At 35.4% G+C, this 72,089-nt stretch overlaps 1 long non-coding RNA gene across 3 annotated transcripts; it reads right to left on the bottom strand.

Moving 5' to 3' along the window:
* Window positions 1-17,202: 17,202 nt before the first annotated feature.
* LOC147391172 (uncharacterized) lies at window positions 17,203-37,763 on the bottom strand. Of its 3 annotated transcripts, none has more exons than XR_015182766.1 (5): window positions 35,306-37,751; window positions 34,925-35,022; window positions 34,172-34,292; window positions 23,545-23,689; window positions 17,203-22,131 (listed from the first exon to the last, which is right to left on the bottom strand). It is a non-coding gene; the product is annotated as an uncharacterized LOC147391172 (long non-coding RNA). The 3 variants fall into 3 exon arrangements; XR_015182765.1 differs by having other exon boundaries at window positions 23,545-23,661; XR_015182764.1 differs by having other exon boundaries at window positions 23,545-34,292; window positions 35,306-37,763.
* Between the last annotated feature and the right edge of the window lie 34,326 nt (window positions 37,764-72,089).

The raw sequence follows: 72,089 nt of genomic DNA, 5'->3' as shown, positions 1-72,089 counted from the left end.
TTTCCTCCCTTGAATAACAAATTGCGAGTCTAACTTCTCTTGTTCGTCAAATGGCTGTAGGTAATATGCAAACGGCGAAAGCTTGTGGGATTTGTTCGATAGTAGGACATCCAACCGATATGTGCCCAACTTTCCAAGAAGAGCCCATTGAGCAAGTGAATGCGGCGGGTGGTTTTCCTGGACAATCGCAAAGGAAGTATGATCCCTATTCAAGCATGTATAACCCAGGATGGAGGGATCACCCCAATCTTAACTATGGGAATCCACAAGTAATTCAACCCGCGACTCAAAACCACCCAAATTGCCAGCAATATAAGCAGCCATACCCCCTTAGACAAAAACCGGGCCAAACTTCTAATTCTGGTATGTCTTTAGAAGATATTGTTAAGTCTCTTGCCACTAACAACTTGTAATTTCAACAAAAGGCGAGGGCCAGTATTCAAGTTTGGACAATCAGATGGGCCAAATGGCAACCGCACTTAATTGATTAGAGGCACAAAGATCGAGAAAATTACCCTCTCAAACAGTAGTAAATCCAAGAGAAAATGCAAGTGCAATTGTTTTGAGAAGTGGTAAAGAGGTTGAGATTCCAGTAAAGGCTACCCCTGCATCATCAAAGCAAGAAAAAGAGAAAAGTATTATTGTAGACAAGAACGTTCCCAATGATGATAACATACCTAAGTGTAAGTTTCCGCCTTTTCTAATTAAAAACTAGTATTTCCCTTTCCTCAGGCTTTAGTAGAATTTAGAAAAGATGAGCAAAATAAATATCTATATGAAGACTTTTTGTAGATGCGAGGTAAATAATCCACTTTTAGATGCTATTAAACAAGTACCTTGTTATGCTAAATTCTTGAAAGAATTGTATACAATTAAGAGAAAACAGAAACTTAAAGGATGTGAGAAGGTGAGAGTAGGGGAGAATGTTTCTACAGTTATTCAAAGCAAACTCCCTACAAAGTATAATGATCCAGGTATGTTTACTATCCCTTATTCGATAGGTAACATTAGATTTGAAAAGTCCATGCTAGATTTAGGAGCTTCTATCAATGTCATGCCATATTCTATATATGTTTTTTGAAACTTGGACCTTTGAGTAAAACTGGTGTTGTGATTAGATTGGTTGACAGATCTAATGTCTATCATAAATATGTAGCTAAAAATATTCTTGTGAAAGTTAATGATTTCGTTTTTCCTGGTGATTTCTATGTGCTTGATATGGAGAATGGTGATCAAACTATTCCTATTTTGTTAGGAAGACCATTCTTAAAGACATTCAAAACTAAGATAGATGTTCATAGTGGCACACTTACCATGAAATTTGATGGTGAAATTATTAAGTTTAATATTTATGAAGCCATGAAATATCCTGGTGATGATAATCCTAATATTTTATTGATGTGATTGATTCTTTAGCACAGGAAGTTTTTTAACTTGATGGAAAAGATTGATTGGAAGTTGCCATTAGTAAGCATCTTGAAAAAGAGAATGAAGAGTTAGCCTTGAGTATTGATTTGCAGGAAATTGTTGCAGTTTGAATGATTTTCCAAAGTTACAACAATCAGGTAACATTCCTTATATTACATTATTAGTTTCTAACAAGAGACTATTACCCTCTATTTTGCAGGCCCCTATTTTGGATTTGAAGCCTCTCCCCAATCACCTCAAGTACGTGTTCCTTGGAGACAGAGGAACATTACCAGTGATCATCTCCAGTAAACTTAGTACACCGCAAGAAGAAAAGCTTGTGTAGGTCCTTAGGGAGCATAAGACGACTATTGGTTGGACAATTGCATATATTAAAGGAATTAGCCCATCTACATGTATGCATCGTATCTTACTTGAAGAGGGAGTAAAACCTTCCCGTCAACCGTAAAGAAGATTGAACCTGCACATGATAGATGTAATAAAGAAGGAAATCCTCAAACTTCTTGAAGTTGGAGTGATTTATCCTATTTCGGATAGTAATTGGGTTAGCCCGATTCAAGTGGTTCCTAAAAATACTGGAATAACTATTGTGAAAAATAAGAATGATGAGTTAGTTACTACCTGTGTTCAGAATGGGTGGTGGGTTTGTATAGATTATAGAAAATTAAATTTTGTAACCCACAAGGACCACTTTCTTTTATCTTTTATTGATCAAATACTTGAAAGGTTAGTTGGACATTCTTACTATTATTTTCTTGATGTTTATTCAGGCTATTTTCATATTGCAATTGCTCCGAAGGATCAAGAAAAGATGACTTTTACATGCCCATTCGGGACTTTTGCATATCGTCGCATGCCCTTTGGTCTTTGCAATGCCCCAGCCACTTTCCAAAAGTGTATGGTTAGCATATTTTAAGATTTTATTGAGCATATCATAGAAGTCTTTATGGATGACTTTACCATTTATGGAGACTCCTTTGATAATTGTTTGCATAACCTTACACTTGTTCTTAAAAGATGCATAGAAACTAACCTTGTGTTAAATTCGGAAAAATGTCATTTTATGGTTGAACAAGGTATAGTTTTGGGTCATATTGTTTTATTTAGGGGAATTGAGGTAGATAAAGTTAAAGTTGATATTATTCAATCTTTACTTATTCCACTAGTGTGCAGGAAGTTCATTTTTTTCTTGGACATGCAAGTTTTTATTGAAGATTTATCAAGGACTTCTCCAAAATAGCATTACCCTTATGCAAGTTACTACAAAAGAATATGACTTTTGAGTTTGATGAGGCGTGTGAAAAAGGCATTTGATAAACTGAGGGAACTGTTGACTTCTACCCCAGTTATCCAACCTCCTGATTGGAACATTCCTTTTGAGATAATGTGCGACGCAAGTGATTATGCAGTAGGTGTTGTTTTGGGTCAAAGAATTGGAAAAGCATCTCATGCCATTTATTATGCTTCAAGGACTTTGAATAATGCCCAGAGAAGTTATTCTACTACTAGAAAAAAACTTTTAGTTGTTGTTTTTGCTTTAGAAAATTTTTGATCTTATTTGCTTGGTACTAAAGTCATTGTTTACTTTGATCATGCAGCTCTTCGTTATTTGATGATGAAGAAAGAGGAAAAACCAAGATTAATAAGATGGATACTTTTCTTAAGTGAATTTGATTTAGAAATCAAAGATAAAAGAGGGACAGAAAATTGTGTTGCAGATCATTTGAGTCGTTAAGTTCATGTGGAGGATGAACTTCGTCTGCAAGAAATGTTTCCTGACGAGCTATTATTCTCCGCAAGTGTGACATTACCTTGGTATGTGAATATTGTAAATTACTTAGTTACTAATAGGTTACCTCCTGATTTGTCTAAGGCTTAAGAGATAAGATTAAGAGTGATGCCAAATACTATGTGTGGGATGACCCATACTTATGGAAGCATTGTGCAGATCAAGTGATAAGAAAGTGCATTCCTGAAAATGAAATTATTTCTATTCTCACCTTTTGTCATTCTTATGCTTGTGGAGGTCATTTTGGAGCTAAGAGAACGGTGAGAAGAGTGTTAGAATGGGGTTTCTATTGGCCATCTTTATTCCGAGATTCATATTCTTGTTGTAAGTCATGCGATAATTGTCAAAAGACAGGTAATATATCCTAAAGGAATGAAATGCCAAACCCCATACTATTTTGCTAAATTTTTTATGTTTGGGGCCTTGATTTTATGGGACCGTTTCTTGTATCTTTTGGTTATGTTTATATTTTGCTTGCTGTTGATTATGTCTCGAAATGGGTAGAAGATAAAGCTACCAAGACTGATGATTTTAAAGTTATTGCAGATTTTATCAAATCTAATATATTCTCTAGGTTTGGAATTTTAAGAGCTCTAATAAGTGATTGAGGCACTCATTTTTGCAATTGAACTGTAGAGACTTTGTTGAGAAAGTACCATGTTACCCACAAGGTGTCAATTGCCTATCATCCAAAAACAAGTAGACAAGCGGAAGTGTCAAATCGAGAGATCAAGTCCATCATTGAAAAGACGGTCAATCCAAGTAGAAAAGATTGGAGTTTGCGCTTGAATGATGCTTTGTGGGCGTATAGGACTGCATATAAGATGCCTATTGGTATATCACCTTATCAATTGGTGTTTGGGAAACCATGCCATCTTCCAGTTGAGTTAAAACACAAGGCTTATTGAGCTATCAAGAGTTTCAACATGAAGATGGATGAGAGTGGAAAACACAGGAAGTTGCAATTACAAGAGTTAGAGGAAATTCGCAATGATGCCTATGAGAGTGTAAGGATTTACAAGGAAAAGACGAAGGCTTTCATGACAAGATGATCTCTAGGAAGGAGTTTAAAGTTGCTCAAAAAGTCCTTTTATACCATTCACGACTTCGTTTGTTCCTGGGTAAGTTGCATTCTCGTTGGATTGGACCTTTTGTTGTTACTAATATTTTTCGTCATGGTGCAGTTGAAATTCAAAGTTCAACAACTTCCAAAGTGTTCAAGGTGAATGGCCATAGACTTAAGTCTTTTTATGAAGGTTTCCAAGTAGAGAATGTGGCAAAATTGGACCTTGAGGATCCGGTTTATGTTAATTGAAGAATGAAGCATTGAGTTGAGCCAAAGACAATAAACAAAGGCACTGCTTGGCAGGCAACTCAAGGGGAGTTCGTTCTTTTTTATTTTTACATATTATATTTTTTTTGTGGTTATTTTTGCCTTTTCTTTGCATTTCACCTTACATTGGGGACAATGTAAGTTTTAAGTGTGGGGGAGGGGATTTAGGTTGTGTTTTAATTTTATATTTTTGAAAAATAAAAGTTTTGCTTTTTGTTTTTGTGGTTTCGGACAATTTTTGGTTGTGTATGTCATGAAAAAGATTCATTTAAGCTTGAAAATTTCATAACATGATTGAATAAGAAATCTTCCAACTTAGAATTAATTAATCTAGTTATTTTCCTTGAGAATGGTAGTGATTAAATTTGGTAGACAAAAACCGGTGAGATTTTGAGCATTTAGACTGACACATCCATATCAGTCCTCACTATTTTCTTTCATGTGAGGTATTCTTCCATGGATTTGTTTCTCTAGAACTTGCCTTGATTCTTTTCGAGGTCATATTGACACATGCATGCAGGAACATGATTAAGCTCCTCTTTGTTATAAGCTACATAAGCCAAATAACCTATCTTGAAATTATTATTTTTCCTTTTGTTAAACCCCTTTGAGCTTTATTATTTTTTTCGTTTATTGTGAACCCAAATTACAAGCCTTAAACCTGAAAAATAATCTCTTTACCCAAGTTGTAGAGCTAGTGGAGCATTGTTCATCATTATGATATGTATGGTTGTGTAAGAAATAAGTGTGAGAGTGTCTAGATTTGTGCTGTGGGTATGACTTATGAAATAGAACATGTTTTCATTCTCAATTCGTGAGTTCCATTGTGGATATCAGTTTATTGTTAAAAAAAAATTAATTAAAAAAAATAAATAAATAAAATAAGAAGAAGAAAATAAAATAAAAGGGGGGGAGGGTTTGTTTTTATGTGATACATACAAAGGTGGAAGTTGTTGCAAAGGATTGTTCCTTGCTGTAAACGAAAAGTGTTCCTTTCGAACGATCTCTTTTTCAATGCAGGAGTTGTACATGGTTTAAATACTTTAGAGCTAAATTGAAGAAGCTTCTGAATAGAGTGATTAGTTTCACATGTCTTATATATTCAAGCTTGAGTTGATTCATTTTTGCTCCACTAGTTTCGATGGCTTTTGAGCTACATTCCCAAATATTTTTCCACTTTGATCCTAAATCCCGTTCCAACCCTTGAAAAGTCCTTATGATTCATTTTATGCATGTGATCCCAGTGGTGGAGAATAAGAAGATATGCAAGCCTACGGTAAATCATTTCCATTGAGATGAATTTGAGTGAAACACCTACCCTTCAAACACATTTGAGTTGAGTGTTTATTTTCCGTAAGGGTCTACGTATTTAGTTTACTCCATCTTCGAGTGAAAATGCTTACTAATTAATCATAAGCTGTTTAAGAATGTTTGTTCATGATATGTTATGAGTTTTGAAGAGTTTGATTGTTCTTTGTTGATGGCGTTCCAACCTTGATGGTTTCAGGAAAGTGAATCTGAATTTTCCCCGAGGACGAGCAAATGTTAAATGTGGGGGAATTTGATAAAAATATAAAATACCATATTTTTATCCTTTAATGTTTAGTCCTTTATACATATTAGATGCCTAAATGTACTCATTATTCTTTTATTTTGATTAAGGATGCAAATGGAGGTGTTAAGTGCAAAACGAAGTTAATTGGGCAGTTTTAGACAGTTTTGATATCACTTCTTAATCTAGGAATAACTCTCTCATCCGACCTCCGATTGAGATGATTCGAAATGATATAGAACGCTAAGAAAAATATCTACAACTTTTTTTTTTGCATTTTGAGATATACTAGATGCATCAAGGTCGAAATTGGACTTGAAGTTGCTGCACCTGCACTGTTGATGCAAATTTGACGCATATTTGATGCGATTTATTTTCAGAAATCTCTAGATTTGGTGCACAAAAATTCTAGCTGAAATACCACTTTCCTAATTATAGTAGGACTTTATTTTATTTTATTTTTAATTTTTTTTTCCTTAATTAGTCAAATTGGGATATTGTTATTTGAGGATCAGATTTAGAATTTTTTAGGAGATCTTGTAGGCTTCTAAGAAGGAAAAATAACATGTAGAAGAGAGAAAAAATCAAAAGACTTGAAAAAGATATCTCTCTCTCCCCTCTTCTTTAGCTTCTCTTTAGAGTTTTTATCATGGCTTTGTGTGGCTAAACTTTTCTAATTGGTCGAAGGAAACGGAAGCCTAGGAATCAATAAAAACTGTGAGGTTTAATTGATTTTTATTGTTCAATTTATGCTTTGAGTATTGGATGTTCTTCTATGCCTATTTTTATGATTGTCTCGTTTAATTACTAGGAAGCCTACTAGCTTATTATTCGTTGCAATCTACTACTAGGTTAGATATCAAATCCGTAATTATTTGATCCCTCTAATTTGTGAATCAACTAAGATTTAATGATTTGCTGCGTTAGAAATTATTAGATCTTAGGAAGAACACTTGACTAAATTAAATACAACTATTTGTGCTTGTATTGTTTAGCTTCATCGATCTCTCTAATTCTTAAGGCTACTACTAGATTAAACCTTTAGCACTTGTTTTGGGTTATTTAGTAGTTAGGGTTAATTAGATCGCCTGTTTTCTATTTAACTGTGACTAAGGAGAGATAGGAAAATAGTTCCAATGGTGAATATTCAAACTGTGAATTGATATATACTTGCATCAATGAGTAGTTGTAAAATTCCTATGGTGAAAGTTGACTTAAATCAATATTTGTTCTTTTGATTGATTTTAATTCTTCTATTTGAAATGTTCCTTAGTTATTCTTCTTAAAATTATTTTCGTTATACTTGAAACACCCTTTCTTATTCACGTAGCATAAAAACTAGGCTAGATACTCTCTTGGAAACGATCCTTACTCGCACTACTACATTTAATTTTTTAGGAGTATAGGTTTTATTTTTGGTTGCTTGCGACAACACACCACTACTCCTTCCTTAGTCCTGGTTTGACTAGCCAATTTTTTCAACCTCTATTATTTGAAGGATATATGCATTTGTTGGGATAGCGTTTATCTTGTCTTCTTTTTGCTTCGCATATTTCTCTGCCTTTAACAAACAATTCTCCCTCTTCTCTTGATTACTCTTTACCAGAGAATCATATAACATCAAATTGTTGGGGAGCCAATGATTTCCTTACGATCATCGCAATTATTGATTTGAAGAAACTCCATCTTGAATCAATGAGTATTCTCTTATGGTTTCTCTAGTTTTCTTGTTGAGGTTAAATGGAGAATACACCCACTTCTTCTATCGTCGGCTTCCCATGAACTGTGTATGAAGCTCATGCAAAGACCAGAGAAACTTTTGATTGACTTTGGAGCGAGCCTGTAAAATTATGTCAAAATTGCTCCATGCAAGTTGGAGGGAATACTCAACATAAGAGAGTTTCCTTCCCTTCGTACTTGTTTGCAATGGTAAAGATGTTCCATAGGATCAAGAAATTCATTGTAGAGGTTAAAATTGGGAATTGAATATTTCCAAGGCAACTTCTCAACCATGATCGTTGTGGCAAATGGAGATTGCTTCAAATATTTGATTACCAATCGTGCATGTTGCTTGGCTGACTTTTCCTTCCCAAGTGCCACCAAGACGTCAAGTTCCTCGTTTTATTTCTTTAGGATAAAGTCTAGTTCATCTTAGTTGATGACTCACTAACATCTCGCTTTAGTTCTAACTATTCTGGTCCTTGGTGAGTCAACATTTTTAATTATATATCTTTTTCTTGGTCTGCTTGTATGATTGGAACGTTGGCATTCTCTATATGCTGATTATTCTATTCTTTTTGTTGTGTATCATGATTGGGAGTATTGACTACATTCTGAGGGTGATTTATCCCAGACCATTGAGTTTATTCTATAAAGTTGCATTCTCTTGGAGCAAAAGTGCAACAATTTCTTGTTGATCCCACATCTGAGTGTGAACTCTTTGGAGTTGATCGTACAGAGTCTGAAGGACTTCTACCTAGTTTTGAGGTTGGTTAGAAAGACTAGCTGTAAGTTGATAAGAAGAATAAAGTAAAAGGTTTCTTGTGTATTGTTTTACAAATGTAAGATGGCCTAAAAAGGATGTTTTATTGGTAGGATTTCAGCTAAAAAGATAGCTATCTCGTTAGGGATAAGAGTCTTCTTAGTTGAGAGTATTGTTTTGCATAGCAGACCTCTAGATTGATCAGGCACGCACAGTGTGTGTTAAGTGAGTGTTGTTAATTTCCTTGAAAGGGAAGTTAGTAAGGAGAGACTAAGGGTTCGGACTATTAAAAGCCTTCTATAGTGAAGAATGGTAATTTTTTAGGGTGGAGGATGGTGAAGAAGAAGGCTTTTGGTAGATGGGATCTTAGGGATGTTTTTCGTTTCCCACCAACAGCTCCAAAGAATATGGGGGATTTTTTAGATCTCCCACTCCTTGAGATACATTTTACAATAAATGGTCAACTCTTCCGAAATATTTTAATCTTCTCCAATGAAACTTCTAAGTCCCCGATAAAGCTTCTAAGTCTTCGGTTGCAATCTTGTGTCGTCTTAACCTATAAAAAAAAAAACTAGTACGGTATTGGCAAATGAGCCTCCAACAATCAAGTTAGATCTCACTCAAATTGTATAATAAAAGTAAGAGAACAAATGTAAAAAAAAAAATTTGTAGCTTGTGCCTTGTGCCTTGAGTGGGAGAAGTCTCTTTATTTATAGATTTGACTCATTGAAGGAGGTTGTAATAATCTCTCTCCCATGTTATCCAACATGTACAGAAGTTAATGCCCATGATGCATTGATGACATTGAAGACCCACTCCTCATGGTTCTTATAACATACGTGAGGACTGGCATTAAATGTATGACCATCTTGACTCAATGGCTACTCGATTCTCTAGTTGATTCAATCAAAGTTATGCAGCCATGGTTCCTTTAGGCACCATGTGTAATTTGTGTTACTTGGTTAACTTGAGATAAGAGTGTCTATATAGTTTCAGCATGAATTTTTTCCTTGGCTTGGTGGTTGTACCACCTATTGTGAAGGAACTTTTTGTCCGTATCTCACATTGAGTGGGCATCTTTGGCTGAATCATGTAGAAGGTATACTAACTGAACCATGTAGAAGGTGTGCATTAGCCCAACAATAAATCAAAGGGACTCATTAGCTGAATCTTATAGTGAAAGGGCTTATTGGACGAACCTTATAGCAAAGGGGCTCATTGATCGAACCTTTTTGTGAAGGGCTCATTGGTTGAACTTTATAGTGAAGGGATCATTGGCCAAACCTTATAAAGTGAAGAGTGTTAAGAGGAGGGGTCAACCAAGTTGGCCGAACCATTTTGTACAAAGAATGAGCATAGGTGGCCAAATCTATTGTGGAACACATTGAATTGTAGGTTTGGCTTAGGGTCATTCCCATTGAATGCTTGATCCGAGTCGAATCGAGTTGAACCAGATCCCAATGCCACGATTTGATAACTTTACTAATCCAAAGGAAAGTGCTTCTTTTTGTTCCTATATTACCTTTGTATAATGTGGTCATCTTCTCTGTGAATGATCTTAATTCAATTAGATGCATCTGATAAGTTTTAACCTCCTTACATTCATTTTCAGTCTTGCAAGTTAATGATAACAAAAGCAAAAAAAAAATAAAAAATTAAAATAAGTGCAGCTTAGTTGAATAAGGATTATTTGTTAGAAGCAATCAGCTTTAACAAAGGTAAATTAACAATTAAATACTTGGGACTTCCTCATTTTTCTTCTTCTCTAACCCATTCCTTGTGCCAACAATTAATTGATAAAGTCTATGAATGAGGGTTTGGAAAGCTTTCCTTTTGTCTTTTGCAAGTAGTTTAGAATCAATTAGATCATTCCTTTCTAGCTATAATATTTATTGGTGTGGTTCTTTCTAAATTCAAACAAATTTCTTTAAGAAAATTGAATCTTGCTTGAAAAAAAATTGATGGAAGATAGGCTAATTTGGACATGTAACTCTAATAGGAACTTCAGTTCAAAATGTGCTTAGAATGCACTTTTGGGTGATAGAAGTAAAGTCTACTTGGATAATCTTTATTTCGAACTGCTCAATAGTACCGAGATAATCCTTTTTTGTTTGGTTAGCAATCTGGAACAAGTTATTCATGGTTGAGAACTTAAGAAGATGTGTGTTAATGGTGGTTTCCAGATGTATCGTAAGTAAAAACTCCATAGAAGGCAATAGGTACATTTGTTGTTTTACAGCCCATATAATGCTTGGATATGGTAAAAATTTTAAAATTTTGACATCAATAGAACTGAATTTGTTCAGCAGTTGTGAAAGCTTTGGTAATAAACATGTTGTTTCCTACCAAAATTTAAAGTGTCTCGACCGCTTTTTCTTTATTTTGATGGGGATATTAGGAGTCGCCACCTAGTTCTCAGTGTAGGAACCATAAATTAACTCCAAGTAGGATGTAGGTTGGTTCATGTTGAAGAGAATAGGTAAGGATTCTAGTTATAGGTTATGGAAGGTGTTCAACACTGAACCAATCTAATTGGGGAATCAATCTCTACAACGATCCATGACTATCCTATGGTGAACTATATTTGACTAAAACCACAAAATGCTATAATACACATTTTATCAACTTATGCAACAAATCCACATCCTATCTATAGCCAAGGTATGTGTCTTTATCAAACCATGGAATCAAAGCTTATACAAATTTTGTTGAGTTGACCCGATCTAGAAACCATAAAATCCCAACTTTTCAAAAATCAAATAAACCAGATCAAATATTAGAAACTTAGGCTTTTAACATAGGAAAATAAAGTTATCGAGAAACCAAATTTTGAAACTTTAAGATTGTAGGTGACTTGAGAGAAATTTACATTATGATACAATCTTGGGCACGCAAATAGGTTAAAAAAATCAAATTTTTTTAATGTTTTGAAACCTGGCACTCTGAGACTTCTAACCAAAATCGAAAAATCTCTTTTTTGTTTTGAAACCTTGAACAAAACTAGAATCTCGTGATGTTTTAAAGGCTACAATAAATTTAAACCAATCCTGGTAGTTCACAATGCCCTGAGTTCAACATATAATAAACCATGGGGAAATCCAAACTCCCGAAAAGAACATCATGAAATTGGGTTAATGCATGTTGTGAATAAAGAATAATAAAACCCACCATTTTATCACTATGTGAAAAGGGGTAAATTTGACGCCACGGTCCTTCTAATTTGGCGAAATTCAAGCATATTCTATTGACCTTGGCATCGAATTTTCTCCTTTTTCCATGTAATGTATGCAGCCCGAATTGGTATGCTCATTAACTGATTGGAACATTCAAAATAACTAGTCATCCCATCACCCAAAGTCATAAAAGGACTAGTTTTTGAGATTCTTGATCCGGCAACAAAATTTAGTGAATCAACTTCTTGGTTATTGATTACCAATCAAACTGAATGTCATGGGATGGGGATTCACACAGGAAACATTTATCCACCCATTGTCTTTCCTCTAGGTTTCAACTTTAAATTCAATACAATTCCACTTATGGATGCGCTGACTGATCAATCAAATGATTTTTTTTTCTATATTAAAAAAAAATATTAATGACACATAACACAGGCCAGTAAGCAAGAGTAACCACATCCTTAATGGCTATCCAAATCAAATGACAAAATTATCATCGATGACAACTTCATCAATCGTAAATAAGACTTTAAAGTCACTAAGCCACTAAAATAATTCATAAATAATTGTGTTTTAAACAGATAAGATAGTTACTATATATATGTAAAACATATATTATCTATTGTATATATATATATATATTTAGAAGGAAAAATGGTTATTGTGTTGTTTAAAGTATAAAACATGATGAGAGAAACAAATTTTTTTATTGGTAATTATTTATTGCTACAAAATAATTATTATGCTTCCTATTGTATGAAAAATAAAATATGAAGATAGAATTTTTTTTTTTTTTTCTATTTGGTAGCTAATTATTACATAAAATAGTTACTTTGTGATCTATTGTACAAATTCTATAAATATAAAGAAACTTTCTTTTGGCTGGTAAGTATTTACTACTATAAAATAGATACTTTGTTACCAATTGTATAGCTATAAACATTTCTGGTGGGTGCTTGAAAATATTTTAGATTTGTTTTGTTCAAATTTTTGGGTTTTAATCGGTTTGGTTCGATTCCGGTTCAGTCCAGCTTTCGAGGGTGGAAACCGAACCCAGACTAAAACATTTTAGTCCGGTTTTTGTTTGGTCCATTCAGGTTTCGGCCTAGATTCGACTCCGATTTTCGGTTCGGTTTTTGGTTAATGGGTAATTTGTACATATATCCCTCACCACAAGTGACTCATTCTATTCTTTATTCCTCTCTCTAGTACTCAATATTGCATTTTGATGCATTAATCAAATTGGAATGCAATTGTGAGTATCCAATGTCACATTTTTAGGCATAATCCACTTAACCAAAATTCAGAAAGAAATGCTGCTAGTTTCAAAAATAACCCGTGCCCCCTCTCCGAGTTGTTCAGCATCTTTTAGTATAAAATTGTTCTATATACAAATAATTAAAAATTGGTCGATTGGATTCTGCACATTATAATATATGAGTGTAAAACAAATTGCTTCAAATTGGTGAAAAACATTTGAAGGCATCCAGTGCTTGTTTGTCCATCGTTGACCACAAATTGAACAATTTTAACAAGTAGGGAAGTTAGGGTTCGTAATTAGTAGGAGAAGGCAGATTTTATACCCATACCTTCTCTACATTCTTGACATCCCACGATTTCTTTTTTAATTGATGGTGTAAAAGAAGAGTGAAACTAATAATTCATTAATAATTGAGGAGTCTCTTCCTAAAGGAAGAGGAATAACAAGCCTTCATCAATAACCATCATTGAGATATTTGTTGTCTGTTTTTTCACTTCTTTTTTCATTGTTACATAATTTGTTAATTTGTTAATTTGTTACATAATTCCAATTTCAATAATTTTATTTTTGTTTATCTGTCTTCTATTGCATGCGAACAATGTTTTCTATTTCTTTAGTAACATGATACAAGCAATGGTTTAATTACTTATATGATGTTTTTAATTTAATTTTTTAATGTTAATATTTTCCTGGTTTTTATATTTGTTTGATATTACTCAATATTTTTTCAACAAGACAATTTGTCATTCCCCCTTATTTGTCTAGATTGGAATGTAGATCGAGAGATATTGCTTCTAGAGGTATTTATTTTGTTAACCTAACTCCCATGGTCAACGTTATGTATCAGTTACTTTTGAGTTTGCCTATCAGTACATTTTGATGTTGAATGCTCAGTTTATTGACCACTATACAAGTTCCTGCATGAACTTGCCATGCTTTCCTCTTCCTATATGACATTTATTTTGGAAAAAACAAATTCTCACATTTCTCACAAATGGCATAAATAATTTACAAAACTGCCCTTATGAGGCTTGATGTGGCTCACATCATGACGGAAAATTAATGTAAAAAAAAATCACTTTTTAATTTGACTTATTTCATTTTCTTTCAGCTCGTAACTGCTAATACTGATAGTTATGTTTTTGTAGGACACGTATCATGTTGTTGGAAAGAATAGAAAGGTCGTTCTTGAAATGAGAACCAACACCCTGATTAAGAAACCTAAGATACTAGCAAAGTATATTGTAGGATTGGAAACTATAAATAGGTTCTATTATGTCTTGAGTTTCAATTGATCTCTTGGGTTCTATTGTATCTTGTGCACCGAAACTTTATCGTTCTAGCTCCTTTACTTTGGCCTCAAAAGCTTATTTACATATTATAGGATGACTTGATATTTAATTAGCTCATTCGTAACTTCGTTATGCTTTTTAATGAAAGGTGTGGGGTTCCTTAGAGCTCCCACTTACTAATCCACAAAAAAGTGAATGTAATAAGGAAACAAAATTTCAGGGGTAACAATTGTTTGCTGGCTTAAGCATCATCGATCTATAAGACTTGTTAGTAATTTTGCATTTTTTGTTACATATTTTTATCACCTAAAAGCTCTTTAGTATAATGTAATTCACTTTCATCAATACTATCGATATTTCTCTTCAGTATGATGTAATGGCACTCTATTGTAGGCTTTTTTTTGTGATCACTTGAGGGGTGGGGTGCCAGAAAGCCCCAACCTATCAAACAAAAACAATTCTTAAAATCTTAGCATAACTAATGTAAGTATTCATGAGCCATATAGACTAAGCTTGTTTTCTTGACTTTTGTTACTTGTGAATTGTATGTTCCAAGCAAAACCACTACGCAAAGAAAGTAACATCATATTTATTAAGGAATATAACTAGTAAACAATGGGACAAGACTAGGGCACCTCACATCAACTTGGTGCATAAAATGTGAAACTATGCATCATGATAGTTTTGCAATTTATTTAAAACTAAAGAAATATTGATTTATTCAGTTCACTCTCACTGATCTTCTTCGCGGCATGTACACCTATTCCCATAACTATCTTCTATTGACCACGAATTTGGCCCTTTGTACTTCGTTAAGAAGTAGAGGAATGACCGATGGATCTCGTAAAACCATTCGAGCATATTCTGTTTCCAGTGGGGTATTCTTCATCAGGTCTTCCAGTATTGGTCCCCCATCTTGTGAAAAAAATTCTATTTGGTCTTCCAGTATTGGTCCCCCATCTTGTACACAATACGTTCCCAAATAAGAAAAAATGGAAATATTTGAAAGACAAATGGACCATATGAAACATATATGCATATATTTGGAGTTCGTCAAATTATTGTTTTGAACTATTGTTAGTATTGTTAGTAGTGTTTCTTGCTAGACTTCACAACTCATAGACTCTTCATGTCCACAACTCTTGAGGAAAGCTAACAATTTTTTCTCTGTCTTATTTTGTTTGATCCAAGAGGATCTACATAGATAGTTTTTAGTAAATTGGGCATAACTTGGTCATGTGGACTTGAAATTTGACGATTCCAAAGGCATGGGGAAAAGGGCTCAGAGGGATACACAGCCAAATGACATGGTACTCATTCTTCATAACTTACAAAAGCATTTGGACATCATTTATCCCTCCAAAATCACAGTCAAAGTTGGACTTTCTATTTATAGAATCTTTGACTATGAATAACTCTAATTAAATCATGATTTTGAAATTGTGGCTGAAAAAAGTTTAAACACATTTTGGATTCTTAATTTAATTAGGAAGTAGTTAGAACTTTACTATTTTTAAACTTATTATAAATATTATTAATATTTATAGTAAGTACATCAATTAGAATAAAACTATATTTTTGTTCTTTCTTCTTTTATAAATACTATTGTAAAACTGCTTGGAGGGAAATAAAGCAATTTTGTTTTCTACAATTATTGTGTTTTTGTTCTAGATATGAGATTTGTTTGGATTAAGTGGTATTAGAGCTAATCCAAATCCAGAAGGAGAGGGTGGTTCATGGTCTCAATGTGTGACCAGCACAAACAATCTGGTAAAGAACTCACTGCTATGTTGAAAGTTCGTAGGGAACCAAGTTCTAAGATAAGTTTGTGGGAGGTGTCAAGCAATGGAGAGAAAGACAATAACATAGATTTGATAAGCTAGAAAAGCAAGTCGAAAACCTTACCAAGTTATTGGAGAAGATAGCAAAAGGCTCATTGAGCAACAAAATCTCACGGAAAAACACCTTGAAAACAAAACAGCCAGAACTAGAGAATAGAGATGGAGATGATGATGCATCTGATACTGAAAGCAACTCCGAAGATACAAGTAAGGATCCCACGAAACTTTAAAAATTGATTTACTTATTTATGATGGGATGATTGATGTCGATAAACTAGATGGATAGATTGATCGATTAGAACCCTATTATACTTTAAATAAGTAGTCTAGTACACAGAAAATCAATTTTGCAACTGTTAAACTATCAAGTCATACTCTCACATGGCGGAAGTCATACCAGAAATAACGGAAATTCCATGATGTGGCAAAATTAATGTGGAAGAAATTTGAAGGTATGTTGTGAAAGCAATTCTACCCCATAGATTATGAGCAAGAACGTTTGTACAAGTGGCAGCACCTCAAATAGAAGTTTGGGTAGTGTACAAGAGTACACTATCGAATTTCATAATTAGGCATTAGTTCTAGATGGGACGTTGATGATCATGTAGTCTTCGTGAAGTATACTGGCGGTCTCGTGGAGTATATACGAAAAAAATTGAAGTTGTTCATTATAGATACTATCGAAGACGTCGTAGTAAAGGTCATGGTCATTGAGGCGAGAAATAATAAATCTTATAAGAAGGATTACAAGCCAAAACATGGGAATAAGTCTGACTGGAAGGAAGGCAAAAAGGGAGAGCAGAGGAAGGAGGGATCTTCCTCGAAAAGAAACTATTGTGACCATTATGAACTTGGTGGGCATGTAAAGGATAAGTGTTGGGTACTTCACCCCAAATTACGACCAAAGAATGAAAAAAATAATAAGGGGAGGAAGGACAGGAAGACAATAGCCTTGGCCACACATCTTGAAGAGAATCCAGAGGTACAAACTTTAGATGCTAAACTCACCCTTATGATCAGACCAACAGAGTCCTTAGAACACAGAATTTAGGTGAAACAAAGTGTGGTTATGGCTATCGTAGATTTGGGTAGTCAAAAAAACTTAATTTCAAAATCTGTAATACAATAGTTGGGGTTAGAGACTATACCTCACCCTCAACCATAACCTTTGGGGTGGATTTAGAAAGACATGGAGATGAAGATCACCAAACAATACACCTTCAGGTTTGCAATCATTGAACAATATATTGATGAAGTAACATGTGAGGTAGTACCATTGAATGTGTGTCAAGTAATCTTCGAAAGTCTATACTTATGGGATCGAAATGCGATCCACTACCAACGTTTTTGTAAATATAGGTTTGTAAAAAATGAAAAACAATTCCGTATTAGTGCCTGTGATGGGCAAACTATGGAGACTCTATTGACAACAACCCAACTCAAGAGTATGGTTAATGCATGCAGGAAATTCGTATTGTTGATGATCAGGCCTCAAGAACAAAATATGGTTACTGTGACATTATCTACCATGTCTTTGTCTCCTAAACTGCAAATCGAGATTGATATCTACAAGAATAACATACTGACTTATTTCAAGACATCAAAGGGTTGTTGCTGTGAAGGGATGTAGAACATGATTTCCAATTGGTCAAGGACTCTCCTTTATCAAATTTTGGTTTGTATCATACATCAATCACGGAATTTGAAGAGATAAAGAAGCAAATCTAAGGATTTTTTGATCAAGGAGTAATCAAGTCCAGCTGTTCACTTTGTGGTTCGCTAATGTTACTAGTACCAAAGAAGGATAGTAGTTAACGAATGTGTGTCGATTTTTGAGTACTAAAAAAAATCACCATCAAGAATCGATATTCGCTACCAAGGATCGACGATCTGTTTGATCAACATCGAGGAGGTCATTACTTTGCAAAGTTAGAATTCGAGGAGAAGATTCTTCGAAGATTGCCTTTAAAACCAAGAAAGGCTTCTTTGAGTGGTTGGTTATGCCATTTGGACTATGTGATGCTCCAGCCACCTTCATGCAATTGATGAATGAGTTACTCCGATCATTTATCGATGATTTTTTTATTGTGTATTTATATGATATTTTGAATTTTAACAAGACATGGCATGATCACCTACGACATATAGAAAAAGTTTTGAAGGTCCTACGACGAAATTAGTTATATTTGAATAGCAAGAAGTGCTAGTTTGGAAAATAGGAACTAATGTATCTAGGATACATAGTTGGCACAGGAGAGTTGAAAGTAGATTATGAGAAAATACAAATCATCTCTTAATGGTTCACACCCTGTTTAGTAATAGAAGTTCGAAGTTTTATGGGCACATGTCGGTATTTGCGCAAATTCATTGACCATTTTTTCACAAATTACAACACCTTTGCATTCTCTGATAAAGGCTAATAAAAAATTCGAGTGGAACAAGAAGCACAAGGATACTTTTCAATTACTCAAATGGAAGATATCAAAAGCACTAGTTCTAGCTTGTGAAAATTGTAAATGCCTTTTGATATTGAAGCAAGTTCTTCTAATTATGCATTGTGAGTTATCCTTATACAAGATGAAAGACCGGTGGCCTATCATTCAAAAATGTTCAATGGACTGATTTCGAACTATCCAACTTATGACGAGGAACTCTATGTATTGCACCAGTCCGTTAAAACATTGGAGAGTTTACTTTCTTAGGAAGTCGTGGTTCATTCTAATCATAAGCCTATTTAGTTTTTGTCTACACAGTCCAAGTTACATCAAGCTCGGCCCTTGAAGTGGATGTCAAACCTAAAACAATTCAACATCATCATCAACTACAAAAAGGGAGTGGCCAATAAGTTGGCAAACATGTTTTCTATACCCCACTTTAGTAAATTCCTCATTATTAGTAGTAATGTCATTTCAACCTATGATTTCTTTCGAATATGCAAAATCATTTGACAAAGACGTTAATTTTTGTTCTGACTATTAGAAACTACTACAAGGGTAGACTAGTGAGTTTCAACTGAAGGATGGGTTGATGTACAAGGGAACACTTGTGTATTGCAAAAAATGGAGATCAAGTACAGTGGATTCGCGAGGCTCATACTTCTAGACTAGAAGGACACGTTTGGGTCAAGAAGACTTTGCTCAATCTTCAGCGTTATGTCCACTAGCTGAAAATGTAGCTCCATTTTTTGCATTTTATCCGAGGTTGTGTTTTGTGCAACACCTCAAAGCCTTCCAACAGGAAGGTAGGATTGTATCTACCATTACCAATCCCTAACCGACCTTAGAGAGTATTTCCATGGATATTTTGGGTGGATTACCTAAAAACAAGTCTAGACATGATTATCTATATGTGGTTGTAAATAGATTCAGCAAGATGGTTATTCTTATTCTATATAAGAAGAATGTTATAGGAGAAGGGGCGGCCAAGTTGTTTTTCCGGCAAGTTTTGAAACATTTTGGACTTCCCATATTGATTATCTCTGATAGGGATAGTCTGTTTCACGGACATTTTTGGTAGTTCTTATGGGGAATGATGGACACCAGACTAAAACAGAGTACAAATTTCCATCCGTAAATCAATGGACAAACCGAAGTCTTCAACCAAACCATGGTACATCTATTGTGAGGCTATAATTCCAAGCATCCGAAGACCGAGGATGATAGTCTCCTATGCCTACAATTTCCCTTAAATAGGGAAATTCATAGTTCCACATTGAAGTCACCTTTTGAAGTGTGTTTGGGTCATTTGCCTCAAAGTCCTTTTGACATGGCATTCACTGTGACAAATAATTGGGTGAAACGGAAGAAGAAGATCATGCTCGAGCTCAAAATTTTTTAAAGCAAATCCGTAAGGCTCATACAAAAGTTGAAGCACAATTGTGTAGGTCTCAAGAGAAGCACAAGGCTCGCCATGACAAAAAACGAGTTCCATGCATATCCAAAGAGAACGATCTTGTTTGGTTGCATCTTGGGAAGAAGCGGTTGCCCAGTGAAGGTAAGAAACTCAAGCCTATTCACTATGGGCTGTTCGAAATTATTATACAAATGGTGCTAATGCCTTTTAGCTCGACTTACCACCGTATATGCACATGTATTCAATCACTGAATACTTGAAATTATTTGAACCATCACTCCTTGATGATGACTCTGACAAACATACTTGTCTCCCATCGATTGAAGATCTATTGGCTGACCATAAAGATCCTTTGAAAGAGGACTGCATTCTCAAAAAAAATGGACACAAAAACAAGCGAGATCAACATGACTTTTTACATATTGGCAAGAAGGGACAACTACCTAGCCGGTCCAAGTGGTATAGTAGAGATTGGGGGACTGAAACGTTCACCCATCTACGGTTTTAGATTTAGAAGTATCTAAATCCTCTAAAAGAGGGGGAGCCATGATCCAGGTGGATTTACAAAAATAGTCTATAGTAAATTGTACATAACTTTTTCATATGGACTTGGAATTTGACAATTCCAAAGGCGTTCGAAAGAGGACTCAGAGGATTACACGACCGAATGCTCAGACACTCATTCCACATAACCTACTAAACTGTTTCGACATCGTTTATCCCTCCGAATCACAATCAATGTTGGACTTTCTATTTATAGAATCTTTGAATGCAATTCACAATCAACATTTCTTTGATTTGAACTATTTTTAGTAGTGTTTCTTTTTTGGTTTCACAGCTCATCGACTTTTCATGTACACAAATCTTGAGGAAAGTTGATGATACGGATAAGATCATGATCATAAAAATAGATAAATAAATTTATTTTTTTCTTATGTTGTTGTTATGTAAAGACTAGTTGACTATAGTGCATTTTTATTATGATATTTCGGTTTAGGTTATCACTATCAGTAATGAAAATTTATTTATCCCTTTCACTCAAGAGTCAAAGATCAAGATCTATCTTTATGTTTGGGGTTTCTTAGTTGAAACACAAGGATAAAAAAGTCCGCTCATGATAAAAACTCCTACAACATAAGCGCTTTTGTTGATGGTGAAACTATTTTCAAATCAAACTTTATCTATTTTAATGAGAAATAAATACCAAAAAATTAACTTTAAATTACATTTTAAGTTAGTTCTCCCCTAGAATTGGGTTTGAATCCTTTTAAAGTAAGACAAAGCCAATAAGAGAGATTGACCAAAGGACAACTACCTCTAGATTAGGAATGTTTGACTAAGTTTGAAAATGGAATATCAGTCTACTCATCGAGCAAGTTGAATCACGAGTCATCAAGAGATTAAGTTTTACTTCACCCTTGTGTTCGTTGGTCTCGGGTCCCAAGATTTTGGGACGTGACAATTCGTATCAATTAAATTCGGGGTTTGCCTTTTGAATACCTTGTACCGTAATGTTCCAGTATATATAATTTTTTTCCTTGTTTTCCTTGAAACAAATGGTCAAACAAAGATGATTATATCTTGTCCGGATTGTCTCCTCCAAGTCATCTTGGTCTTAGGTTGCATGTGGATGAGACAAGGAACTAAGATTTATCCATGATGTCAATCATGGCTTTTAAAAGTGTTCACAATTTTGCTTAATTCTTATAACAAGTGCTTTATTTACGAAAGGCCTCACTTCTTATTTTCGACTGAAGATGGTTGTTGGTTAGATGCAAGGATTCCTAGGCACTTTGCCCTTTAAACAGGGCCTAGGCACCATCTTTGACAACGAAGCTTTGAATATGCATCAACTATTACAATGATGATGAAATAACAATACATGAAATTTAGAAAACTTTTATGCACTACATAAAAAATTTGAATTGTCTTATTTTATACTTGCTTTCTTATCAAACCGATCAACTCTTGATAAACAAATACCAAGTGTAAATTAAACAAATAATAACAAGTAGAAATAAAATAAGTTTAAAAATAGAAAAGAAACAAAGGGAGTATATATTCACCTCATTGGAAGCATTTTTCAAATTTTACTGAGTGAGTAGACCATTATAGTAAAATGTTCCTACATATCAAAAGCCAACATGAAATAAGAAAAAATGAATCACGGCACATAATTTAATAACATGAAAACAAAATTTATATATTTGTGATCGGTCAAGTAAAAATTACCCAACAAGTTCAATAAGATGTATCCTTAGAAACAAGTCATTTTGGGAAATCATGGGTTATCTTTGGTGAAGAATACTTAGTTCACTGTAATTCTATGTTGGTGTAAATAGTACTATTTCTTTTTCTATGTCAATCTATTAAAGAAATTTATCACAAGAAAGTCTTCAAAAGTAGTGTGTGAGTATGGTAATATTTAGGTAGTTAGTCCAAGTAAAAATATTCTTAAATTAACCAAATTATAAACACTTTTGTAAACAAAAGTAAATAGAGGAACAAGAATTGTACAACTAACCCCCAATTAACTTGTAGTTTAAGGCTTTAATCATGATAATGATGAAGTTAATATGCTCTAATGGGGTTATTTTTTCTCTCTAAAGGATACTTATGGAGTTGATCTATTGAAATTATTTGATTTCTTTTCTTCCAAAATTAGTCGTCTAGCAAAACAAAAATATATATCAAAATGCTCAATGAATTTGATGATTCCACTACAAACCTGAAAATAAATTTATATAATATATTAAGTTACAAATTTATTTTATTGATATGGACACTTTAACGAGCTAGTCTCCAAACATCCGGCCTCTTAGATGGGGCAAAATTTCCTAAAGAATTTCATCCAAATTCTAGTTATCTCTTCCCGACCTAAATCCCCAAACCCTTATAGCTTACTTCCTAAATATATGATTACAAAGTAAATCAATCATAGGATTAATCAAATCTAAAAGAATAATAATCAAATACAGTCGGCAAATCATATTATAATATATATTGATTATAAAAAAATATATACTGATTAATCTTATAATAACTCCTAGTTTTATTTAAGTTACTAAACAAAGGCTATAAAAGGTTATTGAGAAAAAAAAATCCGATAATTCTAGAAAATTTAAGAGATGGATTTTCAACTAATTGATATTTCTTGTTGAAAAAATCAATGTTCACCATTTAACACGTCAATTCCTTTTAGTGTTGTTGGATCTAAGTTCTTAAAGAGATAATGGCCTAAAAACACAAGTAAGTATCAAACAATGGGAGCATTAAATGAAATTTGGTGAACCCATTAGAGAAGAAGATTTCATATGAAGTATTAAGAAATTGAAGAAACAAAATAGTAGAGCAAAATGATACTCCTAAATATAACTTTATCTCTCAAGATATATCAAAGATATTTACAAAAATAATACCACTTATAGAATGAATTTCAAGGGATACAAGAGGCGAGTGACCTAAAAGAATATTAAGTATGACAAGCCTACCTTATTGAAAGGAATATCAAAGGAAAAGAGAGAGAATTGAAGCTCACCTGATGAACTATGAAACCAGGAATCATCACTCCATCACCCATGAACACGGAGATCCAAAAGAGTGATAAATGTGAGATTCATTTGAGGTCTCCAACTCCTCTCTAAGAACTGCATCACTACAATCAAAATTCCCAAATGCATCACCTACGGTTGGCATTTGGGATTTTTAATATTTTTCCTCATTGAAATCATAAATGAGTGCTTCACATTCCATCTATAGGAAACTAGGGTTTTACTTTCTATAACTTGCAAAAAGACATAAATACCCTTATAAGTAACTTTTTAACTTGTTAGTTATAACCTTCTTCTCTCCTAGTGTCTAACAAATTTGTCGGCTTTTCCATCTCTCCTCCATAAAAATATATTTTACCTCATTTGTATCATTTTATCCTTCAATTTTTACGCTACTCCACTAGACCTTCGATTTTTGGCAATACTTTCTCCAACATATTTTCATTTATTTTCAGCAATGATAAATTATATTTCTTTTCTCACGATACGTTAAATCTAGGTGATCAATTCAAGCTTGATCTCGTGTAAAACATGAACATTTACAAGGTGTAATTTTAGATAACCTTCCTATGAAGAGAACACCATGCGATTCAAGGTAACAAAGGTAAATTCATCAAAATTATGATAGAACAAATAATTTTTTTCATAAGAAACAATCTTCGAAAGTGGGCTTCTGCCCTTTTGATAAACATTTTAAAAACATAGCTAGTCTTATAATGTTGGCATGATACTATTTTATTAATTTTCTCTACGCGGTTGTATGCATGACATTTTAAGTTTCAAATTGATTATTAGATGGAAGTTTGTCAAAGTAGGTTGGCCATGATTCTATTTTGCTACACCGATTTGTAATTAAAGAATTTCAAAAAATTATGGATTTGTTAGGAGTCGCCATCTGGTTTACATCCAAGAGCCAAACTTGACTTTGAATATGGATTTTTATCAGTCTACAATAAGGATCTTGGATAAGGGATATGGTTACAAAATCTGGAAAGTGTTAGGTACTTGTTTTGCCCAAGATCACAAGTTGATCTACATTATGATCCATTAACTACTTTTATAGGTCTACCTAAGTGGACAACAATCAAGATTTACTTATTGTAAGAAAAATTCCCTCCAAACAACATCATTTTATGAGAAGGCACGATAAATCCAGGCCCTTATCTTTAATCGAGTCAAGTAAATAATTTAAGAAAAATTCTACCATTCATTGTATTTAATTTATTAAGCTAACTCGGTAAATAATTTTGAATTTCCTCATTTTTCGACTCTAACAAATCTTAGATTTTCTTTTTGAAAACTTAGATTTTGTCAATATAATTCAACCAAATCTAAGTAAATTGATCCTTGAGAGAAACAAAACTTACCACATGGGAAAACTTAAAGAATCCATGCGTTTCTCTGTAAGATATTATCAAAGTGAAGGCTATAGGATGGTTTCAAGCTAGTTTCTCTTCTGATAGGAACGTATCAAATCACCTCAAAATTCTAGCTTGTAATCTTTCTTTCATATCATAGGAATACTTTAAGTTTTCCAGCCATGGCAGAAGACTCCTTTGGGCTTTATTTGTGGAAGCTTTCAAGGGATGAACAAATTGATCTCCAAGAAGCTTGGAGTCCTTTCCAAATATTTGAAAAAAGATCGATTACAATTTGAGGATAGCTAATGAATCAAAGTTGGGGAGATGGGAGAACTCTTTGGTGGGCTATTTTGTAGGTAATAGGTGATGAGACCATTGTTATCTTTCCCATAAAAATCAATATATATGTAATTTTCTTGACTTGTGGAGCAAGTAAGAGATTGAACCCAAGAGAAAGGGAGGGGGTAGAATTAAGCTAACATAATGAAATCGAATCTAACAAAAACTATTAAAACTATTTTTTTTGTTTTTCATGTTACCAAAAGAAAATAAAAGTTACTGGAAAATTAAACTAATAGAAATGAAAATAAACTGAAGACTATGGAGGAAAATACTATTGGAAAGGGATCCATCTAAAGAAAATTATTAAACCAAAATCTAGTTTCCAACCTCTTTGATAACTCAATCATAAGGACTTAGTGTTAGCTCCTTAGATCGAAAGATTTAATACGATAAAATCATATTTCAAGATCACTAAAGTAGAATTCTTTCACTCTCTAATATGTGAATCTCTTAGTACCAAATATCAAGATTAGGCATTGATCAGGTCTCATAAAATCTATTTTGGGACCATAATTGCATAGAAATTACCCACATTTCATTGATACTTTGTTCCAAATAAACACAAATTGTACAAATATGCCAAAATCAATGAATTAATAGAATTTCTTACTATTTGTAGGTAAAAAGAGAAAATTTAGAGATAAAAAATATTGAAATAATTTTTGTTACAATGCTCGAGCCAGGATGGATCATCAACCCAAATCTCAGAGCAAAAATCTACCACATCACCGCTTTGCGGTGACCTTGTGGTGAGTGATAGTAATCTTGGGAAGATTAGCCATGAGATTTGTACTGAAGCTTCTAGACCCTTTGGCCATTGTAATGATGGATCTGTCTCACATCAACTAGAGCAAATTCGACTCGAAACCCGAAAGAAATTCTATAAATTGAGGGGTTGTCCCAAAAAAAAGTGGTCCTCCCTCTCCCTTCTTCCTAACTTTGCTCTGTATTTTATATTTTGTAAGAAAGAGGGTTCTTTTAGAGTGAAAACTAAAAGAACCCTTTTTCTATCTTTCTTTCTTTATTTCTTCTTGTAACCTTAGTCTAGTTCTTAGTTTAATTTGAAGCTTAGTAATGAAGGATGATCTAGTTAATATTCAGAATCTTAACCAATGAAGAAGACCTTTCATCTTTCTCATCTCTCATCTCTATTTTATTTTCTTATTTGTTATTTCTTACAATGATTAACAGTTAGACCCTCCATTAGAGTGGTCAATGAAGGTGGAGTAATATTTTTTGTATAGTTAATTTGTCCTTCACCTTATACTTCATAGTTTTCATTCTGAGAATTCTTAAGCAGGGATTATTGAGTTGAATATTTGATTTCCTAATTTTGATGGTTTATTCTTAGATAAGCTCAAGCTAAACCATGCTTCACCAAGAACATTAAATACAAATCCTTTAATTTCATCTTATCAATTTATTCACAAACTTTTAGATTTCATTTTGGATTTAACCGTTTGATCTTTCGATCTACTGACATTAGTTTTGTTGAGAGGATCGAGACAAGTAAATGACAATTTGATCTAAGGAAAGGACTTGCTCAGGTGGATTTGATCATTTTAAGATTTACATTCCATCTTCAATTCTTGTTTTAATTTCATTTTACTTCTTAGCTACAATTTCTCTACTTTGTTTTTAATTTGTTTTTAAATATGTTTAGGTTTTAATTCAAAAGAAGATCCGAATTGACTATTGTTCCTATGGAACGAACTTTCCTCACCAAAGTTTTTATAATTTGTTCATTATCCATCTATGATTTACAACTCGAACAAATTGGCGTCGTTGCCAAAGACGCGGTTTCGATTCATTTTCATGTTGAAAAGAACCCAAAAGAGATTCGAAACAGAACCTAATCCTGGTTGCTTGAAACAGAAGCTAAACAAACAAAACCAGAGACCAAAATATTTTCATTACAATCCACAAATTAACTTATAAGTTGTATAGCATAGTGGTGATAAGGCACTAACTCATATTTTCGAACGTCATACTCTGTTGAAAGTTGGTTAATGACAAGTTGTGATTCCCCATACACATAGAGTTGGTGTAGCTTCATATCTAACCCGAGTTGTAAACCAATGATTAGAGATTGGTATTTTGCAACATTGTTTTGTCAAAGCAAACGAGAACGGCATTACCTCATTTTGTAGGGTGATCAAAATTACACCTGCCCCCCCTCCATCATTTCTAACTGTGCCATCAAAGAACATTCTCCAAGCTGGAAGCACATTAATAGAAAATACTTCCTCGTCAGGCAAGTCGTGAGATAATTTCCATTCAGCTAGAATCGGATGATTAACAAGAAATTTGACTAATGCTTGCCTTTCTACAGCCTTTTGAGGGATGTAAATAATCTCAAATTCTGATAAGAGAAAGGCCTGTTTAACTAGCTTTCCTGACAAGACTGGTCTTGTCATGATGTGCTTGAGCAGATCAGCTTACGAGGTGAGTCGAATTATCTTCTTGATGAGTGAATAATTTACTTCTGCTTCAACAAGAGTTCGACTCAAATAGTAGAATGCACCTGTTTTTCCTTCATCATTTTCTTGAGTTAGCAATGCTCCTAGTGACATTTCTTGCACACTAATATAGAGAATTAGTAGCTTCTCAGGAATTAGTGCAACGGCTTGAGAAGATACTCCTTGATACTTTTCAGAGCATTTTCACAAGTTTTATCCCATTCAAATGATATATCTTTCTTCATCAATCGACTGAAGCGATGACAATGCCCAGCTAAATTTGAGATGAATCTACTAATGTAAGCAAGTCAACTTTGTAAACTTTTGAGTTCATGAAGGTTTTTTGGTGTCGGCATCTTTTGGATGATTTCAATCTTGTTTCAATCAATTTCAATACCATGATGCCGAACCACGAATCCCAAAAATTTACCTAAGGTAACTCCAAAAGTAGATTTTAATGGATTCATCTTGAGTTAGTACCGTCGCAATCTATCGAAGGTATCACGTAGATGTTGTAAGTGATCTTCTATTTTCTTGGACTTTACTATTAGGTTGTCAACGTAACATTCGACCTTGTCATGTAGCATATCATCAAAGATCTTTTGCATAGCTCGTTGGTAAGTGGCACCAGCATTCTTAAATCCAAAAGGCATAACTTTGTAACAATATATACCTTTTAGGGTACGGAAGGCCGTGAGTTCCTCATCTTTTGGTGACATTCAAATTTGATTATAGCCAAAAGATCCATCCATGAAAGACAAAACTTGATGTCCTGTAATTGCATGAACCATAAGTTCTATGATTGGAAGTAGAAAATCATTTTTTGGACATACATTATTCAAGTCGTAAAAATCTACACACACTTGAATCTGTCTATTCTTCTTTCTTATTAAAACTATGTTGGAAATCAAGGTTGGATACTTTACTTCTCGGATAAAGCTAGCTTTTATCAATTTGTTGACCTCTATCTCAATCTGTGGTACAAACTCTGGCCGAAAACAATGTTGTGCATGTTTTATTGGGTGAACTTCGTGTTTGACTATGAGCTGATGAACATGGATCTTCATTTCAAGTCCTGGCATTTCTTTGTAAGTCCAAGCAAAGAAATCTTTGTATTCTTTAGCAACTTGAAGTACTCAAACCTTTTGTGCTGGTTTAGAAGAGTGCTGACAAACATGGGTCGCGGCTCTTCAATTGTCCTAAGATTTATTTCTTTCAAGTCGTTGACAGTGGCTTGCCCGCCTTCTTCAAAGACTAGTGGAGCTTTTTCGAGTTCTTCCTCTGACGATGTAGAATCTTCTTCAGATAATTTCTCAATGGTAATGCGATTTACATAAATAATATCTTCAGAATTATTTATCCCCGTAGTTGAAACTTGACTGTCGCTCTTTTGATTTGTAAGGACAATGATACGTCACTTTACAACTAACGCATCTGATATCGAGACTTCTAAAGCTACTTGTCATTTCATGCGAGATGGAATAGTGCTATGCAAGCCACTACTATCTTTATGCACAACATGTTTATCTCTTTGCTTAGGTCAACGTCATGATTCCTTTCATATTTTTATTCCAACATTCTAACCGACTCTAGATAATGTAGATGCATTAGGTTTATGAACTTGTACATTATGGTGATCATCTAAAGCACCCAATCGATCAAATATCGATGTGGTCGAGATATGGCCACCAATGCTATCAAAGACCGATGTGCGTGGAACTGGTGTTTCTTTAACAGACTCTTCAATGACTTCTATTGTAGTATGTTGTGAAGAGTCCGTCTTCATCTTATAAATTTTGATTGGAGCCTCTGGTGTATACCTAGTCTTACTCATATGAATGAAATTTTTTCTCCAGCTCGAACAAGTTTGACTTGTGTTGCAGTTAAGCCATAAATTTGATCAGTTTGTGGTAGTTCACCCAATCGTACAAGTTCACTTTTCCCATAACCAGTAATTTCGAATAATTTTGAGTCTTAGAACCGAACCAACTTTTGGAGTCTACTTTTGCGAGATTGTATTCATGACTTTTCGTGATAGATGTAGCCGAGATAACATTTTCCATGGGTATCCTTACTATGTAAGATTTCTGGAAAGGTGTAACCAGAAGGGTTAACTCTTCTTTCAGCATCTCCAATTTAATTTTAGAGACAAAAGGCTTGGTTTTTTAAGAAATCTCTTCGAAAGGTGATTATCTCGGCTTCCTTCTCAATTGCGATACGTAACGAAGCATTGGGGTTGACAATACAACTGTGGATGATGCGTCCACCACTGATTGACTCACCTTGATCAGTTGAGTTTCTGGTTCTTACTTCTTTACTTGTTCTTTCTAAAGCTAAGGATTAGGAGAAATCTTCTTGATATCATTGATAATATGCCTTTCTCTATCAGATTTTTTCTTAGTAGATGGAGGTAAGAAATTGGAATTGATTCTTGAATGATGTCACTTCCAAAATAAAATTTTGCATCTATAAAAAACATTTTCGCCTTATCAAACGGTTGATCTTTAGCTACTACATATTTCTGTACACCATCTTGGTAATACTTGAAGCATTAAAGTAATGTGGATGGTACTACTCCAGTTTCATGTAACCATGGTCGATCGAGAAATAAGTGATATGAAGTTTTACAATCAACCACGTGGAAGAACGCTATTTATTCCAAATCTATGATGGAGAGCTTGACTCATATCATGCCAATCACTCTTTGACCTCCTAAGTTGAAGCCTTGAATCATCAACTTACTACGAGCAAGCTGATCCGATGAGATGCTAATTTGTTTCATGGTATGAATTGGCATGATGTTGATCGCAGAACCACAATCCAGGAGGATTCTTTAAACTTTATTCTCTTTCACATAACTTGTGATGTAAAGAAGCTTATTGTGAGGTTGAGACCCCAATTGAAGATCCTCATCAATGAAGGTGATTGTAGCCATGCACATATTGTCTTGTTGTGAATCTATGTCAGGTTGAACTTCCTATTTTGAGTCAGTTGAGGTTTGCTTTGAAGTATGCTGAATTTTTGGAGTTCACTAGAGAAATCCAAATCGACCTGCGAATCTTCTATTTTTGAGGTGCTATTATTTTTCTGAAGTCACTGATCTCCATCATTGGAAGTAATAGGATGTTCTTTGGACCTATCATCAATATCATCTTCTAACACTTCCACTTCCACTTCCACTTGATGACATGCAACTGTGTAGACTTCCTTCATGAGCATTTTGGGTAAGAGTTCTAGAAGAGTAACCGGCACACTAGGAGGTTGTTGAAGGATGTCTTCGAGGTTTGCAGGCGAAACTCAAAAAGCCTTCTTCTTTGTTGCTATCTTTCGTTTCTTTGACCCTGTACTTGATTTTGACTTTCGTCTCTTTCTTTTTGGTTTTGGAGTATGAGGAGTCAACACATGTGTAGAGCGTCTTTTTCAACGAGTAACCATCCACCCCTCGTCATCTATTGAAGTAGACTTTGAGATGTTTAACTTTGAATTTGAAGTCGAATGAAATTGTGGTCCTTGTTGAGGTGAAGTGGGAAATGTGATGATCTTTCTTTGATTTGGCCTTGTCCCCCAGCATGGGATGGGCCTTTTCAACATTCAAATGTATGCACATGAGTTGCGGTGGTTTAGCTAAAAATTTTGTGATCTAAGGAGATGGAGTCTGCGTTGCATATTGACTTGCCAAGAATATTGGATCAAAAGATCCAAAGGTGACAGAAGTCATGTTAGAAGTAGCAACATTTTTGACACAGTCAAGTTCAATTTTCCCTTGACGTGCCAAATTCATAATTTTCTTCTTGAAGACGAAACATTTTTCAATTGGGTGAGTAATCACCCTATGATAGGGACAATACTTTGGATCATTTTCACGACCGATTTCCTTGGGTCGTTTGGGTATTGGAAGTTCAATGAGTTTTAATTTTAACGGCTCTTCAAACAAGTCTAAGACGTCAGCATCAGGAAACGGGTATTTTTTCGCTTCGAGTTCTTTGAGAGTTTTCCAAGCTTTTTCTTTTTTCTTGTGTTAAATCAACTCGTGGCTGATCTTCTTTTCTTTTACCTATGATCTTGATGGGTTTGCTGGTGGTGGTGGACAAGACTTCTTTAATTTTGAAGGACTTGTCATCCTTCGAGACTCACTTGATCGTGGAGTCTGATGTATAGCTATACTCTTCTCCATGTCATGTGCACAAGTAGCTAGTTCTATGAAAGTATGCGGCTTAATTCCTTTTAGGATGTAGAGGAGTTGCCAATGCATCCCTTAAACACACATCTCGATAGCAGAAGATTGAAAAAGTCTATCCATGCAGTTGAGGGAAAGAATTCTCCATCGTTCGATGTACTCGATGACCGGCTCATCCTTCCTTTGTTTAGCGGCAGCAAGTTCCACCATACTCATTGTTCTTCCAGTGCTATAGAATTGACCAAGGAATACTATTTTGAGTTGATCACAACTATCAATTGAGTTGGGTTCTAAGTCGGTGTACCAATCAAATGCATTGCCACGGAGGGAGTGCACAAATTATTTCACCATGAAGTCATCGAATTTACCGGCATTGTTGCAAGTTTCGATGAAATGGGCAATATACTGCTTTGGATTGCCTTTTCCTTTGAATTGTTGGAATTTGATGGTTGATATCCCGCTAGAAGACGCATTTGTTTGATGAGTATAGAGTTTGGAATAAACCAATGAGGACTATGCCATGCTCCCATACTGGGCACGAATGGTGTCAGTAATCATTGCTTGCAGCTGTTAAATGGAAAGTGAGGCAATAGACCCCTGTGGTAGGTCTCGCATAGCTTTATGTGAGCCACCATAGTCTTCTCGTTGTTTTTCTTCGCGAAGAGCCATGTACACTTTGAGAGTGAATCTTAGAGGATGCGAATGCACAGCACTTGATTCATTCTCTTTGTTTTTATGTTGTAGAAGCCTAACAAGGGTTGCAATCTGGATGTCTTTGTCCTTCGTTGCCTTTGTCAATTTGTTGATGGTGTCTGCCATCTGAGCAAGTTGTTCCTCCATTGTTAACGCTCCAACTATCATCACTGCTCTAATAGAGGTGTGAGTTTGTGATGGAAAAGTGATCGATAGGGATCTAGACGATCCCTCGCTTGACTTCGAATCAGATCCAGAATCCGACAACTCGTCTTCTACAATGTCTGGCCATGATGTCTTCGTTGTGAGTGTCGTTTTTGTGGCACGTTTCTTAGAGTGATGCTGAAGAGGCTCCACTGGCTTGGATCCACCAATTTTCATCATTGTTCGTATTATATGATGATTGTGACTAATAACCTAGGCAGATTCAAGGTTTGAAGAACTGATTTTCTTACCTTTCTCAACAGTAGCTGATGCGATAGTATTGACGTTGCGTGAGGCCATCGATGCTTTGGTTGATCTTTTGTAGTTGACTGAAAGATGAAAGGTTGAGAGGGTCCAACCGGACGTGCCAGAAATTTGTTGATAATAAATTTCAATAGATCTACTTCGAGATTCATGAAATACGATCGCAAATGATTTTATTGATTTTGAGTGAAAATAGAGATACAGATCTCAGTGTTTCCTCTAATTAACAGTCAACTACAAAATAGTGATGATGACGTATGTAGCTTTTCTTCTCTCAAAGCTTCGCGCTTCATCGACTGAGAAGGATGCTTTGATGTTGGCTTTGCTTTGTGCTTGATTTTCTTTAGACGTTTTAGTAGACTTTCTTCTCTCCAGGCTTCGTGTTTTAATGGCTAAGGAAGTTTCCTTAGCTTTTTGAGAAGGGCTTTATGCTTGATCTTTTCTTTAGTTGAAATCTGAATCTCTAAAGAACTTTTTGCTTTGTCTTTAGAGGAGGGCTTGAGAGCTTCTTCTTCTCTAGAAGGAAAGCTTTTATCTTCTAAGAGAAAGTGATTCAGATGCCCTCTTAATGAGAGAAGCTCTTATATTTATAAACTTAAAGATAATTTAGCATTCTAATTATACCCCAACTTAAAGAGATTTAATTGATTTATTTAAAAGGCTAAATTTGTCCAAATTTAATTTTAAGGATTTTACGGATTATTACTGGGCCAAACTTATTTAATTGGATATAAGGCCTAGTATTTATGTGGATCACTTGGTTTTATTTAGATCATGGGCATTATCTGCGAAACCCCAAAACCCAAGCTTGTAGGGGGCACGTTCCCAGTTAATGGACTCAATTGCGAGGCCCATTTATAACTTTAGGGACTTCATTTTTATTTATAAAATTGTAAAGGCCTCCTCAAAATTTTGGTACGTACACATATAATTATCTATCAAATATCACTCTCTACCTACATGGGCTCTGCCTCCTTAATTGTTGGTTTTTGCAGATTTTGATCAAAAGAAAACATCAAGTAGACCATGTGAGAGTTTCGTACAACACAATCAGACAACAACAATGATGCCAAATCTAAATATCTAACCGAATAAGATTAGCAACTCAAATTACCTTTGCCTCGAATTGTTCTAACATGCTCATCTTGGCAAATATATTATCATAGAACTTGGCGTCCTTCTTGTTGTATTCCTTAATCTTCTCTTTCAACACCTTGTACTCTAGCTTCACGTCCCTGAATGAATCCACTCACAACGGTCAACCCAATAGCATTAGCATCGGAGATAGCATGCAACAAGTAAAGATGAATTATAAAAACTCCATGCCACTTAGCAGATAGCATCACATTTGTGAATCCAACTCTGTACCTACAACTGTATTAATATTTTCATCAATCCATTCAATATGTATAATATTATTAATCAAACCAATGCACATTACTATGCATTACCACGAGTCCATGATTAGTCAAAGCTGATTTGATGACATGAAGCCTGCCTCAGAACCAATATATTAATGTTTGATCAAGTACCAATAAAAAATGAAATTAAGCCATAAATCAAGTAGAGGTTTATATATAACTAAGAGGCGAAGATAACTAAACAGATTATATATATATATAACAAGATCTCAATCATGTTATACCTATCAAAATAACTAAAAACTTGCATGACTACACTTGTTTCATTTTCATTGCACAACTACTAGGTACAAAAAACTACAGACATCTACTAAGACAAATAAAATAGAACTCCTCTTAAACTAGCAAAGAAGGTGCTATGCTTCGATTCTTTCTTTTCATTGTTTAGGCGTACGCATGTTAATCCTACATCCTCCTCCATTTATTATGTTAAGGATAGTACTCACCAAAGAGTCTTGCGACTCAGCCTCCTAGAAAATTTTAGCAAACCAAGCAAACAAATTTTAATTAGATAGTACTCGCCAAATATTGTTGCGACTCTCACCTACAATTTAAGAAGTATAACAAAGAAAGTGAGTATGACTTTACATTGAGCCTGCAATCAACTATTGAAGGTCATTTCTTAAGCAATGATGTTGGAAATTTTGCTCAAGATGAAATCAAGGTTTATGGAATCAAAATTATAACTAAATACAGTAAAGAAAATGTGAAATTCATCTCGTAAGAATTTTAATTCCCCAAAGTTAAGGTGTAGAGAGACATGGAGATTCTCTGTCCTAATTTGTCTACTTAGATATAGATAAAGTCTTGGAGACAGCAATTCTCACCAAAGAAATATTCAGGTGAGCTTCAAGTGAGATCCCGAAGCCTTGATAGTTGGTGCTTCGTTTATAGATTTTTCCTACATGACAAATGTCTTAATCACAAAGTTTAAGATATCTAAATCAACATCAGAACTATAAAAAATCCAAATTCACAATATTACTACTAAATCGCAACTCAAGAAACAAATCCAAAATAGTATGATCTCCAAAAAAGGAAAAGAAAGAATCAAAATACTACAAAGAAAAGTTACAAATCCACTACTTTATAACTTTCTTGTATAATGCTTCTAACTGAAGTTGCAATCAACCTTAATAAAATGTGTCCAAACCATTTTTATCAGTTTTCTCTTAATTTATTGTCTTTTTAATGGTTCCAACAATGGCTAGCAATTATTCAACTTTTTGTTCTATAGTGTACCAAAAGTGAACCAAATATTCATAAGCCAATGGGCCCATGAATGTCACACTGATATAAAATGGTGAACTATACCTAGCCAATGAATCTATCTTTATGAAATACTAAATTTTCTATTCATCAACAAATAGTAAGCTCAAATCACAATTAAACAGAGGCGGGATAAAAATAGTTACGAATCTTGCAATTATGGTGTCAAATATAAAAATAATTCGTACAAATTGAGCCCAATTAAAATGCTTTCCTGTCAAAAAGAAGAATGTCATCTCATACCTCAAGAGGTACACCAAGTTCTTCAACCAATGCACGCATTTTAGATGAACCAAATAATGGCATTAAAGATAGCAACAACATCAGTGGAGTTAGCTATACCTCATCCAATGAGAAGGGCTCTTTTATGATCATTTGGATATGAGATAGAGCACTAATATCATAAAAGTTAAGTCATGACTATACGGTAAATGGGGAATTAATAGTTTATAAATCACACTTGAAAATAATTGAAAACCCAACAATTGTTAGTGGTTCTAGTGTTAAAAACTTGATATTGTCTCTTTTTTATGCCTCTTGTGTGTGTGTGTGTGTGTGTGTGTGTGTGTGTGTGAGTGTGAGTGTGTGAGAGAGAGAAGGAGATACCTACTCAAATTTAAGTTTTAGTGCATGGATAGTTGATAGGCGCTCAAATTCAGCTAATTGTTTCAATAATCAATTAAATATGTAGTTAAAGTACTAAGATTTTCTTGCACAAAACAATTAAACATCAGTTCAACATCCAGCTGTAAGAATCTGGATTACTCATGCCAATCATAAAGAGGATGCTTATAGAGGAAGAAAAGACCAAATACTAGTCAGTTTTAGTGAAAGATAATAAACAATAATAATTAACAAGGATAATAACATTCTTATTCTAAAAATTATTTCATTTAAGCCATACGTTCAATTATAAAATCAATTTTTGTGTGTGTGCACGTGTGTCCATTAAAGAAGACTAATAAGGGAAGAAAAAATTATATATTTTTTATCCCCAACAACGCTTTTTACTTTCTTTTATCCATGAAACCAAGCAGATTATACACTTTGATGAAACCTATAACAAAAGTCCAATCTACAATCTACATGGCTATGATTTCTCAAGAATCTGACCATCTACCAACATTTGGAAACCAATTTCACATAAACAAAAACAAAAACAAAAAATAGAACCAAATCGATTGCTTAAGAAGATCAATAAATACCTGAAAACACTAAAAGATGTTCATTGCATGACAAAAATTAACCAAAAACCCAACTTTCCACCTCCTATACCTTCAAAACCTCAACAAAACAAAATAATCTCACAATTCCATATCCAAACAAACCCTCATAATCCTCATAGAATCCACCATTAAAAAATCGAAATAATACAAAATGAATCACTGAAAGAATTGGAGATAGATTTAATCATAAGACGCATTTGTAAACCAACAAATCATCATCGATTTACAGTTGATTCTCCTCAAATCAAAATTTACAGTCGATCATACCTTGAAAAGTAAGAACACCTTAGAAGAAACTCAACTTCCTATCTAATAGAGATCAAAACCCAAAGAGTTGAAATCCGATTTCTCCTAAGAGATATCGAAATACTTGAGAACTGAATCCTTTTGCATCTGGGAGAAAATCTGAAAGATATCGACAGAACATAAACCCTAATTTTTGAGTTTTTTTCATTTTTGACTTGTGATATCTGCGAACCCTAGATCTAGGAATCTGTGGAGGGAGAGAGCGCTCGAACCCTAGGTCTACGAAGCTGTGGAGAGAGAGAAAGTGTGTGTGTATGCGCGCACAAACCCTAGATTTGACTAAGATTTGTAGATTTGAGACAAATTTAGGAAGCGAGTTCACAAACCCTAGATCTGGAATGTTGTGGAGAGATAGTGCATGCGAGAGACAGCGAGTGTGATCGAGATTTTTAAGAGAGAGTGTGCGAGAGAACAAAAAAGCGAGGACGAGAGACAGAGAGTGTCTTCTTCTCTCTCTTGGACAGGGAAGAAAGGGTTTTTTTAGAGTGGCTATTGGCACCCCAACTTTTACTTATTATTGTCCGTGACTTTGTAGAAATGACGGTTAAACGACAGTTTTTAGCAGTCATTTTTAGCGCAATTATGACGTCGTGAAAAACGCAATATGACATAGTGAAGGTGACCTTAATTATCCTTGCCCCATCATGGTGGTTATATGTTTAGTAATTTTGTTAGCACATCCCTCCCCCCCCACCCCTTCTTTTCTTATGATTGTCATAGAAAAATTATTGTCTTATTTTGGCATATAGTCATTAGAGAATGTGTCCAAAAAGTTCTTTAGCCTTTTGTGGCATTATTTTCAATTCATGACTCAAAATTGTTTTTGGTGACAGGGGAGCGGACCCATGGGCTGTAGATAAGAATTGTAAATCTCCTTGACAACATAAGACCCTAGAATTGGTAGCGAATATAAACATACAAGTTTCTGGGTAGGATCATTGAAAGGGAGAACGCAAGAGATGGTAGTATAAATATGGAAGGTATGATATTTTATATGCCAACATACTAAATTTTTTAAATTTTTGGGGTTCATTCCCCATTTCTAAAATTTTTTCATTCATATAATTTGTTTGGTATGAATAGATTGGAAGATCTATTCTAATAAGGTTGTGGGTGAGTGTGGGGTGGGTGGAGAAAAACATAAAATTATTGAAAACTAGTCTATTTCAGATGTAGGTGATGGGTGAAGAAAAATAGTATATTTTTCTAAAAAAATATCTAATCTTAGAAATTGTTTTTTACAAAACTGATGTCTAAAGTAAAACATGTTTATGAAACTTTAGTATATTACCATGTTTACCAAACACATGTGCACGCAACTTATAAAATTTACAAAACCTTATCTAGTTATGTAGCTTCACTAAGAGTTCTATTCATTTTTAATATGCCTCTTAGTCTCTTGTTTCAATTTAAAATTTAGTGATTTCTTGGGTTGTGAAAAGATAATTCTTCAACTAGAGGAATTACTACAAAACAGGCTACCTCCAGAAACTGGTGCATCTCAAGCATTTGAAGTTCCAAAATATAGAAAGGACAATTATGAGCTTTAGTTGGATCTTCTTGAAGCCCATCTAAAGATGCTTGTAATAGCTTTGGGTTATCTCAAAATCAACATGAAGATATTAGAAATCTTCTTAGAAAAGTTTTGTGGATTAATATATAGTATAAAGATGCTTATTAGAGATCTTCTCAAAATCAATTTGAAGTGTGACTGTAGGCACCAAAATTTTAAGGAGGACTTACAAATAAAAATGAAGTCCCTAAAGTTATTAATGGGCCTCGCAATTGAGTCCATTAACTGGGAACGTGGCCCCTATAAGCTTGGATTTTGGGATTCGCAGATAAAGCCCATGATCTAAACAAAACCAAGTGATCTACATAAATATTGGGCCTTATATCCAAATAAATAAGTTTGGCCCAGTAATAGTCCATAAAATCCTTAAAATTGGATTTGGACAAATTTAACCTTTCAAATAAATCAATTAAATCTCTTTAAGTTGGGGTATAATTGGAACATTAAATTATCTTTAAGTCTATAAATACAAGAACCTCTCTCATGGAGTGGGGATCTGGATCACTTTCTCTCAGAAGACAGAAACTCTCCCTCTAGAGAAGAAGAAGCTCTCAAGCCCTCCTCTAGAGATAAAGTAAGGTTCTTCAAGATCTGGACTCTGGCTAAAGAGAAGATCAAGCATAAAGTTCTTCTCTAGAAGTCAAGAAAACCTTCTCAGTCGATAAAGTGCGAAGCCCGAAGAGAAGATCTACAAAAGCCCTTACAAAAGATCAAGCACAAGGTAAAGCCAATGTTAAAGCATCCTTCTCAACCGATAAAGCGCGAAGCTCGAAGAGAAGAAAAGCTACATATGTCATCATCACCATTTTGTATTTGATTGTTAATCAGAGGAAACACTAAGATTTGTCTCTCCCTTTTCATCAAAAATCAATAAAATAATTTTGATCATATTTCATGAATCTCAAGGTAGATCTGTTGAAATATATTGTCGACAAATTTTTAGCACGTCCGGTGGGACTATCTCAACTTTTCATATTTTAGTCAACTGCAAAAACATCTATTAAAACATCGATGGCATCTCCCAATCTCAACGCTATCGCATCAGTTACTGCTGAGAAAGGTAAGAAAATCACTTCTTCAAACCTTGAATCTGCTCAGGTTATTAGTCCTGATCATCATATAACGCGAATAATGACGAAAACTGGTGGATCTAAGTTGGTAGAGCCTCTCCAGTATCACTCCAAGAAAAGTGCCACAAAAACGGCACTTACAACAAAGGCATCGTGGGTGGACATTGTAGAAGACGACTTGTCAGATTCTGGATCTGATTCGAAGTCAAGCGAGGGATCGTCTAGATCTCTATCGATCACTTCTTCATCGCAAACTCACACCTCTATCAGAGTAATGATGACAGTTGGAGCATTAACATTGGAGGAGCAAGTGGCTCAGATGGCAGACACCATCAACAAATTGACAAAGACAATGGAGGACAAAGACATCCAAATTGCAACTCTTGTTAGTAGTTTGGATCATAAAAACAAGGAGCATGAATCAAACGTTGGACCTTCTCATCCTCCAAGATTCACTCCTGAAGCGTACAAGGCTTCGTGTGAAAAAGACCGAGAAGATTATGCTGGCTCATGTAAAGCTACGCGAAACCCACCAAAGGGGTCTGCTGCCTCATTTTCTATTCAATAGCTACAAGCAATAATTATTGACACCATTCATGCTCAGTATGGGGGCATGCCACTGTCCTCATTGATCTACTCCAAACCCTATACTCAATGCAATGAACAAATGCGTCTTCCAACAGGATATCAACCGTCAAAATTCCAACAATTCGAGGGAAAAGGTAATCCAAAATAGCATATTCCCCACTTCATCGAAACTTGCAACAACATCAATACATTCGGTGACTTCATAGTGAAACAATTCGTTCGCTCCCTTCGTGGCAATGCGTTCGATTGGTACACCAACTTAGAACCCAACTCAATAGACAGTTGGGATCAACTCGAAATAGTGTTCCTTGGTCATTTCTACAATACCAGAAGAACGGTGAGTATGATGGAACTTGCTGCCATCAAACAAAGAAAAGATGAACCGGTCATCGAATACATTGAGCGCTGGAGAAACCTTTCCCTCAACTACGTGGATCGACTTTCTCAATCTTCTGTTATCGAGTTGTGTGTTCAAAGGATGCACTGGCAACTCCTTTACATTATAAAAGGAATTAAGCCACACACTTTTGAAGAGCTAGCTACTTGAGCCCACGACATGGAGCAGAGCATAGCTGTGCATCAGACTCTACGACCAAGCGAGTCTCGAAGATAAGAAAAGAAGGATGGCAAGTCCTTCAAAACTAAAGAAGCCTTGTCTACCACTACCAACAAACCTATCAAGATTATAGGTAAGAGAAGAGAAGATCAGCTACAAGCTGATTCAACACAAGAAAAAGGAAAAGCCTGGAAAACTCTCAAAGAACTTGAGGCAAAAGAGTACTATTTTCCTGATGCTAACGTATTGGGCATGTTCGAAGAGCTACTGAAATTAAAACTCATTGAACTTCCAGTGCCCAAATGACCCCAGAGAAGTAGGTCGCGACAATGATCCAAAGTATTGTCGCTATCATAGGATGATTAGTCTCCCGATTGAAAAATGCTTCGTCTTCAAGGAGAAAATTATGGATTTGGCACGTCAATGGAAAATTAAACTTGAATGTGTCAAAAATATTGTTACTTCCAACATGACCTCTGTCACCTTTGGTTCTTTTCATCCAATACTCTTGGCAAGTCAGTATGTGATGCAGACTTCATATCCTTAGATCACCAAAGTTTTGCCTAAACTACCAAAACTCATGTCCATACATTTGGACATTAAAAAGGCCCATCCCACGTTGGGGGCAAAGCCAAATTGAAGAAAAATCATCACATTTTCCACTTCACCTCAACAAGGACAACAATCTCAATCGACTTCAAATTCAAGGTCAAATATCTCATAGTATGCTTCAATTGATGATGAAGGGTGGATAATTGTCATTCGTTCGAAAAAGACGTCCTATATAATGCTAACTCCTCCTACCCTAAAGACAAAGAGAAAGAAAAGAAAGTCAAAACCAAGTATAGGGTCAAAGAAACGAAAGAAAATAACAAAGAAGAAGGCTTTTCAAGGTCCACTCGTAGACCCCGAAGACATCCTTCAGTAATCTCCCCGTGTGCAGGTTACTCTTCTAGAATTCTTACCCAAGAAACTCTTGAAAGAAGTCTGCATGGTTTCATGTCATCAAGTGGAAGCGGAAGTGTTAGAAAATGATATTGATTATAGGTCCAAAGAAAATCCTACTACTTCCAGTGATAGAGATCAACAGCTTGAAAAAGACAATAGTACCTCAGAAATAGAAGATTCACAGGTTGATTTGGATTTCTCCAGTGAATTCCAAAAAGTTCAGCCTACTTCAAAACAAAGCTCAACTGAATCAAAACAAGAAGTTCAACCTGACATAGATCCACAACAAGATAGTATGTGCATAGTCAAGAACACTCTTCTATGTGATTAATTGTAAAACTTCATATCACTTGCTTCTTGGTCGACCGTGGTTACATGAAACTGGAGTAGTACCATCCATATTACATCAATGCTTCAAGTATTATCAAGATGGTGTATAGAAATGTGTAATAGCTGAAGATCAACCATTTGACAAAGTAGAAATGCATTTTGTCGATGCAAAATTTTATTTTGGGGGTGACATCATTCAAGAAGCATTTCCAATTTCGGTACCTTCTTCTAGTAAGCAAAGACTGGACAAAGAAAAACATACTATGAATGATGCCGAGGTAATTTCTCCTGGTCTTCAGCTTTAGAAAGAAGAAGTAAAGAAGTAAGAATCAGAAACTCAATGGATCAAGGTGAATCAATCAATGGTGGACGCATCATTCACAGTTGTGTTGCCAACCCCAATGCTTCGTTATGTGCCGCAATCGCGATGGAAGTCGGGACAATTACTTTCGAAGAGATTTCTTCAAAGACCAAGCCTTCTATCTCTAAAGTCGAATTGGAGATACTGAAAGAAGAATTAATCCTTCCTGTTACACCTCTCCAAAAATCTTACATGGTAAGGACACCTGTGAAAAAATATTATCTCAACTACATCAATCACGAAAAGTCATGGAGACAATCTCGCAAAAGTAGACTCCAAAAGTTGGTTCGATCCTAAGACTTCAAAGTTATTCAAGATTGTCGGTTATGGGAAAGGTGAATTTGTGCGATTGGGTGAACTAACACAAATTGATCAAATTCATGGCTTAACCGTAACACAAGTCAAACTTGTTCGAGTTAGAGAAAAAATTTCATTCACACGAGCAGGGTTAGGGTATACACCAGAGGCTCCAATCAAAATTTCTAAAATGAAAATAACCTCTTCACAACATACTACAGTAGAAGTCATCGATGAGCCCATTAAAGAAGCACCAGTTCCACTCATATCGATCTTTGATCGAATTGGTGGCCATATCTCAACCACGTCGGTATTTGATCGACTGGGTGCTTTAGATGATCATCATAATGTACAAGTTCATAAACCTCATGCATCTGCATTATCTAGACTCGATCAGAATGTTGGAGTAAAAATATGAAAGGAATCACGATGCCAACCTAAGCAAAGAAATAAATATGTTGGGTATAAAAATAGTAGTGGCTTGCATAGCACTATTATGTTTTGTATGAAACGACAAGTAGCTTTAGAAGTTTCTATATTAGATGTGTTGGTTGTGAAACGACGTACCATCATCCTCACAAATCAAACGAGTGACAGCTAAGCTTCAACTATGGGGATAGACAAATCTAAAGATGTTGTTTATGTAAATCACATTACCATTGAATAATTTCTTGAAGAAGATTCTACGTCGTTAGATGAAGAACTCGAAAATGCTCTACCGGTCTTTGAAGAAGGTGGACAAACCAATATTGATGACTTGAAAGAAATAAATCTTTGGACAATTGAAGAGTCGTGACCTACGTTCGTTAGTACTATTCTAAATCAGCATGAAAAATCTAAGTATCTCAAGTTGTTACAAGAGTACAGAGATGTTTTTGCTTGGACTTACAAAGAAATGCTAGGACTTGACCCGAAGATCGCTGTTCATCAGTTCGTAATCAAACACGGAATTTGCTCAATAAAATAGGCACAACGTCATTTTCGACCAGAGGTGAACTACCATAAATTGAGACAGAGGTCAACAAATTAATAGAAACTAGCTTCATTCAAGAATTAAAATATCTAACCTGGATTTCCAGCATAGTTCCAGTAAGAAAGAAGAATGGACAGATTCGAGTATGTGTCAATTTTCGTTACTTGAATAATGCATGTCCAAAAGATGATTTTTCGCTCCAAATCATAAAACTTATGGTTGATGCGACTACATGACATGAAGCTTTGTCTTTTATAAATGGGTCTTCTGGTTACAATCAAATTCGAATGTCACCAAAAGATGAGGAGCTTACACCCTTTCATACCCCAAAATGTATATATTGTTACAAAATTATGTATTTTGGACATAACAATGCTGGTGCCACTAACCAACGAGCTATGCAGAAATGCTTTGATGACATGTTACATGACAAAGTGGAATGTTATGTTAATGACTTGGTGGTAAAGTCCAAGAAAAGAGAAGATCATTTACAACATTTACGTGATACCTTCGACAGATTGAGACGATACCAGGTCAAAATGAATCCACTAAAATGTGCCTTTGGAGTTACCTCAGGTAAATTCTTGGGATTCGTGATTCGGCATTGTGGTATTGAAATCGATCAAAAAAAATTGAAGCCATCCAAAAGATGCCAGCACCAAAGAACATTCATGAACTCAAAAGTTTACAAGGTCGACTTGCTTACATATGTAGAGTCATCTCAAACTTAGTTGGGTGTTGTCATCCCTTTAGTCGATTGATGAAGAAAGATACATCATTTGAATAGGATGAAGCTTGTGAGAATGCTCTAAAAAATATTAATGAATATCTTCACAAGCCTCTTGTTCTGTCTGCACCAATTCCCGAGAAGCCACTGATTTTCTATATTAGTGCGCAAGAAATGTCACTAGGAGCATTGTTGGCTCAAGAAAATGACAAAGGAAAAGAATGTGCACTTTACTATTTGAGTCGAACTCTTGTTAGAGAAGTAAATTATTCACTAATCGAGAAGACATGTTTAGCACTCATCTTTGCTACAAAGAAACTGCAGCATTACATGTTATCACACACAATCTGACTCACTACGCGAACTAATCCGCTCAAGTACATCATGACAAGACCAGTCTTGTCAGGAAGACTAGCTAAATGGGCCTTTCTCTTATCAGAATTGGAGATTATTTATATTCCTCAAAAGACTGTAAAAGGGCAAGTATTAGTCAATTTTCTTGCTGATCATCCTGTTCTGACTGAATGGGAATTGTCTCACGACTTGCCTGACGAAAAAGTATTCTCTATTGATGTGCTTTCAACTTGGAGAATGTTTTTTGATGGCACAGCTAGAAAAGATGGAGCGGGGGCAAGTGTAATTTTTATCACCCTACAAAATGAAGTATTGCCATTCTTGTTTATCTTGACGAAACTATGTTCAAACAATGTTGTAGAATACCAATCTCTGATCATTGGTTTAGAACTCGGGCTAGTGATGAAGTTACACCAATTCTATGTGTATGGGGACTCACAACTTGTCATTAACCAACTCTCACCAGAGTTGACGTTCAAAAGCATGAGTTAGTGCCTTATCATTACTATACTATACAACTTGTAAGTCAATTTGAAGACGTCATCACCAGGCATATACCAAGAGATGAAAACCAGCAGGCTGACACTTTAGCTAGTCTTGCTACAAGTTTGACTATGCTAGAAGGAGAGACAATAAGTATCCCTATCTGCCATAAGTGGGTACTACCTTTTTTGATAGATGAAAATTGTGAGTCTCATGAAGCAAATGCCATCGAAATAGTCTTAGTCAAAGTTTGGAGATAGCCACTTATTAATTATCTACAGCATGGAAAGCTGCTAGACGACCTAAAACACAAAATTGAAATGCATCGTAGGGCACCTCGATTTTTATATTTCAACGATAAGTTATATCGTTGTTCTTTTGATGACATCTTAATGAGATGTCACGGAGATGATGAAATGCAAGATGCTTTAGAAGAAGCACACTTTAGAGTGTGCGGTTCACATCAGTCATGTTGAAACTCCATCACAGTCTGGAGAGGATGGCATTTTACTGGTCTACTATGGTGAAAGATTCTTTAGACTATGCAAAGAGGTGTAAAGCTTGCCAATTTCATGGGGATTACATTCGTCAACCAACGAAACCATTGCATCCTACAATCACATCTTGGCCCTATGATGGATGGGGACTTGATGTCGTTGGACCACTTCCAAAATCTTCAAGGCAATATCTCTATATCCTCGTCGCAACATATTATTTTTCTAAGTGGGCTGAAGCAATTTCCCTTCAAGAGGTCAAGAATGAAATGATAGTCGACTTCATCAAAAATAATATCATCTTCCACTATGGCATTCCACGATATATCATAACAGATAGTGGAAAATCTTTTAACAATACATTAATAAATTAGTTTTGTATGAAATTTGACATTAAGTAGAGATGTTCTACAATGTACAATACTGCAGCAAATGGACTCGTCAAAGCATTCAACAAAACTCTTTGTAAGCTTCTTGAGAAGGTTGTTTCAAAATCGAAAAAAGATTGGCATGAACGAATTGGGTAAGCACTATGAGCATACTTAACCTCATACTGCACCCCCACGCAAGTCACACCTTACTCATTGGTTTACGGAGTTGAAGCTGTGATGAGTCGATTTGTAACGATTTATTCTATGAAATTTTACTTGACATTTTGTTAATTTGAGAGTGATTTTATTTAGTAATCATTCTTTTTATTGTTTTAGGTAATAAATGGCCAAGAATACGAAAAGAAAGTAATTCGGGGTGAAATCGGAAGAAAAGACGAAGTTTCAGAGAATGGAGTACAAGAGGCAGAGGCTGCCATTGCGATGGATACATGTCCGCCGCGGCGCTTGTGTTTAAATCAACAAAAGCCCCAAGACAGGAGCTAGCCGCCGCAGCGGTGGGTACATGCCCGCTGCGTCGCGATCCCTTTTCTGCACTTCGTCTCGTGTAGTTATCATATCTTTTAGATTCGATTTAAAGGGGATTTAACCCCAATTGTATTCAGAAAGTATGAAGGCTATAAGTAGTTTATTTTTAGGATTTATTGAGATATTGGAGACGCTAGAGAAGAAGGGGGATAAGAGATCAAGTGATTGCTACGGCAATATCAAATTTTACTGGTTTATTCTTCCTTTCTTCTATATTTAATTTCAAGATGTTTGTTTCGTATTTCGTTATGAACTAAATTTTGTTTCTAGGGTTGAGATGTAACTCAGATACAATTTCATAGTTGTTTTATTCAAATTCAATTCCTTGTTTTGCAATTACTTATTTGTGTGTCTATTTTGAGTTTAATGCTATCAAATCTTAAGGCCTAAGTTTTGATTGATTTATTGATCTAGGTTTATAATGAGAATTAGAATCTAGGTTAGATCAATAAAATAGATCACGTTAGAATGAATGAACCGTAGAGGTACTTTAGCATGTTCTAAGAAGTTAGTAGCTCAATTTACGATAATTCCACAGATTTTATGACTCTTTGGTTTTAAATTCACATAGAGATGTGCTGAGTTAATATTTAAAAGAGTGTATTTCGAGAGAAAACACTAGTTGGTATAGGAAATTAAACTTCCAAATTTGGCAAAGCAAGAATTACTTTGAATAATCAATTACGTAGGAGTATCTGTAGTGAAGTCGAAAGCCCTAGGTTTTTAATCCATAAGAATCTATTCTTTCTTGTTTCATTATAATTTCAATTTGCAATTTTACAATTCTCGATTCATCAAACAGTAATTTAAGTGATTATTTTTTATACTTTGTAATTTAATCCTCGTGGGAACGATATCTTATATTATTACTTGAAACGATTAGTGCACTTGCTAGCATAAATTGTATGCATCAAGTTTTTGGCGCAAAGCCAAAATAGAATCACATAATCGGAGGACAGTTACGAAATATATCAATATTGGATTTTTCAAAATGGTAGAACACCCAGAGTGGATTACTATTCTCATATCAATAAAGCAATTGAAGTAACTAACAAAGATCTTGAAACTACTATCACAAAAATGTGTTAGTCACATCAAGATTGCTTTGAGAAATTATCATTCACACCTTCGACATTCAAACTTGGACTCAATTCTCTATGCAGACTACTTAGGGTTCTATGTTATATGGCATTAAAGGAATTTTTTGAAATGAAAATTTTGTTTCTTAAAGTGTTAATAAAAAGCCAATCGTTAGAAGCAAATTTGATTTATCGCCATGAATCATTTGTGTTCTAATAAAAAAGTGAAGGTGCGGGTGGGACATACAAGTTGAGGATTCAGCCTTTAAAGAAAATCAACAACTGTTTTCAACCCAATAAAGAAAATGCAAATCCAACAGGGAAAGTCCTTTCGTCACCAAAATAAGATTGTTTGAAAAATTTGTCAAACTTCAAAGATCATAATGATGCCAAAATGCTAGTATTATTCAATCTTGGCCAGATCGAGCAGTACTATATCTAAGGAGGCCATCTTTGGCCGATCCAATTTTCTTATTACCTAGCTCAATATCCCTTTCCTTAGCCTTTTGCGGCCTTTTAAAAAAATAAAAGAAATTTGTCTTTTTCTTTCTCAACCCAATCACCCAACCTAGGCGAGGGAATGTGCTTGAATTACATTTTGATCTGATGCCAAAAACAATTGGGGTACGTAGGCAACCTAAGAAGTTATTTTAGGCCCAATCACATCAAAATAATATATATATATTCCCCACAAAAAAATGAAGAAAGAGAAATAAAAAATAAACAACAAATAGAGTGAGGAATAAAGTTCAAAGAAAAAAAAGTTTTAAAAGACATGCCACACAAGGAACATTTGGCTTTTGAGCCTCAAGTGTCCTTTCTTTCTTTGCCTACTCCTAAGCCCACCTATGGAAATCCTCCTAAGTACCGCATGAAAGAGTTAAGGAAAATAGCAAGCAATATCAGGCAATAGCTCCAAAAGTTCAAAATAACCAAAAAAAACTTACTAGGTTAAAAACCCGAAAAGGTGATTTAGGCAAAAATTAAGGGAAACTCGCAAGGTTGAAAACTCGAAAGGACAACCTTAGAAATAGTTAAAGGAAAGGAAAAAATACAAAAAGGTAAGCTCGCTAGATCAAAAACCTAAAAAGGTGATCTCAACGAAACTCTGAGTAACCAAAAGAAAAACTTAGTCAAGTTGAGAATCTAAAAGGCAGTCCGAGCTAAAACATCGAAAGTTGCAATAGCTAAGCTTCATCGACTTTGGGGTAAATAATTAATCATCATACAATTAATACCTAGTTTGAACCAAATATAAACTCTATGGATACAAGAATCTCATTTGTGATTGATCTGAAGAGCTTTACTTCCCTAAGTGAACCAATGGGAAAAAAGAACAAATTCTGTGATGAATTTCAAAAGAAAATATTGTGTTCCAATTCGTTTGAGCCTGACTCAAAATCTTCAATATAAAAAGTTAAAATTAAAAAATAAACGTTTATTGTGCTTGCGGTAATTAAAGATTTTAAACTTTCATAACAAGGGCACTTCCCTTTTTTAAACTATATGGTTCTCTCCCTTACACTAAGGGCATTCTTTTTCAAAACTATGTTCAATTATTCCTAATGCAATGTTCCTTGTCAAACTAGGGGTATTTTGTTCTGAAGCTTGATCAATTTCAACCCTAAAAGATAAGGTTAATCCTGAATTAAAATTTTCACTCTTGGTAGCAAATTTTGAAAACCCCTAGGGTTTAAAGAAAGTTAAAATGTTGACTTAACCTTCATAAAATCCAATTCCTTGTTTTAAAAAAATCAAATGCAGTGTTAATCCCCCATTTGTTTTCCCAAAAAAAGAAAATTAGTTCATTACTCTTGCACCCCGAGCAAGTAGAGTAGGACCCCCAAAAAAATTAGTTCATTGCTTTTTCACCCCAATAAGTAGAGTAGGACTCCCAAAAAAATAAGTTCATTAGTCTTTCACCTAGGGCAGGTAAAGTAGGACTCCCAAAAAAATAATTCATTACTCTTTCACCTCGAGCAAGTAGAATAGGACTCCTCAAAAAAATAATTTTATTACTCTTTCACCTCGGGTAGGTAAACTAGGACTCCCCAAAAAATAGTTCATTACTCTTTTACCCCGAATAGGTAGAGTAGGACTCCCCAAAAAATTAGTTCATTACTCCTTCACCCAAAGCATGTAGAATAGGACCCTCAAAAATAAATTAGTTCATTACTTTTTCACCCCGAGTAGGTAGAGTAGTACTTCCTTAAAAACTAAGTTCATTACCCGGACAGGTAGAGTAGGACTCCCAAAACAATAAGTTCATTACTTTTTCACCCCAGGCAAGTAGAGTAGGACTTCCAAAAAAAATAGTCCATTACTCTTTAACCTAGGGCAGATAGAGTAAGACTCTCAAAAAATAAGTTCATTACTCTTCCACCCCGAACAGGTAGACTAGGACTCCCCAAAAAGTAAGTTCATTACTCTTTCACCCCAAGCAGGTACAGTAGGACTCCTAAAAAAATTAATTTGTTACTCTTTCACCCAAAACAGGTAGAATAGGACCCCAAAAAAATATAAAAAATAAAAGTTCATTACTCTTTCACCCAGGGCAAGTGGAGTAGGGCAATCAACTTTTGCTTTAATTTTACTCAAATTAAGCTCAGTTTAATTTCTCTCAAGTTTTACTTAGGTTTTACCAACATTTTACTTAGTGATTTTACATAGTTGTTTACTATTAAGTTTGTTGTCCTCCCAACATGAGTGCTTAGAATGGAAGCGCACCTTTTCAAAATCATCATTACATTGTTACACACACATGTATTCTCATTACATTTGCATCTGTCAAGGAGAATTTTTCAAAATTCAATGATTTGACATTTTTAGTCTGTGGAAAGCTCATCCTCAAAGATCTGGACATCTCGACAAATTGCCGAATCAAGCTGGAAAATGAACTGTCACTGGCTTTGGCATTTGGATGTCGTGCTATCTGCTACAATAGCTTGGCCATCTAGTTTGCTTCCACCCTCTGCCAAACAGGGATATTTGTAGACACCCCATTTTTGCATTAGCCTAATTCGAAAATTCGTCACTCAACTGCAGTAAATTCCTAATTATGAGCCCAAAGAACTCGAACGCTAGTGAGTATTGCCCCCAATATTTTCATTTCTAGTCCTTCTATCTCCCTTACACATGACAACTCAACATAAAAATTTATACAGGCTTAAAATCGCTACACCTTACACCCGATTTAGCAAGCACATACACTTAAGTTCACTACATAGTTTGATAACTTAGAGACATCACTACACTAGGAAAATATGACCTTAAGACATACAAATAATCAAATCTCACACCAAAATGCGTAAAAATCTACAAAAATTAATAAAATGATGAAAATACCCCTTATGAATTTCATATCTCCAAAAAATCTCAAAAGTACCAAATCTAATAAGACCCAAATCAACGAAAATAAAAATTTTTATGAGAAATCACAAAAATGATCGAAACACCCCTCAATATCCGACTTTGACCTAAACTTTTTATTCTTAGAAAAATATAATACAAATTAAACAAAATTAAAATTTACCCGACCAATTAAAATTTAAAATCAACTTCAGTTTCAAATTAAAAATTAATCAAACAATTTAAATTAAAATCAAAATCATTAAAACTCAAATTAAAAATTAATTGACCAAATTAAAAACTCAAATTCAAATTTAATCAAAATCAATCAAAGAAATTTCAAACTAAAATTCAAAATCAAATCGAAAATAAATTTAAAATCAAATCAACCAATTAAAAGTCAAACCAAAATTTAAGCAACCAACAAAATTCAAATTAAAATCCAATCGATCAATAAAACCCAAATTCAAATTTAATCAAAATCAATCAAAGAAATTTAAAACTAAAATTCAAAATCAAATCGAAAATAAATTTCAAATCAAATCAACCAATTAAAAGTCAAACCAAAATTTAAGCAACCAACAAAATTCAAATTAAAATACGATCGATCAATAAAACCCAAACTAAATCGACTGATAAAAATTTCAAATCAATTGAGCCATAAAATTTAAATCAAAACAACCATGCAAAATAAAATAAAAACATAATAAAATTAAGATTGACCAATCGCAACTCATCGACAAGGGATGATTAACAAGGTGAGTAGCGTATAATCACTCCCTATTGCTCTTAAATAAACAAATAAATGAAAAAGGAATAATAAACGTGCAAAACGCCAAAGGAAAGAAAAAATTGGAAATAAAATTTTTTTGGAAACTTTTTCTTTTATAAAAAAAGAGAATTTCTTCTCTCTCAACGGGGGTTTTTGAAAAAGGAGAGAACTTCTTCTCTCTCATAATGGCTTGTTGAACGTCCTCCTTTCTCTCTCAAACTCTCCCTCTACTCACCCACGTTCTTCTCTCTCTCTCTCTCTTTGTCTTCCTCTTTTCCACATCCTTCTTTTCAACTCTTAGACTGACAAAATAAGAATTGAGAAAGCTGTGTTTTTGTTATTCTGTTTTTCTGTCAAAAGACTACAATATATACACATATATAAGATCAAATCATGATCTGAATAGCAAGGAAAGAAAATAAAATCTAAACTAATTCCCTTGAATGAAGGGATTACAAATTCCTAAATATAAACAGTAAAGATTATTTCCAAAATTATAGTTAACCAAATCTCAACAAATCTTAGCAAATCTTAACACTCCCCCTCAAGTTGGAGCATGTATATCCAGCATGTTCAACTTGCTTCTTAAGTCCTTAAACATGTTTCCTCCAAGGGCTTTTGTAAAAATGTCTGCCAATTGCAAATGAGATGGAACAAATTCTGTAACAATTTGACCTTCTTGTATCTTTTCTCTTACAACATGGCAATCGAGTTCTATGTGCTTGGTGCTGAAAGCGCCCTCGATCCGCGGGGTGCGCGGATCCGCTTTTGACCCTTGAGGTTTGGGAGTCGCCACCTAGTTATTACGGTCTAGGAACCAAATTGACCCTACAATGGATAAAGAACTAATCTACTATAGAAATCTGAATCCGGGGATCATGTTACGGGGTTGGAAGGTGTTAGGCACCAACCCCGCCCGGCCAATGCCGGTCTCTACTTATCCCAAATAGATCTACATTGCTAATGATAAAACCTAGATTAAAAAAAAATAATAATAATAAAAAACCTTACCTTCGATCTGCAAAAGTACTATTCCCTCAGATCTGAAAAACAGTTCCTTGTACCGTACTCCTTGCTTCGCTTTGTCTCCGGATTTGATTTCTGATCTCCGAGGCAAGGTGTCTCTTTCTTGGATCTGGATGCTTCGAATTTGTGGTGGATTTTTGGGGTGTTTTTGAAAGGTTTTTGGGTGTTTTTTAGGCTAAAATCGGAGTAGGGGTGTTAGGGAAGGAGTTGGGACTCCAAAATTAGGATTTTGGGGAGGCTATGGAGGCTTCTTTACCTACTTTTCCTAGGATTTTTTCTTTGATACGAAAATAGGGTGTGGAGGCTCCTATTTATAAAGTTTTTAGAAGCATTTAGGGTTTTCTTTTAGGGTTTCGATTAGGGTTTTGACTTAGTCTTTAGGGTTTGGTTTTAGGGTTTTGACTTTAGTCTTATGAGATTGACTTGATTAGTTTTAGATTAGGGTTTGGATTTAGGGTTTTGACCTTAGTCTTATGAGATTGACTTGATTAATTTAGATTAGGATTTTGATTTAGAGTTTTGACCTTAGTCTTATGAGATTGACTCGATTAGTACCTTGACTTCAATCTTGCTTGATTGACTTTAATTTTGACTTCAGTCTCACTTGATTGACTTTAATACCTTGACTTCAGTCTTGCTTGATTTACTTTTAATTTTTGGAGAACCCCCTTCTATTATATCTTTAATTCTTTGGCCCCCCAAATGGAGGGGTCCTTAAAGAAATATCCCACGAACCCTCAACAATTTTGCCTGAGAGTCCAAATAATCGATTTTTTAGGTTCAACTTTTTAAATTAATTTCATCAATGTTTCACTTTAATTATTTAATGTTTTATTTATTAATTTAGAATTTTTTAATTATGAAAATTGTGAAATTACCGTTTTGCCCTCGGAGAGGATTTTTTACGTTTTAATTCGTTTTTCAATGTTCTAGGATGTTTTGGAATCGGTTTTTCGTAAGGAATTCAATGGGAATGTTGGTTTTTTTCATTTATGAAGTTTTTTATATGAAATGATCGTGAACTTTATGAGGGGTATTTTCGTAATTTTGTCAAATTTTGTGAAAATTGGCCAAGGGGTTTACTTGGTTTCGATTTGTTGTTTTATGTGTTTGAACGGATTTTCCTAAGCGTAATGTAGGCTCTAAGGTTGTTTTGAGGTTAGGGGTATTTTGGTAATTTAATCATTTTTAGTGATTTTTATCGTGAAGCTTCTTTTTGATTTGCAAGATGATGATTTCTATGTTTCTGGGGTCGTATTTTCCTAGCGTAGCGTGGTTTCTAAGTTTTGTCAGTTCGAGATACCTCATCCGGATTTCTGAAACATATCTGGTAACAAAATAAAGCATTAGAATAGACATCCATCATTGGAACCTTTGCGATCGGGTTAACGACTTGATTAATCAGGCGGATGCAAAAATGGGGTGTCTACAGATGCCCCTCTTTGGCAGAGGGTTGAAGCAAACTTGATAGCAAATCTATCTTGGTAGATTAGTGCGATATCCGAATGCCAAAGCTAGTGACAGTTCATTTTGCAGCCTGATTTAACAATTCGTCGGGGTATTTGGATCATTGAGCATAAAACTCTCCTCGAACTAAAAAAAATGTCAGGTCCTTGAGCGCGAGCTCTCACTGGCAGTGTCAGATCCTTGAATTTTAAAAAAAATTCTCCTTGACTGATATAACAACTGTGCAAGTGTGTGGGCTCAAAATCTGAGATAGATTTCAAAGAGTTTGAGTTGGAAATGAGTCAAATCTGAGCATGAAGTAAATATAAACTGAGCATAATTCCAAGAAAACCCTTGGCGATATCTGAGCATAGTTCCGAGAAAAACCTCGGTAGTAACTGAGCATAGTTCCGAGAAAACCGTCGGCGGCATCTGAGCATAGTTCCGAGAAAACCCTCGACGGCATCAGAGCATAATTCCAAGAAAACCCTTGGTGGCATCTGAGTATAATTCCAAGAAAACCCTTGGCGGCATCTGAGCATAGTTCCGAGAAAACCCTCGGCAGCATCTGAGCATAATTCCAAGAAAACCCTTGGCTGTATCTGAGAATAATTCCGAGAAAACCCTCGGCGGCATCTGAGCATAATTCCAAGAAAACCCTTGGCGGTATCTGAGCATAATTCCGAGAAAGCCCTCGGCGGCATCTGAGCATAATTCCAAGAAAACCCTTGGCGGCATGTGAGCATAATTCCAAGAAAACCCTTGGCGGCATCTGAGCATAGTTCCGAGAAAACCCTCGGCGGCATCTGAGCATAATTCCAAGAAAACCCTTGGCGGTATCTGAGCATAATTCCGAGAAAGCCCTCGGCAGCATCTGAGCAAAATTCCAAGAAAACCCTTGGCGGTATCTGAGCATAATTCCGAGAAAGCCCTCGGCGGCATCTGAGCATAATTCCAAGAAAATCCTTGGCGGCATCTGAGCATAGTTCCAAGAAAACCCTTGGCGGTATCTGAGCATAATTCCGAGAAAGCCCTCGGCGGCATCTGAGCATAATTCCAAGAAAACCCTTGGCGGTATCTGAGCATAATTCCGAGAAAGCCCTCGGCGGCATCTGAGCATAATTCCAAGAAAACCCTTGGCGGTATCTTAGCATAATTCCGAGAAAGCCCTCGGCGGCATCTGAGCATAATTCCAAGAAAACCCTTGGCGGCATCTGAGCATAATTCCAAGAAAACCCTTGGCGGCATCTGAGCATAGTTCCGAGAAAACCCTCGGCGGCATCTGAGCATAGTTCCAAGAAAACCCTTGGCGGTATCTGAGCATAATTCCGAGAAAGCCCTCGGCGGTATCTGAGCATAATTCCAAGAAAACCCTTGGCGAAGACTGAGCAAAATCCAAGTTAACCCTTGGCGGCAACTCGACAAAATCCAAGATAACCCTTGGCGGAAACTGAGCAAAATCCAAGTTAACCCTTGGCGGCAATTGGGCAAAATCCAAGATAACCCTTGGCGGAAACTGAGCAAAATCCAAGATAACCCTTGGCGGCAACTGAGTAAAATCCAAGTTAACCCTTGGCGGCAACTAAGCAAAATTGGCACAGAAATGAAGGACTTTTGGGAAAGAATGAATGAATTTGGAAAAGACTGATCAGAGTGAATTGAATAAATCTGGAAGATACTGAATCTGGAAGAGAAATGATCGAATCCAGGAATGATTGGATCTGGGAATACCATATTAGTTGATCTCTGGACATAGTCAAATGTGAGATCCGAAGTGCTTTTCTTTGAACCTCAAGGATTTATCCAAAAGTTTTATGAATTTAAAACCTGAGTTTTTATTTCTTTTGAACCTCAAAAGTTTTTTGAAGAACTGTTATCAAGAGGGTAACCTTAAGTTTGGAGTTCTCATTATTATTTTTTTTTTTTTGTATTAACATTGCTCAAAAACAAAATGTCCCTAGTTTGACAATAAACATGGCATTGAACACATCATTAAAAAATGCCCCTAGTATAAGGGGGGAAATTACATATCTAGAGGAAAAAGAAAAAATGCCCCTTGTATGAAGGTTTGAAATATTTGATTACCACAAGCGCAATAAAGATCCAACTTTTAATTTTGATTAATTTTATTAAAGATTTTGAGTCAGGCTCAAGAGAACAAAATATTTCCTTTTGAGACTCATCATAGAATTCACCATTCTCTCCATTGGTTCACTTGGGGAAGTAAGAATTTTCAGATCGATCGTAGACAAGATACTTGTGGCTTCTGAATCTATGTCTGGTTTAAGCTGAGTATTGAACTTGATTATTCAGATTTCTGATGTTTCAGCTCGAACTGCTCTCAGTTTGGGATTTTCTTCTGTTTTTTTTCTTTTTTTTTTTATTTATTATTGCTCTAACTTTTGCCTAGATCGCCTTTCTAGGTTTTCAATCTATCGAGCTTTGCTCTAACTTTTACCTAGATCGCCTTTTTAGGTTTTCAATCTAACGAGCTTTTTTTTTTTTCCTTGGCTCTGATTGTTGCCAAAGTTGTCCTTTCAAATTTTCAACTTTGCGAGCTTGCCTTAATTTTTGCCTAAGTCGCCCTTTTCGGGTTTTCAACTTAGCAGGCTTTTCATCATCAATTTTTTTTTTCTTTTTCTTTTCCTCTGACCTTCTAGAATTACTGTCTGATCATGTTCTATTACCCTCCTTGACCTTTTCACACGGTATTTAGGAGGACTTTTATAGGTAGGCTTGGGACTAGGCATAAAATGAAAGGGATTTTGAGGCTCAAAAACCCAAATGCCCCTTGTGTGGCATTTCATTTAAACTTTTTCTTGAATTTTCTTCCCCATTCTTTTGAATTTTTTCTTTTTAGATTTTTTCTTCATCGGGGAATCTATTTTTTTTATTTTGGTGTGGTCGGGCCTGAAGTAACTTCTCAGGTTGCCTACGTACCCCAAATTTTTTGGGATCAGACCAAAACGTAGTTCGGATTTTTCCCTCCCCTAGGTTAAGTGATCAGGCTAAGAAATAAAAGGCACAATTTTTCTCTTTTTGAACAGGCTGCAAAGGGGTTGAGAAAAGAGATAAAGAATTAGGTAATAGAAAAATTGATTCGGCCAAAAATGGCCTCCTTAAATGTAGTACCGCTTGATCTGGTCAAGGTTGGTTGGTTCTGGTAGTTCACCTCCATCATGATCTTGAAGTCTGACGACTTTTCCAGATAGTATTTCCTTAATGAATGAATTTTTCCAATTTAGACTTTCTCCTATAATCGAGGAGGAGTGTTCAATTTTCTTTGAAGTCTGATAGTTAAATCTTTGACTTGTAAATGATGAGCTTTGACCTTCTTGTCAAATGCACGGGTGACTCTTCTTAGATAAGCTTGCACATGGTACAGGGCTTTAACTCGTTTTCTTCAATCAAGTTTAATTCTTCATACTGCTGACGAACCCAATCTGTTTCTAAACACAATCTGTTTCTAACAAATGATTTTCCAACAAGACCCTGAGAGACGAAATTTCCATTTCAACTGGCAAGACTGCTTCCATGCCATACACTAAGGAGTAGGGAGTAGCTCCACTAAAGGATCGAATTGAAGTTCGATATGTCCATAGTATGAATGATAATTTTTCTAACCAATCTCGATGTGATTGTCACATTTTCCTGATGATAGTCTTGAGACTCTTACTGACTGCTTCAACCGTTCCATTGATCTGAGAACGGTAGGGGGATGATTTGTGCTGCCGGATCTTCAACTTTAAACATAGAGTAATGATTTATGCTTTGAAGTACGACCCATTATCAGAGATTAGTTAAAAAGGTACTCCCATATCGACTGATAATATATGATTTGAAACTCAAGATGTAGTGAGGATAGCACTGATACATTTTTATAACATCTTCTTTGATTCCATTGATATAGACGAGTATCCATTCCATGTTGAACAACACCCAAGCTTGTACCTAGCATACCCTCATATGATCACACGAACAAGTCTTTTGAAATTTCTGAGTCAATTCATTATCCCCTTGTGTTCCTCTAGAGATAAGATGGTTTCTATTTGAATCTCTTTAGGAATTTATTTTTCTTCCGAGGTCAATGACTTTTGTTTTCTTGAGCCCGACTCTTATCTTCTTGCTCAGGAGGGGGTTCCTTATTAGAGGAATTTCCCTTTGAAGCTAGTTATTAGTTAACTCGTTAATGCGCTTGAGATATTCAAAAATTTCTTTTATCCAATCAAATTCAGAAGGGGCGATAAACACCTCTATAGACTCAACAAACTAACTTGATTCAATAAGAAAAGGTAGACTCAAATCTAAGGAAGACATGACCTTGCTAGAAAAAAGGACTCGAACTAACCTAAATGACTTATGAAAATTCAAGGCAAGTACCCATATGAGTTTGATTAAGATTGAGGACTAAGATATTACTTACAACCGATAGGATTGAAGCACTATGATCTTTAGGGAACAACTGGGCGATGTTGAGACATTCTGAGGTCATTTCTGACTATTGACTTGATATTGACGTTTACTTTAACTGACCGGATTTACAGCCTTAGCTAGATGATGGACGATTGAGCTTAGATACAATGATAACCCTTAACCTCTTTGAAGGTGAATTTAACCAATTTCAGTGTCACCCCCTTGATAACATTTTAAATGAACCCTGAGATTTTATTGAATTTTGTGCACCAATCCATTAAAAAATTCATCCATTCAATGATTATTCAGAAGAAAAATAATTATGTTGCACTCTTGAAAAATATTGGAAAATAATGTTTTTATTTCACCAATCTGATTATTTTTTTGCAACATTTTTTGGTAGTTTTCCAAGGTCCATAAAAACTTTTCATGTAAAAATAGATCTTTTGCAAATTATTTGTCCTTCTTTTTCTTTTCTTTTTGAAAACATTTTCTTCTGGAAAATATTTTTTTGTCTGAAAAATAGTTTTTTTATTTGGAAAGTATCTTCTCTTGGAAAATCTTGTTTTATGGAAAATATTTTTTGGAAAACGTTTTTTCTTAGAAAATATTTTTTTTAGAGAATAACACTTTTTTTGGAAAACACTTCTTTTGGAAAATATTTTTTCTGGAAAATACTTTCCCTTTGTAAACTATTTTTCTTCTTTGAAAATTTGATTTCTACTTCAATTTAAATGGCCCGGTCCATCAGGATTGTTGGATCGAGTTGGACTGGGTCCTTTGCAAGAGACGGATTTTTTATTGGGTCGGTGCACCCATTTTGATTTTCAAAAATAACATTTTTTATCCTTGAGGACAATCATACACTCTGATCTCATCATTCACATACATTCATTTCATCATTCACATGCATTCTGATCTCATCATTCACATACATTCATCAATCAACAGGTTTCATTCAATAAACAACCCGGGAACACCCACAATAAGTTCGAGTCGTGACCTACTGGGAAGGTTTCTAGACTCTAAGCTTACTACGTGCAATGCATTTTTATCTGGCCACCCTTGCCCAAGCACACCTATATATCTTTCGATACGTGGTGACTTGGTTTGATATACCGTATAGGTGATAATCTAAAACCTCAATTCACTTCTCTGAAGTCAAAAACAGCCAGTTTGATCTCCAGTTGAGAGGTGCCGCACAATGTTGAGCAAGGGCCCACTTAAATACCTCTCGTCTAGAATAGACGTAGTCTATCCCCCTCGTACAGTAGGGTACAGCGGGGCAAGATCTTGCTTAGGCACCAGTTTTGACCAAGAAGTGCAATTGATATACTTAGACTATCTTTTATACCTACGGGTACAAGTCAAGAGTTGTAGCTTTCATAAATGGTTTGGCATCCCACGAGGGGACCGACCACGTACTAGTACTACGTTGGCAATCGGGACATGTGACTGTGTGGCTCACAATAGGTCAAAGGCTCAGGTCGCTCCAGCCTGGGTGCATCAACATACTTCTCAGAATCACCTGATCAGATGGTATTAATGCCCCCAGTTTGATATACCCTAAGGTACGTGACTGGATTTGTGGGTTTCATGAATGACGTCGCATCTCCGAAGAGACCGGGCCACGCACTAGTACCACGTTGGCTATATGGGACGTGTAAGTGGGTAAAACAGTAAACGTGCTTGTGGTGTGTGCAAAACAGGGTGGGGTGTGTGCCCGGGGCCTTTTCCAAACAAATGGACCCATGGGCTCAATCAAACCAATCATACATTGGATTACATGAATATAAAAAAAAACATTCGAATCATGTGAATATTCAATCAAGATCAACACCATTCCAATCGCATAAGCACGTTAAGTATATCAAGCACACATATCCATGTTAGAATCAAATATTTAATCCGGCATTACTTCTTTATGTATTTCGATCAAGAGTTATTTCGGATGGCCCAAAATAATTCAGAATTTCAAAGCATAATGACTTGAGGATGACTGGATATATATTAAGATGGAGATTTTAAAATCAAATGCCCTTTTTTTAAAATAAAACAAAAACAAAATCCTAAGCAAAAAAACTAACCAATGAGTGGATTGTTGTTGACAAACCAACTTTTACTAGCGTCACCCCAATTTCCACGTACATCATTAAGGCAGCCTTAGAACAATTGGTGAGTCAATAACAATTCACAAAGGAAACAAAATCATTCTCTATTTCATCGTTTGGGATAACATTTCGAGACATTATTACTATACCCAATATTTATTTACAACACGCCAATTATCTTTCAAGGCAAAGAATTGTTTACATTTAGATTGGTGTATTGTAAATAAACAATAGGTTGTTACCAATAATTCTCTAAAACACCTCAACAAAGAGTATTAAAAATATTTAGGTTGTTGCCGACACCAACGATTTATTCGATTTTCCCCTTTTTTTAAAACCAACTCACTCCGATCATTGTCAACGCATGAGTCTTTTCTTGCACCATATTGCTGAACCCCCTTTTTTTTTTTAAAAAACACATTCTCGAGTTCAAAATAGTATGGAAGGATTTGCTTAAAAATGGCACTCATTGGAGTTCAAAACGGTATGTAATGGTTCGGTTAAAAATTGCCTTTGAACGCAGCCCTTACTCGATGATCTTAACCAAAAAACAAATACATATGGTTCTGTTCTTCCTCCAATTCCTTGATCCACAAAGCCATCAAATTCTACCATTTTATGGAACAAATTTGCAGACAAATCGAACCTGCAAGAAGAGCTTTGGGAATAATGGCAAACTTTGCAAAATCTGGCCATTTCCTAAGGTTTCTTGCCGATCCAAATCGGCAAAAATTCTGTACATCTATACCATGGATTCTCACGAAACTGAACCTTCAAAGTTGATGAGGTTCAACGATTTCAGATTTCGCGCCTCTAAATCAGATGAGATCAGAAGTTTCTTTGAGTCTTAACGGCTTTGAAATCGACTAAAAAGGAGGTTCGATTGGCTTTAAAGAACAGGCCAATCGGGTCTTGCTCAAGATACCATGAATATAGCTGAAAACTATTTAGAATCGAGGGTTCGATTAGTTTGAAGGAACAATCCGATCGGTTTCCGTTGAAAAACGCGAAGGTTATGGCTGAAAATCGACAAAAATGGAAGTTCGACTGGATTGAATGAACCAGCCGATCGACCTCTGTTGGAAATCCAACGGACCTGGTTGAAAACCGATTAAAAATGGTGTTGAAGTCGAACATAAACTCAAACGTCCAAGCTTTGGATCGTTCGAGCCTCACAAACCAAAAACAAGAGTTTAAAACCCTTGAGGAGTCGATCTCTCACTGTTGAGGTCGACAGTACCAAATGGAGAAGATGATGGATCCTTTTTGAAACAAAATTATTTAAAAGGGGTGAAACCGAAATAATTAGAAAAAGCTTTCTACTAACAGCACCCCAAAAACATTGGTTTATACACACCAACGAAAGTTTCTGCCAGCAGAATTTTTTTTTTTTGTTTTTTTTTTGTTTCTTTCTCTCTTTGAAATTCTATATGCTGTCAATTGACAGCATGTCTCGCCTAGTAAAAGAGATCGAATGCCTACGTAATAAGCGGAAAAAAATAAAAAAACAAATAATTAATAAAAAAATTCCTTTTTTTTTTTTTTTTTTTAAGGAAAAAGGTCAAATGTTAAATCAAGCACACACCCAAATTTTCAATCGAAAAATACTTATATGTGTAAAAAAAATCATGGTCCAAAAATCATTATCTCATCCTCAATAAAATTATTCCTTCGAAATCTCGCATTATCTAGGGTCATTCCGAATGACTTTCGATTGAACCATAAAAAAAATATACCGGATTAGGATATTCAAAATTAAATCACATGATCTATAATTAAGCCAAAAGAATAGAGAAAAACATAAATAAATAAAACACAATAAGCAAATAATCAACTAACTAAAAATCAAATAAAAGGTCCTACTAGCGACGTATCCCATACTCGGGGCTTTTCAAGTTTGATCCTCAATGTCCCCAGTGGAGTCACCACTGAAAGTGCCCTCGATCCGCGGGGTGCGCGGATCCGCTTTTGACCCTTCAGGTTTGGGAGTCGCCACCTAGTTATTACGGTCTAGGAACCAAATTGACCCTACAATGGATAAAAAGAACTAATCTACTATAGAAATCTGAATCCGGGGATCATGTTACGGGGTTGGAAGGTGTTAGGCACCAACCCCGCCCGGCCAATGCCGGTCTCTACTTATCCCAAATAGATCTACATTGCTAATGATAAAACCTAGATTAAAAAAAAATAATAATAATAATAAAAAACCTTACCTTCGATCTGCAAAAGCACTATTCCCTCAGATCTGAAAAATAGTTCCTTGTACCGTACTCCTTGTTTCGCTTTGTCTCCGGATCTGATTTCTGATCTCCGAGGCAAGGTGTCTCTTTCTTGGATCTGGATGCTTCGAATTTGTGGTGGATTTTTGGGGTGTTTTTGAAAGGTTTTTGGGTGTTTTTTAGGCTAAAATCGGAGTAGGGGTGTTAGGGAAGGAGTTGGGGCTCCAAAATTAGGATTTTGGGGAGGCTATGGAGGCTTCTTTACCTACTTTTCCTAGGGTTTTTTCTTTGATACGAAAATAGGGTGTGGAGGCTCCTATTTATAAAGTTTTTAGAAGCATTTAGGGTTTTCTTTTAGGGTTTCGATTAGGGTTTTGACTTAGTCTTTAGGGTTTGGTTTTAGAGTTTTGACTTTAGTCTTATGAGATTGACTTGATTAGTTTTAGATTAGGGTTTGGATTTAGGGTTTTGACCTTAGTCTTATGAGATTGACTTGATTAATTTAGATTAGGATTTTGATTTAGGGTTTTGACCTTAGTCTTATGAGATTGACTCGATTAGTACCTTGACTTCAATCTTGCTTGATTGACTTTAATTTTGACTTCAGTCTCACTTGATTGACTTTAATACCTTGACTTCAGTCTTGCTTGATTTACTTTTAATTTTTGGAGAACCCCCTTCTATTATATCTTTAATTCTTTGGCCCCCCAAATGGAGGGGTCCTTAAAGAAATATCCCACGAACCCTCAACAATTTTGCCTGAGAGTCCAATTAATCGATTTTTTAGGTTCAACTTTTTAAATTAATTTCATCAATGTTTCACTTTAATTATTTAATGTTTTATTTATTAATTTCGAATTTTTTAATTATGAAAATTGTGAAATTACCGTTTTGCCCTCGGAGAGGATTTTTTACGTTTTAATTCGTTTTTCAATGTTCCAGGATGTTTTGGAATCAATTTTTCGTAAGGAATTCAATGGGAATGTTGGTTTTTGTCATTTATGAAGTTTTTTATATGAAATGATCGTGAACTTTATGAGGGGTATTTTCGTAATTTTGTCAAATTTTGTGAAAATTGGCGAAGTGGTTTACTTGGTTTCGATTTGTTGTTTTATGTGTTTGAACGGATTTTCCTAAGCGTAATGTAGGCTCTAAGGTTGTTTTGAGGTTAGGGGTATTTTGGTAATTTAATCATTTTTAGTGATTTTTATCGTGAAGCTTCTTTTTGATTTGCAAGATGATGATTTCTATGTTTCTGGGGTCGTATTTTCCTAGCGTAGCGTGGTTTCTAAGTTTTGTCAGTTCGAGATACCTCATCCGGATTTCTGAAACATATCTGGTAACAAAATAAAGCATTGGAATAGACATCCATCATTGGGAACCTTTGCGATCGAGTTGACGACTTGATTAATCAGGCGGATGCAAAAATGGGGTGTCTACAGGTGCGCTCATGATATACTGGATTTGCTGCTATGTGAAGTGCAGCTTGATTATCACATAATAACTTTGCTGGTCCTGTGGAAATTTGCATGTCATTAAGCAAAAAATCTGAGCCAAGTTAACTCACAAGTTGCTGCTGCCATGGACCTGTACTCAGCTTCTGAAGATGATCTTGAGACTGTTTTTTGCTTCTTGGCCTTCCATGAAATCAATGAATTTCCCAAGTACACACAATAACCTGTAGTTGATCTTCGAGTCATAGGGCAGTTTGCCCAATTTGCATCACAATAAGCCTTCAAGTTGAAAGAATTGCTTGATGAAAATAACAAGCCGAGACCCGGACTTCCTTTAAGATACTTAATAATGCGAAGAGCAGCATTCCAATGAGACTTTCTTGGTGCATGCATAAATTGGCTTAGGATATTGACTGAGTATGTGATGTCTGGTCTTGTGATTGTAAGGTAGATTAATTTTCCAACTAATCTCCTGTAGCACTCTAGATCATGTAACAAATCACCTTGATCATCCGTGAGCTTTAGATTTACTTCCATTGGAAAATTTGAAGGTTGAGCACCTAAGTAACCAACATCATCTATAATCTCTAAGGTATATTTTCGTTGAGAGATTACAATGCCGGCTTTTGACCTTGCAACTTCCAGACCAAGAAAAAATTTTAGAGAACCGAGATCTTTGATATGGAATTGTTGATGCAAAAAATCTTTGAGACTTCGTATAGCAGTTGCATCATTGCCTGTTATCACTATGTCATCTACATAGATGAGCACCATAGTTGTAGATGGGCCTTTAGTCTTCACAAATAAAGAGTAATCTGAATGTGATTGAACAAAACCAGCTTTTTTGATTGCATGAGAGAATTTTGCAAACCAATTTCAAGGAGCTTGTTTAAGTCCATAGAGGGACTTATGTAGTCGACATACAAGCTTCTCCCCCTGTCGACAAAGACCCGGTGGTGGAGTCATATATACTTCTTCCTCTAAATCACCATGGAGGAAGGCATTGGTCACATCCATTTGATGTAATGGCCATTGTTTGGCGGCAGCAACAGCAAGAATACATCGAACAGTTGTTAACTTGGCAACAGGTGCAAATGTTTCAGTGTATCCAAGCCTTCTTGTTGAGAAAATCCTTTGGCAACTAATCGTGCTTTGTAGCGTTCAATCGTGTCATTAGAATTGTATTTGATACGATATACCCATTTGCTGCCAATGGGACGATGACCAGTAGGCAAAGGAACCAAAGACCATGTCTTTTGAGTAGTGAGGGCATCAAGTTCACGTTGCATGGCCTCTTGCCATTTCGGATCTAATACAGCTTGAGCATATGAGGTTGGTTCGAGAACACTTGAAATAGCATTGACAAAGTGTTTATGATTAGAAGATAAAGAATCATATGAAATGTAGTTACTTAAAGGGTATCGAGTACCTGACTTGGTTGAAGATTCCTGGTTGGAGATTGCATTTGATGGCATTGTACTCACCTGCCCACAATGAAAATCTTGAAGAAGGATGGATGGTTTTTTTGTGCGTTCACTTCTACGAAGAGTAGGTGCTGGGGATGAGACAGGAGAGGAGGAATTTTCTGTGGAAGTGGTCTCGGGTAATGGAAAAATATGGGGATTTATAAGAGAGGGTGACTCAGTGGTATATTCGGTTATCTGAGGTTGGAAAATGTTTGTAGCTGGTGAGGGTTCTGTGGTACAAAAAGGAAAAATTTCCTCACGAAAGATGACATCTCGGCTTGTGAAAAATTGGTGAGTTTTGAGATCATATAAGCGGTAAGCTTTTTGACCAATGGGATAGCCAACAAAGATGCATTTTCTAGCATGAGAATCAAATTTATTAGTAGGGTGCAGATTTGTTGCATAACAAAGACATCCAAAAACTCGCAAGTTAGAGTAAATGGGTGGCTTGTTATACAACATTTCATAGGGAGATTTGTGTTGTAGCACAGGGGTAGGAAGACGATTGATAAGGTAGGTGGCGGTAAGCAAACTCTCCCCCCAAAATTGCAATGGAAGATTAGCATCAATTCTTAAGGCCCTGCCAACATTTAAGAGATGTTGATGCTTTCGTTCAACTACACCGTTTTGTTGAGGTGTTGATGTACAACAACTTTGAAATGATATGCCAGGATTGAAGAAATATGATTTCATGGATGTGAATTCTAAACCATTATCACTTCGAATACATTTAACTTGACAATTAAACTGAGTATTGACAAAAGAAATGAAGGTTTTTAATAACCCTTGTGTTTCAGACTTGAATTTCATTAGGAATGTCCAAGTGAATCTAGTGTAGTCGTCGACAATGGTTAAAAAATAATGTGCCCCTGTATGAGTTGCAGTATGAAGGGGTCCCCAAATATCACAATGAATAAGATCAAAAGATTGTAAAGTTTGAATAGTACTAGAAGGAAAAGATAGCCGTGTTTGCTTAGCCAAATGACAAGTTTCACAAGAATATTGAGACTTAAATACAAATGAAGGAATAACATGACTCAAAAACTGTGAAGGTGCCTTGGAGGGATGTCCTAACCGCTGGTGCCATGGAATTTTTGGTGTGGAATCCACATGATAAGTGATCGGTTTGGTAGGTGATGTAGATTTTATTGGTGGCACAAAGTAGTACAAGCCATTAAGTTGCTTCCCCAAACCAATCATCTTCTTCGAAGTTAGGTCCTGCAATACACAAAAAGTAGGAAAGAAGTGAACAGAACAATTTAAGGTAGCTGTGAGTTGACTAACTGACAGTAAATTGACATGGAAAGATGGGGCACAAAGTATGTTTTTAACATGCATGTGGTCTGAAAGTTGGATGGAACCTATGCCAGTTATGGTAGAGCAAGCACCATTGGGTAAGGTTACTTGAGAAGAGAGAGGAGAGGTGATTGAAACGGATGTGGCTATGTGATTAGTGGCGCCACTATCAATGATCCAGTGACTCAAGGCTGTCTTTTGTGTAGTAAAGGAAGAACAGAAAGGGGTAGAAGTACCTGTATAGTTTGCTTGGGCAGATTGTTTACCATTAAAAAAGGCTTTGATTTGAGCAAGTTCCTCAGAGGTGAATTGAGGTGTAGGTTCGATAGAGGGCTTGTGTGAGTCTGAAATTATTTCTGCACTGACTTGATGAGCAATGGTTTTTCTACTTCGATTGGGTGGCTGGACTTCTTTGCCATGAAGTTTGTGACCAACTGGAAACCCATTGAGAAAGTAACATCGATCCACAGTGTGAGTAGTGCCTTCACAATAAGAGCAATGGAGAGGTTTTCGATTGCCTTGAGGCTTGAAATGAGCGGATGACCGCTATTTTTGTTGTCTTGAAGCCACAAGTTGTGACTCCTTGGAGTTTTCATAAGTATTGATACTCATGGCATGAATAAGATCACTGCTCTTTATTTCAGTGAGACCTCGCTGCTTTTCTTCTTCACATAGAAGTGAATATGCCTTTTTGACAGTTGGTAAAGGATGCATGAGCATAATCTGTCCTCTTACAGCAGAGTATGTCTCATTGAGTCCCATAAGAAATTGACCAAGCCAAATTCTTTCTTCCTTTTCTTTTAGATCTTTTTGTCCTCCACATGTGCATGTGATTGAGGGGCTGCAAGTGGTTAGCTCATCCCACAACATTTTCATCTTTGTATAATAAGAAAAAATGGATTCTTGATTTTGTTTCAATTCAACAATAGATCGTTGAGTTTGATAATGATGAGAAAAATCACCTTGAGAGAATCGTTCTTGAAGATCTGTCCAAATTTCTGAGGGAGTTTCAGCATAGAGAACACTGTTTGTAAGGTCCTGACTTAGAGAATTGAATATCCAAGAGAGTACCATATCGTTGCAACGCTGCCATAAAGAGTATTTGGGATCCTCTTCATCTGGAGTGATGATGGTTCCTTTGATGAATCCCAATTTGTTTTTGGCACTAAGGCTGATCAACATCGATCGTTTCCACATAGCATAATTTGTTCCATCTAAGACCTTTGAAACAAGAATCATGCCGGGATGATCAGAAGGGTGAAGAAACAGAGGATCTGCTGAATCAATCACAGTTGTAGACATGTTTAATCAGAGTATGCGGAAATTTACAGAAGCAATAAGATCATTGCTCTGATACCATGACAAAATAAGAATTGAGAAAGCTGTGTTTTTGTTATTCTGTTTTTCTGTCAAAAGACTACAATATATACACATATATAAGATCAAATCATGATCTGAACAGCAAGGAAAGAAAATAAAATCTAAACTAATTCCCTTGAATGAAGGGATTACAAATTCCTAAATATAAACAATAAAGATTATTTCCAAAATTATAGTTAACCAAATCTCAACAAATCTTAGCAAATCTTAACATAGACCAGCAACACTCCCTCTCTCCCACGTCCTTCTTTTCAACTCTCAGACCAACAACACTCCCTCTTTCCCATGTCCTTCCTTTCCAAGTCTTAGACTAGTAGCACCGCCTCTTTCCCACGTCCTTCTTTTCCAACTCTTAGACCAGCAGCCCCCCCTCTCTGCTTTACTTCTTCTTTTCCAACTCTCAAACCAACAACCCTCTCTATCTTATTTCTTCTTTTCAAACTCTCAAACCAACAATCCTCTCTGCCTTATTCCTTCTTTTCCAACTCCAATACCAATAGTCCCCCTTTGCCTTATTCCTTTTTTCCAACTTTAAAACCAACAGCCCCCAACCAACTCTTTTTCAATCTAGTATGCAGAGTTTCCTCTTGCTTTCGTATTGATTTACAGTCATGTAGAATAACCACGACTCTCCCTCTCTATCGGCCTTTCAACTTTGTTATATCAACAGTACACTCGCATGTATCATTTTCTCTTTTGGTCAACCATACCCGTTGCTCTCATCAGCTTTCACTGGATCAAGCCAGAAGGAATAGCACCCGACCACCTATCCATAAAAGTAAGTTAGTTCTTTAATTTTTAATTTTTCTTTTCTTTTTTCCTTCTTCTCTTATTTTTTTTTGTATGGATGATCGTCCTACTTTTGGTAACGTGTTCGTAATGTTTGTCGTGCATTCTTAATTTTTTGGGATTTCAGGATTTTACATGTGTACTTGGGTTTTCTCTCTTTTCTTTTGGTTCATTGATTTATTATGTATTCTTTATTTTTTTGAATTTCAAAATTTTGTATCTATGCATGAATTGATGAGTCGTTAATTTTCCACGTGTTCATGATATTTTGATTCAAGCATTTATGTGCATGAATTCTCGGTTCGCTAATTATGTGTTCATGGGATTTCCAACTAGAAATTTGACATGTATGAATCTCCAATTTGGGAATTTACTAACAGGCTCATAATTTTCCTGGTTTGATTATTTTACTTCATTTTGATTTTTGCTAATTTTGAAGTTCATGTCTGTTTGTAATTTCATATTTATAATTTTGTGCGATATTGAATATTTCGATCTGTTGAGTTGCCATGTACTCATAATTTCCTAATTTGATAGATTTCATATTCATGATTGCTCTTTTGGAAATTTATATTTCGGGAGATCAATGATTTTTTATCTACAAAAAATTTATATTCATAAATATCTAATTTAGAAGTTTACATTTTTCCTATTTAGAAATTTCATATTCATGAAAATTTGTGATTTTCTAATTCGAAAATTCTATATTTTTGAAACTTTCTATTTTGGAAAATTCATATTTTGCGAATTTCTAATTTGGGAACTCATTCTATACTTGTAATTTTCTATTTTGGGTAATTTGTTCTAATTTTGGAATTCATTATATATTTATAAATTTCTAATTTAGAGACTTCACAAATTACCATTTTGGAAATTTCAAATCTTGACTATTTTCGGGTCATCTTCAGATCTAAGATTAACTAAGTTTGTCTCCTCAACATTCTCTTGACTCTCTTTCTCATGAGTTCCACAAGTTCTTCCAGTTCTTTTGACACGATGACTTCTTGCACATTAAACTCTTCCTCAATCTCCATGAGATCGAAGTTGGGTTCAACATTGCACTCATTTAGTACCTCATTTTCTAGCTTAGACAACTTTGCAAGTTTTTGACTTCTTGAGATTTTATTAATAATGGTGGACCTTTTTAAAAATACCCTCCAAGGACGAAATTCCATTAGGATCCTTAGGGTGAAAACAAGAAACTAACAACCTCTTTTGAGGCCAAGGTGACCTCAAGGGTAATTGGGACAATGTCCCAGTTGAGACAAGTATTTGCTTCCTTCGAAGGATAGACTATTGAGGGGGAGTGATCCTCTCCCAAATCAATCATGACGACATCATAGAATCGTAATGGTCATTCAATAGTGACTCCTCAAAATAAGGTAGGGTTATTGTGGAATTCCAATCAATACTGGATGTGACTATAAAACTTCCATTGCTGGCATCATTCACTTTTATGAGCTCTCTTTTTCCAAAGTCCTCCCTAAATAAATTGTTGATGCCATCTTCGAGAGATGGCTTCTATTCGAGGAGTACTTTTGGCTCTCTCTGACCTTGTTTTTGTTGTAGCTGCTCTTGTTAGTCATCTGATAGCGCATCATCACTCACCATAGTATACGTTGGCATAGGGAAGGTCTCCTTCATGTGAGGGACCCTCCCGAGATCCCATATCTTAGATTTTCGATGCTCCGTCCTTGTTAGTTTGAGTTATCTTTTTTTGGCACCCTTTACTTGCTTGTCTCTCCAAGTGGGCTTGAAACCAAGGCTGAACCATGGCATTACCTAGTGGGTCAAAATAAGCCTAGCTCTTCCTTGGTTTGTCTTCCCTAGATGAAACCCAAACTGCTTTATCACTCTTCATATTATTGTCACAGTTGGTGACAAACTTGCCTTCTTGATCTTGGTACCCTCTAAAATGTGACTGACTAGATCAAATTGGATGGAATGATACATGAGTTGTTCACGCGATCCCTCAACATCTATGTATGGTATGTTTGGAAATATTTCTATTGGCAATAAATTATTTGCTTTCATTGACACCAAGTCCTAGTTGATGACAAACTTTACCAATCGATAAAATGATGATGGCATTACCCCAACTGAATAGATCCATCGCCTCCCAATAAGAAAATTGAAAATACTTGGTATGTTTATCACTTCGAAAGTGATTTGGAATGTGGAAGGTCCAATTGTGACCAATAGATCGATTTCACCCATTGATTCTCTCCTTGAGCTATCGAAAGCTCGAATTGGTCTTATGTTAGGTCTTAAGAGAGACTGATTCATGCCTAGTTTCTTCAATGTGGTATAAGAATAGACATTCAGCTCAGATCTATT

The sequence above is a fragment of the Akebia trifoliata genome, chromosome 11, assembly GCF_017979445.1.
Source record: "Akebia trifoliata isolate Shusen 1 chromosome 11, ASM1797944v1, whole genome shotgun sequence".
In the NCBI taxonomy this organism is placed as follows: Eukaryota; Viridiplantae; Streptophyta; class Magnoliopsida; order Ranunculales; family Lardizabalaceae; genus Akebia; species Akebia trifoliata.
The sequence above is the reverse complement of the archived record's forward strand: the minus strand, read 5'-3'. Positions and strand labels throughout refer to the sequence as shown.